Source organism: Natator depressus, chromosome 20 (assembly GCF_965152275.1).
Source record: "Natator depressus isolate rNatDep1 chromosome 20, rNatDep2.hap1, whole genome shotgun sequence".
Classification (NCBI taxonomy): Eukaryota; Metazoa; Chordata; order Testudines; family Cheloniidae; genus Natator; species Natator depressus.
In genome coordinates this window covers 2,933,451-2,988,418 of record NC_134253.1, presented here as the reverse complement: position 1 = coordinate 2,988,418, position 54,968 = coordinate 2,933,451, and the positions used below count along the sequence as shown (strand labels likewise).

Genomic DNA, 54,968 nt, shown 5'->3' with positions numbered 1-54,968 from the left:
CCCCTCTCCCACACCCCCTGCCCATCCCCCCAGCCTCCGCCTGCCCCCTTGCTTCATTGTGCCCACGCAGCTCATTCAGCCGCGCTCTGGCAGCTATTTATAGCCCCGCTCAGGTCCCCGGCGCAGGCTGGTGGCTCCGCGATGGCAGGGCCGGGACTGCCTGGCAGGCGCCCAAATCCACCCACTCCTCGTCATGCCTCAGGAGCAGCATCTCCTGGTCCCAGCTCCCCAGGGCCCAGCCGAGCACAGGCTGGTCTGGAGCTGGGGGCAGGGGACCTGGAGGGTTTGCGTGCAACGTGTGTGCACAGGGACATGTATGGACTAAGGGTGGGACTCTCTGCGGAGCAGCGTCATTTACACATGCTGTACCCCACAGACCCCCGCTAGCCCAGGCCTGGGCTCCCCACCCCCAGCTCTGCCAGTGCCCCTCACTCCCAACCCACAGCCTCCTGCTACCCAGCCCTGGGCTCCCCCCAATCCCAGCTCTGCCGGGACCTTCAATCCCGACCTGCAGCCCCCTGCTAGCCCAGCCCTGGGCTCCCTGCAGCCCTGCTGGTGCCCCTCAGTTCTGAGCAGCAGTTGTTCTGTGGGGCAGACCCCACCCTACACTTGGGCGGGGCGGAAGTCACAGCTCTCACGTGAGGACCGTGCAGTTGGGCAGAGGCCAGGCCTGACTCAAGAAGTCAGACGAGATGATGCCCCATGTGGCTTCGCCCCCTCATCATTAATAACGGTCTATGGCAGTTTGCAAAGGTTTGTGAATCCTCACAACCCCCTCCCCCAAGTTGCATTATCATTACTGTCCTTGTGTTACGGAGAGGGAAACTGAGGCAGGGGACTCCCCTCCCCCTCATGGGCACAGGACCAGACAATGGCAGCCCTGAGGATAAAACCCAGCAGTCTCTCCTGCCCTAACCCACTAGATCCCATGCCCCTCTCACAGCGGGAGATGGAACCCAGGGGTCCTGGGTGGTGGGCTCTGAGCTGCTCTAGGCCCTTCTGAGGATGTGGGGATTGGGGTGGCCCCCAGAGGGCTGAAGAGATCGAGGTGGGGATCTAGTCCACCGTGTGAATCCAGCCCATCTCTACTCCCCTCCCCTGGGCTGTGGGGATCAGGGCAGCTGCGTAGGGCTGAGGGGTGCTAGTCCTCCCTGGGAATGGAGGTTTGCAAGATCCACAGGGATGTGGGTTCAGGCCCCAGAGGGATCTGGGGTTCTATCCCCCCTCAGGGACGGAGGATCTAGCCCCCCAGTGGGATGGGAGATTGGGGGCCCCAGAGAGATCTGGGGTTCTATCCCCCCATAGGGATGGGGGATCAGGGGCCCCAGAGGGATGAGGGTTCTAGCCCCCACTGTGGGATTGGGTCCCCAGAGGGATATGGGGTTCTATCCCCCCATAGAGATGGGGGCTCTGGCCCCCCCATGGGATTGGGGTCCCCAGAGGGATCTGGGGTTCTATCCCCTCTCAGGGATGGGGGCTCTAGGCCTGCAGCGGGATGTGGGGATCAGGGTCCCTGGAGGCCTGGCCCTGCCCCCCGCCTCGGGAGCCAGTCGGGGCCGGCTGGGCTGGAATTCACTGGCCCGTTCCCACGTGCAGCTCGCCCCCTCGCTGACGCACATCCCCCGCCCACGCGGCCGGAGCTGGCTCTTCGAGCCCGGCACCAGCCGCCCACGGGCCGGGCCCAGCTGGGCGGGGGGAGGGTGACCTGCAGCCCGCGAGCAGCAGCGCCCCCCCTCCCCCCGCTCCGGGCAGGCCCCCCCCTCCGCTCCAACCACTGAGCCACAGGCCCCTCCTGCAGCCCAGGATGGAACCCAGGAGTCCTGGCTCTGGGAGGGGAGTGGGGGCTACTGGTTAGAGCAGGAAACAGGTGTCTGGACTCCTAGGTTCAGTTCCCAGCTCTGGGAGGGGGAGCCAGGACTCCTGGGTTCTATTCCTGGCAGGCAAGTTTCCTGGGCCATGAGCCCCACAGTGGGATAATGGGGGCAGCCTGGCCGGGGACCAGCGAGACCCCTAGACTCTACGCCCCCGCATGACCCAGGCCAGCGGGGTTCACAGTGAGCACAGAGCTGGCGTGGAAGGGGGGCGGGTGAGCAGGGAGCCCCCCCATCTCCCAGCCTGCTACCCGGGGTGGCGAACTCACGGACAGCTCAGGGAGCAGGCGAAGGCCCACCCTGGCGCCCAGTGAGAGCCGGGCACCGTGGGCAGCGCGTGGGCACGGCCCTGCCAGCTCCCTGAGCGAGAATATATTTGGCATGAAAGTGCCAGGCGGGGGCTGGGAACAGCAGGATCGCCAAGAATCTGCTTGCGCCCCCTCCCCCCTGGCGGAGCCACAGGGGGGCTCCCCTCCCCTGTACCCCCTCCTCTCAGCCCCCCTCCCCCTCTGTTCCCCCACTTCCCTTGTATGCCCCCCGCACTCCAAATGGAACATGAGAAAAAGGGGGACAAGGGGGGAGTCTGTGAACCCCACCCTGCCCATGCTTCTGGTTAAACTCCCCCTCCCTGGGGGCCCACTTTCCCCTGCCATTCCGCTGCTGTCCCCAGCCCGTTCTCCGCTGCCGTATGTTCACCGTCAGCCAGCTGCTGCATGCCACCTTAGAGGCAGCTGCATTTCAGCCCTGGGCGAGGGGTCCCCTGACAAATAGCTGCCACGCTGCGAGCCAGAGGGGGCTGCATCTCAGTGCTGGGTGAGGGATCCCCGTGTAAGTAGGTACCATGCCACACTCCAGAAGTGGCTGCATCTCAGTGCCGGGGGAGCGATCCCTGGGCCCACTGCTGCTGTCCCACTTTCCAGAGGCGGCACATTGCACCGGCAGAGACAGCGATTCTGGGACAAAAGGTGGGAGTTTACTTGGAGGGCTGTGTGGGCATTGGGGGGGAGGAACTAGGAGAATTTAATGACTGTATTAATAATTTCACCCTGGTTCAGAATAAAATAAAGGCCAATAAACATAATATGTCTGATCTAAGGGACAGGCCGCACGGTCTAACTGAAAGGCTGCTGGCCTCAGACTCCTAAGACCTGGCTTCTGTTCCTTGCTCCACCACAGACCTGCTGGGTGACCTTCCCCGCACCACCGTGACTCAGTTTCCCCTCCAATCCTTTCTCAGTGGTAAGCGCTTTGGGGCAGCGACTCTCTCTCCCTGATCTTGAATGGGTGTGGCCAGAGATAACACCAATCTGCCCCACGCTCAGCAACGCCGTTCTCCTGGGGATGCCCCTGCGAGGGCTTGGCAGGGGCCCCTCTCGCTAATTTCAAACCCCCACGGCAAAGGCCTGTGTGCGTTTGGCACCCGCTCAGCCCTCCTCCCCTGGCAGGGGACGCTGAGTAACAGAGCAGGGAGCCCAAAGTGTAGCGACAAACGGAGCAGAGAGTGGGAGGGAGAGAAAGATGTGCAATCCTCACCACCCACCTTTACCTAGGGGAATTACCCTCCGCGAAAAGCCCCTGGGTTTAAATTGCAGGCAGGGAAAAGGTTTGTGAATTGCGCCTTGTGCTCAGTTTGCATTGAAAGAGGTGCTGGGGCTCAAGCCATTTTTTACATCCATAACTGATGCAGCAAGCGGCTTTGAGCAGAGGTGCTGGGGCTCTGAACAGCCAAGCCTAGAGGTGCCGGGGCTCAGGCCTGGCAAAAATTAAGCACTGCCCGGCCCTTATTATGGCGGGTCACAAACCCCAGGGCCCTGCGCCAGGCGGCAGGACTGCAGCCCCAGATTGACGTTGCCTGCAGCATCATGGGCTGGGGGAGGCTGCGGGGAGAGTATGATTCATGGCCGCGCCGGCTGCTGTTTGCTGGCGTGCCCTGTGTTTTTCCAAGCCCTGGCGCATCACGAGCCCAATGGGCAGGGAGGAGGGCACAGCAGGAGGGCACAGCCCCTGGCACGGGCTGACCCGAACCCCAGCGCGTCAGCCGGTCGGTTTGACTCTGTCACCTCCGGGGGATGGTGCGGGGTCACCCCATTATGACCAGAACAGGGGCCTGTGAAACCAGTTGGGACTTTAATTCATTCACTACAGTTGGGATGAGATTTGGGGGGAAGGCAGGGATGGGGCAAATTCAGGATTTGTCAGATCATCGGTCCATCCCAGCAGCCTGCCTGTCGCCATCTAACCACTAGGCATGATAGCCCCCCAGACTAAAATCCTCCCCCACCCCCACACCTGGACACTGGTGCATTTCTCCACCTGAGCTCCTGCCTGCATTAGTTGCCATCCTGTAGCCCCGGGTTCCATTGCTCCACCTTATTGTAGTTTGTGGCACACTGTTGCACCTTGTTCTACCCAGCAGCTATGTCTAATCAGAGCCTAGCTTGAGATACAGTGCAGAATAAAAGCTCCCAGAGCCAGAAAACTGGAAAAGTCACAGGAAGAGCATTGCGCACACACTCCCACAAAATCCAGCGGCTCGGGTTCTATATTTTAGCCCAAACCATCTGTATTTCCCCCTTTAAAGCGAGTAATTGAGTCACTGCCATGCTAGAAATGATCCTTCTGAACCCAGATTAACTTTCTTTTTTTAAAGCCCCTTTTGCAAAAAGCAGGAGCCTCCTGAACGCAGGGGACGTCACAGGTCATGCCGGAAAAATAGCCGACTGCTCCACTTTGGGGGTATAGAGACGCCAGCTTCCTCGCCGCTTTTCAGGAGCCACCTTTGCTGCACTGAAGGGGCCTAAGACCACCCCACCCCCTCAGTCTAAGTCCGATGACCTCAGTGGCGTTTGCGGCTGGGGGCGAACGCAGCCCGAGGCTCTCTGTTCAGCGTCACATCCGCCCACCCACACGCAGAGTTGTGAGCTGGGGAGATGGTCAGAGAAGCTCCTGGCCTCTGGGACTCCATTCAAGGCTGGGAGAGACCCATGAGCCAGAGCAAAAGGGAGAGGGACTGGGGACACGTTGGCCCCCGCTTTGATCTACTGGGGTGATCTCTTTATTATTTGGCAGCGGTCTGCAGTGTCCAGAGGCCTCCGTCAGGGACAGAGCCCTAGTAGGTTAGGCACTGTCTGAGCACGGAGGAAGACACACTTTAAGAGACCAGAAAAAAGGGGAAACTGAGGCACAGAGGTGGGGAAAGGACCTGCCCAAGGTCACAGGAATAGAACTCAAGTGTCCTATCCACGGTGCCTGCGCTGATTAGCTTAGGCCCTGATCCTACAGACACGTGACTACTCCCGTGCAGGGAGCTAGGCACGCGTGAGCTTGCCGGGCCGGGGGCTGCAGGAGCAAGTGGGCTGTGCCGGGCACATGGGAGGAAGGGGGGCATTCAATCGGATGCGATGGCTGTATTAATAGCTACAATTGTCACGCTATATATATCGACTCACAAAGAGATGGAGGAAGAACCCACTTGCGCCAGCATTGGCTGGCTGATTTCTTGCAGGCGTCAGAGCCCGTGCGGGGGGGAGGGACCCTCACAGCGGTGCAGAGGGACGGTTTCAAGGCGGGCGCTCCATGCCTGTGGGGCAGCGTGGGAGATGGCATGGGGAGGGTTGTGTGAGCAGTGGACAAGGCTGGGCCCGCCGGCAGAGCAGGGTGGACAGGGAGGGGCAGGGCTCTGAGGAGAGGGCCGGGGGGGGGGGGGGAAGTCGCTTGCCCCCAGTGCAGTGAAGCACAGGCAGGAGGTGGAAGGACTTGGAATAGGGGGCGTTGTGGTCAGATGGCTGATGCAAGAGCCCCTGCAATAACAACCCAGCCCCCCCACGAGGGACCCCACAATAACAACCCAGCCCCTCCCTGCACGAGGGACCCCACAATAACAACCCAGCCCCTCCCTGCACGAGGGACCCTACAATAACAACCCAGCCCCTCCCTCCACGAGGGACCCCACAATAACAACCCAGCCCCTCCCCGCACGAGGGACCCCACAATAACAACCCAGCCCCTCCCCCCACGAGGGACCCCACAATAACAACCCAGCCCCTCCCCCCACGAGGGACCCCACAATAACAACCCAGCCCCTCCCCCCACGAGGGACCCCACAATAACAACCCAGCCCCTCCCCCCACGAGGGACCCCACAATCGGTTGGTACAGCCATGAGTCAAACGTTGCCAAGGGGCAAAGTCGTCTCGTGATAGGTGGAGAGGCCTGTCAATCAGCCTGGTTGTTAGTGTTCGGGCTGTATTGTGTTCTGATCGACTGGAGAAGCTGTCAGTCATCGTAGTTGCTAGGGGGAGGGTGTAAGAGTTAAGATGGGACTGATTGGTTACTGAGGGCCGGTCTAAGGGTTACTATGGGCCTGAGGTGTCCTGTGATAGGTTGTCTAACGTGTCAGTCAGCGTGACAAGCGGTAGGCGGAAGCTGGGCGTGGCCGTGACCTGAACCGCTCTCTGATAGGCTGAGGGGGGCTGTCGGCCAGCGCGGTTGGTAGGAGGTGGGAATTTACGTCACTCCAGAGTTGGGCGCCCATAGGCCCGCGGCCCGCCCGTCCTCCTGGTTGCTAGGGCGGGCTGATGACGGTGCGGGCGGAAGTGCGTGGCGCGGCCATGGCGGGAGGGATGAAACCAGCCCCGGGGCGGCGGCGGCTCCTGGGGACCCTGGTGCTGCTGGCGCTGGCGGGGGGCGCAGGCGCAGCAGGTACCGGGGGGGCCCCAAGGGACCGGGGCGGGGGGCGCAGGCACTGGGGTGGGACAGAGATGGGGACCAGGGGAGTGGGGGAATTGGGGGGGCAGGGACTGGGGGGCTGAGACCCGGGTGGGGGCAGGGACTGGGTAGAGATGGGAGCAGGGACCTGGGGCGTGGGGTGCAGGCACTGGGGGCAGGGACTGGGATGGGATGGGGAATTGTGGGGGCAGGGACTGGGGGCCGGGGGAGACAGGCTGAGGGACCTGGGATGTGGGGCGCAGGCACTGGGGGGCTGGGACCCGGGAGGGGGCAGGGACTGGGGTGGGACAGAGATGGGGAGTGGGGGAATTGGGGGGGCAGGGACCCGGGTGGGGGCAGGGACCTGGGGTGTGGGGTGCAGGCACTGGGGGGCTGAGACCCGGGTGGGGGCAGGGACTGGGTAGAGATGGGAGCAGGGACCTGGGGTGTGGGGTGCAGGCACTGGGGGGCAGGGACTGGCGTGGGACAGGGATGGGGAATTGTGGGGGCAGGGACTGGGGGCCGGGGGAGACAGGCTGAGGGACCTGGGGTGTGGGGCGCAGGCACTGGGGGGCTCGGACCTGGGAGGGGGCAGGGACTGGGGTGGGACAGAGATGGGGAGTGGGGGAATTGGGGGGGGGCTGGAGCTGGGGGAGACAGGCTGGGGGACCTGGGGTGTGGGGTGCAGGCAATGGGGGGCTGGGACTTGGGGCACGAGGAAGGGAGGGGAGGCAGGTACGGGGGGGGGATGGATGGGAACCCAGGGAGGCCCAGAGTCTGGGTGTGGGAGTGGCACATATTGGAGAGCTGGGAGTGGGGCAGGTGGGGGGGCCCTTTCCTGAGGGCACCCGGCATGGGGTGTTGGTGAGCCGGGGGGGATGCTGACTATAGGCCCATGGGGAACGGTGATTTTTTCCGAATCTCTCTCTCTCCTCCCCCCGCCCTGACTCCACTGGCTGCCCCTGTGCAGGGAGGCAGCGGGTAAATCCCCATCACCCTGCTCTGTCCCCTTCTGTCACCCCATCCTGGGAGCTCCTTGTAATCTCATCAGCGCTGCCTGCTGCTGTGTTAAATTGCCACCTCTTCTCCCCCCCCCCCCCAAAAAAAATCCTAGCACTCGCTGCCCTCCCCCACCCCACCTTGCCAGCAGATCAGGCTGTTCTTTGGGGCTCACGTGCAGTGACTTGTGCATGGGGAGAGACTTATGGGCGGTGGACCCAAATCAGTGAGACTGTGATCCCCTGGGGAGTTGGGGCGGGAGATTGGTGGGGCAGGCGGGCACTGGCAGGCGGTATAGGGTGGGGGTTGAGACAGGGTAGGAGGGTGCTGGTAGGCGGCATGGGGCTGGGTGGGGCGCTGGCAGGGCGGGGCAGGATCACCGCACAGTCTGGGGAATCACCTGAAGTGCCTTATGATGCACCGTTTTAAATGCCTCCATTCCAAGTCAATCTTGTGAGCCCCTCAGTAGAGGGACTCGAGGGATGGGAATGACGCAGGATAAAAGAGGATGTTGGCAGAGGAGGGGGGACATGTTGGCACTGGTGGGGAGGCAGGGGGCACCTTGTGCACAGCACCTTGTGCTATCAAACCATAATCCCGACCAGGTCCCCTTGAGGTGCCACCATAATGCAAGTACCCGATAATCCTTTCTAGTTGGCTCTGTTCCCTCTCCATACAAACTGATTGATTCGTCTCTGCGCAGGGTGGGCAGAGATCGGAGGAAGCGTGGGCTGGTGGGTGAGGCACTGAACTGGCACTTGGGTGCAGCTCCTGGCTCTGCCCCAGATTTCCTTTTAAGTCACTCGATCTTTCTACGCCCCAGTTCTGCAGCGGTAAAATGATGATTCTTTGTCTCCCACTCCTTCTCTAGTTGAGACCGTGAACTCTTTGGGCCAGACACTGCTTGTGCAGTGCCCAGGACAATGGGACCTCAGTCTTAGTTACGACCTCTAGGCCCTCGCCTCATGGAAGTGTCAGAGGGGGCAAAACTACTTTCATTGGTTGGGAGGAGGATGCCTTTCTGTGTGCGCTTCCTACACATGCCGAAGCAGGAGGGAAAACAAGCCAAGGCTTTTGATCTGTTTAGAAGACTCCAGAAAATTCCCACTTCAAAGCTAGAGAAAAGGAAAAGTTAAATCTATTGTGTTTTGTGTTAACTGAGAAGTTTGGGATGGTGGTGTGCCCAAAAGCATGTTAATTTGTGCATTGAAATCTCTGCTTCTGAGCCGCACTCTTTGAACTGTGAGTTATAAACAAAGTGCCAATTCCTTCTTGTGATAATCTCACTTCGTGGCTATGTTTGTGCCTCTCTAAGTGCCTGAGGATGCCCCGAAGGTGCTGTTAGCTTCTGTGGGAGTGTGTTTCTCTATTTGTGTGACTGTTAGTTTCTCTGGGGAGCAGAGAATGGATTGAATGGCAATGACCTCTGTCATGGGGTTAGCAGGCTCGCCAGTCTGTTTGCCTTGGTGGAGAAGGGAGTAGGGTATCTGATTGGAAACCCCAAAAATGTCGCTCAGGAGGCAGTGTGACCTAGTGGGTAGGGCACTGACTGGGCCTTGGAGACCTGGTTCTGCCACTGGCCTGCTGGGTGACCTCAGGCAAGTCACGTCCCTGCTCTGTGCCTCATTTTCCCCATCTATAAAAGTAAAGTGCTTTGAGATCTATGGATGAAAAGTGTTATAGGCGAGCGTGGTATTATTATTAACCACTAAGGATCATAGAATCGTAGAATATCAGGCTTGGAAGGGACTCAGGGCGTCATCTAGTCCAACCCCCTGCTCAAAGCAGGACCAATCCCCAACTAAATCATGTATTATCATGACTGCCCTCCATCTAGGCACGTACTGCTCCTCTGCTAAAAATTGGGCTATGTGTAAAAGGTGCCTTGTTCGGTGTGAACAGAGCTGTGCCTAGCACAAAGGATTAACAAACATCCATTAATCCGTGTGAGCAGCACGTGCTGTCTGGGCACACAACGTAGTGACTGTAGCATGGCGACTTTTAATGTAAGTCACGTTCTTTCCCTACTAAAGTTGTAGGTAGAGTAAAAAAAAAAAACAACATTAAGCTATCTAATGTCTCCCCTCTTGGGGAATATCACTTTTCTATGAACTTGAGCACGTTGGTAAATAGTTTAAAGTCACACAGCATTACTCAAACACCCACTCTCTGCAGTGAATCTATACGCCTGAGCCATCTCCGTGGGAGATATGTGCGCCTGTTGAGAAAAGACTCTCGGGAGCCTCTTCACAACACACGCATGCATCGATGAAAGCCTGGGGTTTGGCTTTTTCCTAAGGAGGCTAGAGAAGAGGACTAACTCCTTGCAAAGGCACTTACAGATGCCAAGCCGGTTATAAAACAGGAGGAGTTCAATGGAATATCTTTTAAATGAACAAAGTTACTTATAGTGACCAAAAATAACGGCCACCCTCCTAGCTGATCAGAACTCCAGTATGCTTCCCCTTTCTACTGCCATCCTCTACCTACAACGGTGCTGTATTGTGACAGAGAAGGTAAACTGAGGCATGGTCTAAGGCTGTAGTTGACTGTAAAGCTACATCTGGCCTTGTTCCAGGAGTGAAGCTGAAGTTGATGAGTGTTTCCTTCTCCCTGCTGAGTGAAAATGGTCCTTAGTTCACCTCACAAGTTATAGGACTCCGTACTGGCAGAAATGGGGGATTCCCCCGCGCCCCCCCCCATTCTCCTTCAGTCACAGACATTGGACCTGAAGCAGGAACTAATATAGGGAGGTTAGGACCTGTTATTCAGGAGATGCCACACTGGTCCCTTCTGGCCTTAAACTCGGTGAATTTCTCTCACCGATGTGGTTGCTGAATAAATTCCCCCAGGGCTGTCTCTCGCAGAGTGGGTGTGCTTGCAACACACGTGGAGGGCCAAAGAACGTCAGGCTCAGAACTTCTTGGGGAGGAGATCACTGAGGAAAAATGTCGGGTGACTCCCAAATCCCAACCCTGTTCAGATGGCCACTGTCAGGCAGGATACTGGGCTAAGTGGACCACTGATCTCGCCCAGTATGGCCGTTCTTATGTAAACTCTAAAGAGGTCTATGTGGGATGCACATTGGGCCCTGATCCTCCTGTCCTGTTGGTGTAAATCAGGAGAAATTGCACAGAAGTCAGTGGAACTGCACGAGTGAGCTTAGAATCAAATTCATGTTTTAGGAAGGCTCCATGCAATTAGTCTCTGGCTGGTGTTTCCCTTGACCTCGGCCTTCCCAGGACAGCTTGTTTGGTGCTGGTGGTATCGCCGAGTGCCCGATCCCTAGTTTCGGGGGAAGTGTTTGCTCTTGCTTTAAACAGAATTGCTCCCAGAGATCTCACTGCCAGAGTCCCATGAGTCCTGGGGCTGTGGAACTAGCCATGAAATCCACCTGTTGCTTGTGGGAATGTTCTCTAGGTTCTAAGTCTCCCCTTAAAAACAAGTTTCAGAGTAACAGCCGTGTTAGTCTGTATTCGCAAAAAGAAAAGGAGTACTTGTGGCACCTTAGAGACTAACCAGTTTATTTGAGCATAAGCTTTCGTGAGCTACAGCTCACTTCATCGGATGCATACTGTGGAAAGCGTAGAAGATCTTTTATACACACAAAGCATGAAAAAATACCTCCCCCCCACCCCACTCTCCTGCTGGTAATAGCTTATCTGCTATTACCAGCAGGAGAGTGGGGTGGGGGGGGAGGTATTTTTTCATGCTTTGTGTGTATAAAAGATCATCTACGCTTTCCACAGTATGCATCCGATGAAGTGAGCTGTAGCTCACGAAAGCCTATGCTCAAATAAATTGGTTAGTCTCTAAGGTGCCACAAGTACTCGTTTCCCTTAAAAACAAGCCACCCACGATAGTTTCTGTCCCTGGTGAGTGTGAAGAAAACCTGTAGCAACACGAGCCGAGGGTGAAGTGCTGTTGGGATGCCTTCCTGAGTCTGCAGAAAGCCTGAAACTGTAGCTCAGGACCTTTGAGCCCAAACACCCAGTTCAAGTGCCCATCTCCTGATCTCGGACCCTTTCCCCAGGGGCCACCTGTTATAAATGTCAAAACTTCCAGCTTCCCTTGTCAGGGTGCGCCGAAGGTTGGGGAAGGGGCCCTGTGAAATCAATTGAATTGATATCAAAACAAACACAGTTCTTTTAAATGAAATTAAAGGGAACTTCCCCCCCTGTGTCTTGTGCCGGACACAGGACAGGCTCGCTCCCAGACACGGATGGGAATAGCTGCATCGGGTCTAGTTTGTTACTAAATCTTTCTTATCCCTCTCCCCTGTCTAATGAAGGAGCTGAGAAGTCGGTGATCCAACTTGAAGAATGGCATGTGAGCCATCAGACGTTCCCGCGGCAGTTCTGCTACACCAACGCGGTGACGCCAAAATGGCACGACATCTGGACCCGGATGCAGGTAGGAACCAGCGCCCACTTTGCCTGCTGCTGCAAAACCAGGTCTGCGTCTCTCTGCTGCCCCACCCCCATTATTTGCATTCAAGCCAAGAGTCTGAATGAAAGAGGCTTTGTCGGGTTTGTGTGAACCAGCGAAAGAACCTCTCAGACCAAACCCCCTTATCTCTTTATCCCCTCTCCTTGGGGCGGGTGCGGTAGCAACAAGGTAAGGGCTGGTCCCTGGAGAGAAACTTCTTGCTTGGACCCCTACCTGTGTCTGAGTGCTGCTGGCCAGTCCCAGATGTGTTCCCAGCCTTTGTTCCTTGCCCTTCTCGTCCTGTGGTTTATATGAGGTTAGCAGCCAGAATGTGCTAGGGGCTGTACAGGCAGGAGAGAGCACAGTAAGGCCAAAAGACAACCACAGGTGTCCTAAGAACGCATTGTAGTGGTTAGAACAAGCAGGCTTGGTTTCAGGACTCCTGGGTTCTATTCCCAGTGTTGGGCGAAAGTGTCGTGGTGTGGTTAGAACAATGGACTGAGCGTCGGGAGTTCAGAGTTCTTTCCCCCCCACCCTGCCACTCACTCTTTTGGCCTTGAGCAAGTCACTTAAGCTCTCTGGGTGTCAGCTGGAAACCAGGGATAAGGCCTGCTGCAGATGAGCGTTTTCTGGTGGGGAAGCCCTCCATGTCGCTGGCTGAAGGAGACACTGTTGTCAGCCGTAAGGCTCCTGTTTCCAGCAGTGTCAGACATAGGCTCAAAGTAGTGTCGCCCTGCTGCTCGTCAGGCAAAGGAGCCCCGGGGGCTACTCAGGGTAGGAAAAACGAGAGGAACTGCTGTTTGGCAGCTGGCATGCGGGGGCTATCAAAGGGCCAGTGTTCATAGTGATACTCGAGGCTTCATCAGACATCAGTGCAGGGCTGTTCCTCCCCCTGACGCCTCTTGTCACCCTGATCTCCCCCCTGCCACAGCGGGCAGACGCTGTCCTAGTTTCTCATGGTGGCTGCCCTGAGGCTGCATCTAATGTTGGCAGAAGTGGCAAGTGTCTGTCAGGACGCTTCGTGTCACGGTTTCTCGGTCTGTCGAGATCTGCGGCCCTGTTCTTCACATCAGCCTCTTCTGGGCGGTGGTGAGGGGAAGGAGTCGCATCAGAGAACCAGGGGTTTTGTAATTTATTCCATAAAGCTATCAGAGGCGAAACTGCCTGATGAGCATGTCAGGGAATGACTAAAACAAGCCCATTGAGAGAAGTTTGTACAATCGACGCTTAAGCTCCTTCCGCCTGAGAGACTCAGCAATTTTAACAAGGACGCTTCAATTCAGACCCCGGATGGGAGCATTATCCCCCAGTTACAGATGGGGAAACTGAGGCAATGGGAGGGGAAGTGACTTGCAAGCGCATGCAGGAAGCAAGCGGCAAAGGTAGGAACACTCTAGACTTTCTCGCTGCTGGTCCTGTGCCTTGAAATCCTCCCTCATCCTTCAGCTGGTCCCCTGAAAATGTCTAACTGAGACCAGGTCTTCTTGCAACTCACATTTTTTAGATGCTCATGGCCAGGGTTCTTGCTGATGAGAAAAGGAGGCATTGAGAGAGAGTCTGCAGCTGAGATGTGAAAGCGACTGTAGGCATGCAGGTGCAGGATGTGGATACACTTCCTGAGAAGTCAGTTACTGGCAACTGGGGGTTCGCAGACCTCTTCCAAAGGGTATGGCACCTGGTCTAGAGATTTGCCTGTCTTTACAACAGGCTCCTAAAAAGCACAAGCAAAGTCAGTACAAACTAAAATTTCATCCAGGCAATGACTTCATTATACTGCTCTGTATACTGTACACTGAAATGTTAGTGCAATATTTATATTCCAATTGGTTTATTTTGTAATTATGGTGAAAATGAGAAAGGAAGCAGTTTTTCAGTAACAGTGTGGCTGTGATACTTTTGTATTTTATGACTGATTTTTGTAAGCAAAGTGAGGTGAAACTTGGGGGTACACAAGACAAATCTCACTCCTGAAAGGGGTACGGTAGTCTGGAAAGGTTGAGAGCCACTGGTCTAACTGCTTTGGTAAACTAGCTGTAGGTACATTTCCAAACTCACCAAAGTGAACTTCTGACTGTCACTTTGGTGAGTTTGGAAATGTTACCCTGTATCTCTAATAGCATTTCCAAGGCTGCCTCTTCTGGCAGTCTCACCAGATTAGCAGTGATTTCGTTGTCCTGAGACCACTGATCAGGGAAGAGAACAAACCTGCCCCATGTACCGCGAGCTGATACATGAGAAGCCCCTCACAAAGTGCTAAGCAATATTTAGCCGTTATCTGCACAGCTCCGATCCCCATCTAGCTTTGTCTCCCTCGCGCGCTGACTTCGTCGAAGACCCCGTTATGTCCACCCCTGCAGTGCAGCGTGGGTGTGCGAGTACCTCTCCTCTCCCGTCTGCAGATCCGAGTTGTCAGCAACAAGATGATCCGTGTCACCCAGGTGGAAAATGAGGAGAAGCTGAAAGAGCTGGAGGAGTTCAACATGTGGAACTTCTTCTCCTCCTTCTTGAAAGAGAAGCTGAACGACACCTACATCCCAGTGGATCTCTACAGCGAGAAAACCTGCCTGAAAGTAGAGTTGCTAGAGGCAAACACCAACTACAGCGTCGTCCTCTTCCGGTGTAAGCCATGCTGGGGGTCGGGCTGCCCCTCTCGGGGCTTTGTAGGCCTGCTCGGGGAAGGCGGTGTAATTCCTGCCACTTCGCTGAGGATGTGCTCCACCTGCTCCATCCAGCAGCGCAGAGTTAGGGTTACCTGGCTACTGCTGGATGCCACGTTGTTGGGAAGAACCCAGCTAGTCTTACACGGGAGTGTCAGGGTGAGCACCCTGAAACCGCCCTTTGGGCCGATGGGGGAAATGGAGGAGATCTGAGGAGAAGGTTAAAAACAGGCAGGTGGTGGCACCCAACTCTGCAGGGAGCTTGGTCCAGCTGCCTTGGGCCTAGAACGGGCTCCTGGCGGTACCAGGTATCTGTTATAGGGCGTTATAGCACGTGTTAGCCCTAGGTCTAATGACTGAACCAGTTCCTTCTTTGCTTGGGAGGGGTGTGGGTGAGGGGCTGGGGGTGGGAGAGAAGCACTCGCCCAACATGGGCTGTGTACGCCTCTGGAAGAGAAGCAGGGTGCATCCATCCGTTTCCTCCAGCCCCAGGTCAGTTTGGTGCCACCCACAGCAAAGCCGTGTTTGAATCCTTGGTCTGAGATTCACCAGGTTTATCCAGAGTCTGGGCCTTGGGGCCGTTTATACTGAGACGGGATCATAGAATATAAGGGTTGGAAGGGACCTCAGGAGGTCATCTCGTCCAACCCCCTGCTCAAAGCAAGACCAATCCCCAATTTTTGCCCCAGATCCCTAAATGGCCCCCTCAAGGATTGAACTCACAACCCTGGGTTTAGCAGGCCAATGCTTAAACTACTGAGCTATCCAGGCATATCCAGCTCAGGGGTCTGCCTCTGTATGTTGTGCTGGGTATGTCCCAGCTGCTCCCCGTGGACTACTGGGACCGTGTCATGTTGTCACGTGGGCTCCAGCACAAAGTTACCAGGCTGGGGGCTTCTCTGATACTGTCTTGTCTCTTTTAGGGTTTGACACCAAGCTCTGCCTGGTTTCCTTCCTGGGCCTGGTCCTGTTTTTCTGCGGGGATTTGCTGAGCAGGTGGGTCGCCCCTTGCTGGAAGACCAGACCACTGCGTGTGCCATACCTGCTGTCCTGTGTGCTCAACCCCCCCAGTCTCTGTGTTAATGGTCTGGGCCACATGGAGGAAACGTGACCTCAGGGATGCCGCTGCGGCCAGGCACCTCAGAGCGGTGCCTGCCCCAGCCTAGCCTCTGTCCCTCAATAGCTATGTAAACCAAGGGCTGCTAACATCCACAGCTGGGAGGCCGCCTACCAGCTCTCAGGCTGTGGCCTGGTGTCCCGGCAGTTAAATCGGGGGATCATCTCCCAACACTGCAAATCCCCTTGGCTCAGGCCTGTAGCTCCATGGAGCTTGGCTTTACGCAGGCCGCTCTTACCAAGACACAGCGAACGCCACCCTAGCTCCCTTTTAATGATCCCGAGGCGAAAGGCGCGTTGGCTTCCTGCTCTCCTGGGTGTGTCTGCTTGAAGCTCTGTTCGGCGTGTTTGTGTGCGGGTGGACATCTCTCAAACTCACCCACTGTGCGTGATCTCCGCAGGAGTCAGCTCTTCCACTACTCAGCTGGGATAAGCATCGGCATGCTGGCCTCGCTGCTGATCCTCATCTACGTGATGGCCAAGGTGATGCCCAAGGTGAGGCTGCAGTCCGGGTCTGGGAATCGGGTGCTGCTGAGTGCGATGGAGCTGGAACTGACCACTCGGCGACTGGCTGGTTCGAGGACCGCGCCAAACTGCTGTAACTTGGGGATCTGGTTACAAACTCCCCCCCTCTGAGGCTCTCGGGTCCGGTCTATGCTGGGGGGAAACTCGAAAGAGCCTTCCAGGGCCCAGGCCCCAGAGGCAGGAATGCTGGGGTATGGTGGTTCCGGTGTCTAACCCCTGCTCTGAGCAAGGTAGTCGGTGGTTAAGCCATCACACTCGGCTGTAGCTCACACAGGTGGTAGCAGCTGTGCAGCGGCACGCGCTAGTGCTAAAAACCCGCCGCCCCAGTGTGGAGGTGCTCTGGGTGTCAGGAGAGAGGAGGGAAGGACACCCACCCGGTCTGGCTCGTGTACGGTAGCACACCGCTGAGTTCAGGGCCCACTTGAGGCTGCACAGTGAGTGATGGGCAGAGTCTGCAGTCGAAGGAGGCAAGGGGTGGGAGGGGAAAGCGGCCAAGGACCAGAGCCCCACAGACCTGGGAACAGAACCCAGGTTTGGTACTTGGCCCGCTAGGCGACGCTGCCCTTTGACATAGGGCCTGTCTAGCAAACAGTCTTTCCCTGGGGTGAACATCAAACAGCGGCAGTCTGGCTCTGGTAGGCACGTGGAAGCACCTGTCTTGTTCTCACGTCTTTCCATCTGCCCTAGAAAAGTCCCATCTACTTCATCCTAGTGGGAGGCTGGTCCTTCTCCCTCTACCTCATCCAGCTGGTCTTCAGAAACTTACGAGAGATCTGCAAGTCCTACTGGCAATATCTCCTCGGTGAGTGCGTCTCGGCGCCTACCGCTGCCTTAGGCAAAGGCTGTTTGCATGACGGTGGCATGGGAGATGCTGGGACTTCCACGCCCGTCTGCCTTCTACGCAGCTACAAACGGGGCTGTTGGTCAGCTGCCGGCGGCCACTGCCAGGAAAGCGTGGTGGGAGGAGGGGGAGGCGGCCTGTCTGAGCAGCACCTTGAAGTTTACTGCTGCAGATCTGCCCAGCTTAGCCACCTGAGCCGAGCTCAGCAGCCCCTGTCCAAATAGGATTTAGTCATTTGACCAGGAAGGGACCCGGGACTGTAGGAGCAGTGACGCCAGCAGCACGGGGACGGGGAAGGAGCGGTTATGTGGTGCCTGCTGCATTGAGCACGGCCAGCGTGGCTGTGCTCAGCGCTTCCCGGAGCGGGCTGCACCAACGGTCAGGATGCTTCCTGCCCTGCCTGCTCCGTGCAGTCCTCGTTCTGTGGGGCAGGCGTGGAATTCCTGGCTGATTTCACGGGGGGTCTGGCCATGAACTTGCTGATGAGTCTGTGAGGGACCCTGGACCTGAAAGGAAGCAGAGGTGCTGGGTGTCCGTCCTGTTCATAGCGGCCTCCGTTGACTTCCCTCGCCCAGGCTACGTGCTGCTGGTGGGCTTTGCCAGCTTCGCCGTCTGCTACCGGTACGGCCCGCTGGAGAACGAGCGCAACATCAACCTGCTGACCTGGAGCTTGCAGCTCCTGGGCCTGCTGCTCATGTACTCGGGCATCCAAATCCGGCCCATTGCCCTGGCGCTGATCGCCATTGCCGTCTGCACCAAGAACCTGGAGTACCCCGTCCAGTGGCTCTACGCCACCTACAGGTGATTCCACAGCTCCGGGTGTGCCGGGTGCTCCAGCCACGGGGTCTAGGCCAGCCACTGCTGGCGGGGAGGCAGCGAACGGCCAAGCAGGAGTCGTCTGGTCCAGGCTAAGGAGCCGACTGGCTCTGTTAACAGGACGGCTGCGCCGTAGTGTGGCTGAATGAGAGTAGGGGATGCGGGGCCCTGGGTGCATTTGGCTAAAAAGGGAGTTCCCAAGCCAGAGACGTGGCCTGGTTTTGGCCGACACAGGATGGGGAGGGCAGGATCGGCTGCATGAAACCTGAGCCTGGGAGCTAGTTGCTCATGCTTGGACGTTCATCGTTTACCAGAGGGGTCTCTGGCCAAGGGTCAGGAGCCCGGTTAGACTTTATGGCCTCGACTAAACTGTCCAACCCAACCTGGCCACTGTGTGGCGCCAACCCCTGCTTGGTGGTGGATGCTGGTCTTTAAGAACTGAATTTTCTCCTGTGTCCTCGCTGCTGTCTGGGGGTGTCTCTATATTCTGGGGCATGATGGGGTCACCCCTCTTAGGGGAGCGGTGACCAGCTCTCCGCCTCTGGTGCCGGTGGGGAAGCTGGCTTCCAAGCGGGGTTCGCAGAGTTAAACAGGTGGGCAGAAAGCTTCATAGATCCATTCAGAGCCTCTAGCCCAGGCCAGCAGATTCCAGCCAGTAACTTCTGCTTCAGGCTCCTAGCTCCTCAGGTGCCCCCCCAGCCCTGAGCGCTGACCCGGTAGAGGCTCCAGCAGCTCTCCGTAGGGACTGAACGCAGCCTCGAGGCAGCGAACTGCTGCTAACGCCACCGCTCTGCTGGCAGGAAGGTGCAGAAAGCCACAGCGAAGCCGAGCCCCCCTCGCCTGCTGACCGAGGAGGAGTACCGGCTCCAGGGGGAGCTGGAGACGCGCAGGGCCCTGGAGGAGCTGCGCGGATACTGCAGCAGCCCAGAGTTCTCCGCCTGGACTGTGGTTTCCCGCATCCAGTCTCCGAAGAGGTAAAACGCCCTGGGGGTGCCGGCAACCCCCTTACAGTGCCCCCTGCCAGGGGGCCACGGCTCTGCGCACGTCCAGGCGAGGGCTGGCTGCGCTCTCACTGGGGCAATCTGTACTCTTCCAGCAGGGCAGCCTGCAGCTAAACTCTGTACCTGCCAGGGCTGTAAAAACTCCCGGGGGTGCCAGGTGCAGTCTATGTCCTGACTGTGCTATCAGCAGCTAGCATCGTTCGGGCATGTGTTAGCAGGGCCCGGAGCAGCTGAGCCTTTCATTGGCTGGGTGGCTGGCTCCTCATACTGGCCTGGCCTCATGCCTAAGCGACCCTAGTGGGCTGGGCTGGTGGCTGGGACAGCAAGGCAGGACTTGCAAGTTCTAGTCCCAGGTCTGTGTGACCTCGGGCCAATTGCTCCCGCACCCCCGTGCCTCAGTTTCCCCATGGGGTTACTAATTCTTCTGTGGGGGTTGAGGCTTAATGGTGTCTAGGACCTTCAAGGGACATAATGGCCATACTGGGTCAGGCCAGTGGTCCATCTAGCCCTGTATCCTGTCTTCCCACAGTGGAAGTTAATTGCTCCCCATCCTCGTTCACTTCCAGGTTTGCAGACTTTGTGGGCGGTGCCTCCCACCTGACCCCGAATGAGGTCTCCGTCCACGAGCAGGAGTACGGGCTGGGGGGCTTGTTCGTGGAGGACCAGCTCTTTGAGGAAGACGAAGACGACTCCTTCGAAGGGGAGGGTCATGCAGGGTTCTCTGTGTCCCGGAACCACCTGGGCTCTGAGTGAGGGAGCCATGCGGATGGATTTGGTGGTGGAGCTGCAGGATACAATCCCCGCTCTCTGAGCGCCCCATGAGTGCGCGTGCGTGTGTGTATAAAGCCTAGTCTGTCCGTGCGAGTGCACCAGAGCCAGCCAGGCTGGCAGCGCCTCCTGCTGGAGCCAGTGACATTGGCAGTCAGGGGATTGAACTCCACCCATCTAACCTGGCACACTTTGCCCTCTGGCTGGCACCAGACCTAGTCCCTCTCCTGCTGCACGGCACTTGTCCTTTTCCCGGCTTTCCCCAGCGGGGGAGATACCGAAGGAGGGGCGGGGAAGGGGTGTTCTGGGGGCACTTCCCTTCTGGGGAATCCACACGTTGCTTTTCAACTTGCCAGCAGAGTTTCCCCCAGCCCTGTCTGGGGCAGAGAGGAATAGGGGCTGCTTGTCTGAGTCGCCCCCAGCCTGACTTCAGTTGGACTGGGAAAGCCCCCCCTCCAGCCTTCCCAAACCCAAGCAGGGTCTCTGTGGGGCAGGAGGGTTCTGCACAGGCCTGTGTTGTCTGTAGGGCACAGCATCCAAATGGGACTCGTACCGCCCATAACGTGGGGTGAATCCCCCCCCCCCCCGTCTCCTGCTTGCAGCACTCTGGGCCTTGTTCAGCCACAGAGACAATTTCATTCTCCCGCTCCCCTGGGTCTCAGCTGTGCGGGAGGCGGGATGATGGCAGGGCGGTGGTGAAGAGCAGCTGGCAAGCCTACAGGCTGCAAGAGCGCTCTGCCCGTAGCAGGGTGGCTTTCCTGGGGTGCAGGGGTCCCCCGCCTGAGGTGCTGAGCTGAGCCCAACTGAAGAACTCAGCCCCTTTTCTCTGTGCGTCCTGCCCCCTGCAGGAAAAATAACCCCACTTTCCACTGGCCCCTGCCCCCACCTCACTGTCCTGTGGCTACAGCTCCTGGACTGCTGCCCACTGCTGGCTGTCAGCGGGCTGGGGCGTTAGCTGGTTTGCAGGCCGGCGTGGGGGTGGTGGGAAGAGGCTGGCTGCCTGTGGGGAGAGCAATTTGATCTCTTCCTCCTCCCACTGGGAGCCGGCTTTGTTTGCACAAGAGGAGAACTTTAGACTTGCTGTAGTGACAGGTGCGTGCAGGGCAGCTGACTTCCTGTTCTCCTGCGAGGAAAGGCTGCCAGCTCCCCGCCCAGTAACGGGTATGGGGGCAGGAACGGCATCCGTTCGTAGGATCAACAAAGAGGACCGGAGGCCTCCGGGTGGTCAGCACCTCTGCTCAGCCCCTTTGGGGAGCCAGGGGGGCTTCGAGGGCTGACCGCATGGCTACAGGCGAGGCTGCTGGGCCTGCGCTGCCAACCCCTCCCCACTGTCTCCTGGTGCAGATCTTTATTTGATCTGGGCTGTGCCCCTGCAGCCAGTGGCTGGAGCGCCAGGCTGGCTTCCCAGTCGGTGTGGCCCAGGATTGGGACCGCTAACGGCCCCACTTAGGCCCAGCACCCTTGAGCGTCTCCCTGTGGACATGGGGAAAACCCTGGCTTCAGGATTTGTGTCTGAATGCGTCCTTCTCACCTGCTTTGTTTGTGTTTCATTTACTTACGTCCACAGTGCTCCACAGCCAGAGACGCTTTCCCTGCTTAGTGCCCGAGCGGGTGCCCCCGTCTCTACCCTGTCAGCATTAGTCACGGGGCTCCCTGAGCCCCTATTCTAGGCCCGACTGTTTCAGCCTTCTCTGCCTAGGGAGTCCCGTGCTAATGCGGTGCACGGTGAGGTGTCCCTGTCCGCCGCAGCCTCCGGTTCGGCTCCACATCCCCTCTAACCTGTCTGCATGCGGCTGGGTGGCCTGGGACGCTCCTGCCTGACCTGCTTCCATCTTTGCTGCTCCCTGGAGGAGTCCAGTCCCCTGAGCCGGGGAGCTAGTGCTGCTAGCCTGGGTTCCCTGCATGCAGGGGGGAGCCTGAGCTCCTTGTGGGGCAGGAAGCCCGCGGGGGCTTGGCTGCACTGGGAAAGGGCAAGTCCCTGAACTCAGACCTGAAGAGCAGGGAGCAGAGGGAGACTCTGGCACAACTCTCTCCAGATCTGGCTGCGGGGGGTGAATGTGGCGGCAGGTGAGGGGCTGCCGCCGAGCCCTTGGCCTGGCGTGGTCTCGTTCACACCGCAGGTTCTTTGCCGGAGCAAAGGGGTGTTTGGAGCAGCTAAAGTTCTGAACTGCGGGGCCAGGGACTTGGCCGTGCCTGAGGCTTTCCATGCTGCGTAGCCCATTCAGATGCATTGTAGTTAATGGGAGCTGTGGGGCGAAGGGTGGGATTCTGAAGTTACCAGAGTGATTTAGGAGCACAAATCCCATTGATTCCAGCAGGGCTCGTGCTCCGAAGTCAATTGGCTGCTACTGAAAGTCTCCCCAGGATCGCTGCTTTGAAACCTGCCCCATTGCAGAGTTCTCTTTATTTCCAAGAAGCTTCTCTCGGTAAATGTAGCGAAACGAGCTCCTGGCCCTCGAGTCTGTCGTCTCTTGCAGTGATGCGCTCGAGGGTGCGCTTGGGGCTGGGGGAGAGACCCGCTAAACTAGGGGTGAGCTAAATGGTCAAAACCACTAGTGATGGGCAGGGGGAGTCCAACCTGCCACCCTCAAAGGAGTCCGACTCCCAGACTCTCTTTTTGCAAATCAGGCCCCTTTAAGTTGCCTCCAGCTGGCCCCCAATGTCCCCACTGAACCCCGAAAGCCTGGAGGTTGCTTGTGCCTTAGCGCTGAGCCATTGCAGAAAGCAGCTGAGGTGTAGAGCTGCCGGGCAGGACTGTCCTGTCTCATCTGATGTGCGTTCATTTCATGACAGTGGCCCCGTGTGGGGCTTGTGTGACTATGCACAGTGTCTGGTTGTGAGCCAGAGTGAAAATGGAAGGGGACCAGGCCTGTGTGGAACTTGGCACGTAGAGGAGAGCCGGGCGTTTCCTGCTCGAGGGCTGCAATGTGCCCCAGGGCTCAGTTAACCCTTTGGCGCTGGCGTCAGTGGGCAAGGCTGGCTGCTCGCCTGCCCTAGGTAGGGTAGGCTGCAGCTGGCCTGGATTGCCCGTCCCCTCTACCACTTCTAGCTCTGAACTCAGAGCAAACTGCGTCCCAGCCTCTGCCTCCGTCATGGGAGGCGTGTGGGCCTGGCTGGCGTGGCCTGGGTGACAGGCCTTCCCTTAAGCACAAATGGGGGGGCGGGGGGAGGGTGCTCCTCAATCTCTATGCAACTATCTGAGCAATAACTGCCCTTGAGTGGCGCCTCTGGGGAAAGTGCTCCCCGCAGGGCCCGGATCCTGCTCGCTCCCCATGAAGTAATGTCAGAGCAGCGAGCTTTTGTTCATTGTTGTGCCAGGCACCGCTGCAAAATAATCAGATTGGGGGGGCACGCGCGGTCTGCAGGAGCAGCCCGTGCAATGCAATCCGGCTTGGCACTGCCTATAAGCCGCGTAACTGCTGGAGGTTATGGCCACGCTGGGTAATTCCCAGTTTAATTTTAAATATTTTTTTGTTGTTGTTGCTGCGCCCCTTTTATTTCCCGCTCCCTGCTGTTGCGGAAAGCCAGCTCTCAGTGTTAGCCGCCGCAAGCGGCCACGGAGCCCAGAGATTAGTTTTCTTGCTGTTGTTAATGCCAGTTCAGAATTTTAATAAAGTTTGTTTTTGTAGCTGTGTGTGTGTTAAACAAGGGTGTGAAAGCGGCGGTTCGGCTCAAAGCAGCTGAGAGGCTGGACAAAGCCCTCGTCGGTCGGTCTATCGCACAACCAAGGCTCGTCATCGGATTCCTTCCATCCCCTAACAGCCCCTGGCTCTCCTATCCTGCCCGAAGCATTAGGGGCCCCGTGGGTTAATGCTCTGGCTACTAGGGTTCTGCACCTAGTGTAGGTCACAGCGGGGAAGGGTGGGGGGCAGGCCTGGGCTGGAAGAAGGGGGGCTCCAGATGGGTTAAGAGGTGCTGGAAGGAGAAATCCCAGATGCGGCTCAACACGAGTGAAGTGATTTTTTTCTCCTGGCCTGACTCTTCTGTTCCCATCTGCCGTGAAATCATTACCGGCCTCGCACACGGTGGGGGAGGTCCGAGCTTTTATTGGACCGACTTCTGGGGGTGAGCAAGACGAGCTTTCGAGCCCCCACCGAGCTGTTCTTCAGGGCTGGGACGCTGGCTCCCCGTCCCTGCTCCACACAAGATCCGGACCCCCGGTTTAGCGCACGGGGTTAACACGTGTTTCAGGGCCCCCTGCGAGGGGAAGGAGCGGGGGTAAGAAAGAGCTGCCCCGGCGCCGGCAGCTGCAGGGCTGGGGGGAGCCTGCCTGTGGCCAGCCTTAGGCGTTCCTGGGGGGATCAGTAACGCCGTGTACCTCGTACTAGCCCGGGTCCCAGTCTGCACCCTGCTCGTGGGCGCTCCGGAGCAAAGCTCAGTTACTGTAATGGAACGTTATGGGCAACGCTCCCTGCTCTAAATCCCCGGGGTTTTCGGGGTGCAAGCTAGTGTCCCGGTGCTCGGAGTCTGGGCGGTTAGCACCAGGGAGGAAAAGGCTTTGTCCCCTGGGCTTCCCTCCCAGCAGAGCTTGCAGTGGGCTCCTTGCAGCCAGCTCGTCTTGCCAGCTCAAACAAACCCCTCTTGTACTGGCATCAAATTAGCCACTCAGCAGAGCAATAGCCCGGGGTCTGCTGGCTTTTCCTGGGGCTGATTCCCCTGGCGACCTTGGCCGGGTCATGCAATGGGTTTTTGGCCCCGTTTCCCCAGCTGTAAAGCAAGGCTCGTAAAACCTCATCTCACCGGGCCGCTAAGGAGGAACTGACCTTCTGTGGCAGCTCTCGGGGTTTATGGCTGGGGCGGTGGCTGGGCCCTAAATGCCCTGGTGCATCTCATGCTCTCTACCTGTGGCCAGGCCTGTGGGGCGGTGGATCTCTGCCTGGCGCCGTGGGCGGTGCAAGGCGCCCCGGTCTGATCGCGCGGCGTGCGCCTCCAGCTGCATGCGTCGTACACCCTGGTGGCTCGTGCTGGAGGGTGGCAGAAGAATTAAAAGGCTGGCTTGGTGGTGAAATGGGTCCAGCCCCCCTTCTGGGGCTAGCCCAGTGCCTCCTGCCCCATGCAGCTGTTCTGCTGGCCTGGGTACACTGAATCCTGCCTCAGCGCGGGGGGGACGGACTCGGTGGCTTCTCGTGGGTCCCCCTCGTAGGTCCCTCCCAGCCCTACATCTCTGTGACGCACGGGGCGTCTTTCCGCGGGGCCCACCCCCAGTGGCTGTTCTCTGGAGCGTGTCCACGCGTGCCCGGGCTGGGGGAACGAGCCACATGCACACCTGCTGCATTACAGGGTGCGGGGCAGTGCTGGAGACACAGTGGGGGGGTAGTGTGGGGGGTTGGGCACAGGGCTGGGAGTGGGGGGAGACCTGGCTTCGATTCCTAGCTCTGCCACTGCCTCCCTGGGTGACCTTGACCAAGTCACTGACTCTCTCGGCCTTGGTTTCCCCAGCTGTAAAACTTGCCTTGGTTTCCCCAGCTATGAGATGGGAAGACTTGCCCTGCCTTGGTCTAGTCAGGCTGCGAGCATTTTGGGGCAGGCGCTGTGTCTCACTGTGCATTTGTACAGCTCCTTGCGCACTGGGGCAGCGAGCTTGGCGGAGGTGCTTCCGTAAGGCTCCTAATAAAGAACAGGAGAGTCCAGCTGTGCCGGAGGCTGCCCCGCCTCGCAGCCTGGGGGAGGAAGTGGGTGGGGTGAGGACGGCGAGGAGGGTGGAGGCAGGGTGGCCCTGCCTCAGAGCTCCACATACCATGGACAGCTCCCTCTGAGCCAGGGCTGGGCTGGGTGGCACAGCTGGCTCTGTTCTGCCAAGCAACCCGCAGAACCGGCCTGACTTGCCGAGGTGCCAGCCACGCGGTGTCAGCAGGGAGGTGAGTACAGCTCCGGCTGGTTTTGTCCAGCGCCTCCGTCCCTTCCCCACCCTCTGCCAGCCTGCCTGGCGGCCCGCTGGACCCTGACGGGTGGCAAAGCCCCAGCCACAGGGCGGCTTCTGGGAGGGCATCCTCTCTGCATCCCTCCCCCCGGCTGCAGGAAATCCCCCTGCCCTTGCTGGCCACAACTTCCAAGGGTGACGACAAACCTTCTTTTCCTCCCCAGGCTTCCTGGGGAAACGGAGGGGGGGCCCTGCCGCTGGGCCGGCGGGGTAGGCGCAGTTCTGCTCTGGGAGCCAGGGGCCCAAGTGGGGCAGAGCAGGGGCTGGTGGGGGTCAGAGGCATGAGGCTGATGGTGTTGTGGTGCGGAGGCATTGTGCCCCATTCTGTCCTAACGGGGGGACCCCACTGTGATGGCAGAGGGGTCCTGCTCGGGGAAGAACCGGAGGCTGTCCTTGGTTATTTGCATTGAGACTGAACTTCCTCCTAAAACCCTTGGCTGAGCGTGAAAACAGACAAAGGGAAGATGGGTCTGGCTTCTGAGCCCCCTCCCTTCCCCTGTACCCCCCCCCCAAACACACACAGGCCTCGGAAACGGCCTCCCCCCACCCTCAGCTTTGAACCCGCTTTCTTCACTCGCTGGGGGCCGAGATGAACTTTCTCCAGCAGGCCTGATAAGAGCCCCTGCGGTTTATGGCTCCGGGGCAGAGTCCGGGGCAGGCTGTAAATCGAAGGTGAAGGTTGGCTTGTATTTAAAAAACAAGCCCCTCTATAAAAGGCAGGAAGGGTTTAAAATAGGAGCAGGTGAGGCAGGAGCTGTGACAGCTGCTGCTGCAGGCCCGGGGCCGTCAGGTGGAGCCCAGGGTCGCGGGCACGGAGCTGCGCCAGGATCCTGCTGCTAATAATATTTGCCGTCGCTCCTGACCTCCGCCCCAGCCCCCAGGGCTGCGTTTGCCCCCTGGTCAAAGCAGGGATCCCTCTGCGGCCCCGCTGGGGTGGAGCCTGGCTCGCGTGACTGGCCGTGGGCCCCCATCCTCAAAACCATTTACGCTTCTAACTTCCACGGGACAAGCGGGAGGCTCTGGGGGTTGCTGGGGGTTGTGGTTGCCTCTCCCCTCTTTGCCACTGCACCGCAGGGGGCCCGGCTGGGCCAGCGGGGTTCAGGGCCGACCCCGTGTGGCTGGCAGCGGGAGCTGCCGAGAGCTGGGGTGCCCGGCTGGGAGCAGAGCGCCCTGTAACCTCCCCCTCCAAGCGGTGGGGCTGGGACAGCCTGCAGCCCAGGCCCCGAGCGGGCACAGCGCTGGGCCCAGAGAAGGGCTAGCAGAGCCGGGGAGTGCAGCTCGGCCGGTGGGGGGCGAAGCCTTAGATCGTCCCCCATGAGCTGGGACCAGCCAGCGCTGGCCGAGGGGGCTGGGGCTTCCCTTCTAAAGGAGGAGTCTCCCCTCGCTCAATGGCTATGCCATGGCCGTACCCGGGGGGGGTGGAAGAATCAGGACCCCTGGGTTCTGTTCACACGGGACTGACTTTGTCCCCCTGGCCCTAAGGCGGGGGTGCTGGCAGCTGTGGGGCACCCCCAACCTGCCCCTCCCCTGTGGCTGGGCCGACAGATCCCCGGGGCATGCGGCTCCTGGCAGGGCGGCTCTGGGGGCTGCTTTGGAGGGACAGGGTGGGGGCAGGGAGCAGAGCCGGGGACAGAGCGTTCAGGGGGGCACTGGAGGGGAGGGGAGAACAGGGCCTGTGCAAGCCAGAAGATGGCCCAGCCAGTTCCTCCTCTCCCCAGCTGGCATCCTGCTCCAGCTGGCTTCCTGTCTTGACTCACTCCTTTCCTGGCTCCGGCATTAACCCCTCCGGCACGGGCCCACCTGCCGCGGCGGGATCTCGCCCTTCCATGGGGACCTCGCTTGTTTCTGAGCCCTTGGGGTTTGTCCCCGCACCCACCGGCCTCCTCCTGCTCCTGCTGCGGCTTTTCCTGGGTCCCCAGCCCTGTAGGCCCCTGAGATCCCAGCTTGTCTTCTCACGCCCAAAGAACAAACCAGTTCCACATCTGGCCGCTGCACAATCAACAGCTGGGGAATGTGGGGTACCAAGGGGCAGGGGGGATGACACAGAGAACCCAGGTGTCCTGCATCCTAATCCCCTGCTTGACCCACTCACCTCCCCATGCCAAGCAGGGAACCCAGGTGTCCTGACTCCCAGGCCCTTGCTCGAAATACCCAGTTCTAGGCACACCCCTGGGTCCTGCCACCCAGCACCCCTGTTCTAACCACTGGGCCCTCCCCCCTCCCCTTTCCGTCTGGCTGTGCTAGATTGGGGGGTCTAGTGATGCCCAGACCCTCACACTGCTGCTCCCCTGGGAGCCCCTGGAGGCAGCTCAGCAAGAGGCCCAGAATTCAGGACCTGCTGCCGACGGGAGGGGCAGCCCTGCTGCTGGCGAAGGGGCACCTGGCTGCCCGGCCAAGCCCAGCCGGCATAAACGAGCCAGCTACCCAAACACAAGACTCCCTTCTGCTCTCAGCTGCAGAGTGGGAATAGGATCTAGGCTGTCTGGCTCCCAGGCCTCCGTACCCTATTCTAACCCACCAGGCCCCCATCCCTTCCCAGAGCCAGGGATAGAACCCAGGAGTCCTGCCTCCCTGCCCCACCCTGTGCTCTAACCCACTAAGCCCGACTCCCTTCCCAGAGCCAGGGGAAGAACCCAGGAGTCCTGGCTCCCAGGCCCCCCTGCCAGAGGCAACGTGTGTGTGTGGGGGGGGGTCACATGCCCCACCCCAGATTTCTGCCGGGGTTTGCCGGCTGGGCCCCCTCCCTGGGCAGCAGCAAACAGCTGGGAGCTGCAAGGAGGGGCTGCTGAGGGTGAGGGGGGATGTGCCTGGGGGGAGTGTGACTCAAGCTGTTTGCGGGGGAAGGGAACAAACTTTTAAATTGTGCCCCCCCCTGCAACTATCAGCAGGTACCAGTCCTCTCTGCCCCCTGTGCTCTAACCACTAGACCCCCACTCCCTTTCCCGAGCCAGGGATAGAACCCAGGAGTCCTGGCTCTCAGCCCCCCCTACTCTAACCACTAGACCCCACTCCTGTCCCAGAGCCCGGGATAGAACCCAGGAGTCCTGGCTCTCAGCCCCCCTATTCTAACCACTAGACCCCACTCCTGTCCCAGAGCCCGGGATAGAACCCAGGAGTCCTGCCTCCCCGCCCTAACCACTAGACCCACTCCCTTCCCTGAGCCTGGGATAGAACCCAGGAGTCCAGGCTCCCCGCCCCCCTGCTCTAACCACTAGACCCAGGGACCTGGGCTCTCCTAGGTGGATTCAGATGGGGGCAGAGGCTGCCACTCGCTAGCTATGATGTGAGCCGCGGCTGATCCTTAAGTCGGGGGTGGGGGGGCGAGTCCCCCTGCTCAATCCGTGGGGCGCACTGCACCCCCTTTGCAGGGCTAAGTCCCTGGGCAGCAGGGATCCCCTCCGCTCACTGCTCTCCCCTCCGCCCGTCTTCCCGTCCAGCGGCTGCCTCCCCACCGCCCGCTGGGGCCATGGAAGCCAATCTGCCCCTGCTGGACACCACCGGGGTGGGGGACCTGGTGCTGCTGGACCCCCTGTCGGAGGAGTCGCTGCTGCAGAACCTCAAGGAGCGGTTCGGGCACCAGGAGATTTACGTAGGTGTCGGGGGCTGCGCGGGGGGGGGGGAGCAATGGGGCCGATCGGGGGCTCCTCCCCGCCCCAGGAGCCTGGAGACGGAGCTCTTGGGATACCGCCCCACGGGGAAGGATCGGTGCCCGCCTGGCCCGGGTCCGGTCCCGTACGGCAGGGATGGGTGAGGGGGACTCGATACAGGCGGGGGCGCGGCCTGTGGCAGACTGCCGGGCCCCCGGCTCGCTCCCCGGCATGCTCCCGCACGCTGGATCGTCCCTTCTTTTCCTCCCTGGTGTGCTCAGCCCACGCCCCGCACGCTTCGCGCTCTGCCCCGCACGCTCACGGCCTCTGCGTTCCCTCCCCAGACGTACATCGGGAACGTGGTGATCTCCGTGAACCCGTACCAGCCCCTGCCCGTCTACTCCCCGCAGACGGTGGAGGAGTACCGCAACTGCAACTTCTTCGCCGTCAAGCCGCACATGTGAGTGGGCCGGGCGGAGGCTGGCGGGGGCCATCGCTAAGCGAGCCCCCCCAGGTGGAGGCGAACTGGGGAGTCAGGGAATGGGGCTCGGGGTCATTCCCCTCTACGGGGCGCCAGCTCTGATCCAGCCCCAGTGCAGGGACTGGCTGGCTCAGGGGGCGGGGAAGGGGGCATGGGGCCTTTCCCCTCTAGGGGGTGTCACGGGGTCCCCGGGCGATGCTCTGGGACGGCTCCCCACGAAGCCAGGCAGGACTCTGGGGAGTCTCCTCTCGGGGAGCAGCCTGTCTGCAGGACACACAGCTCCCCCGGCTCCACCTTCCTGGGGCTGACCTCGGAGCATTCAGCATCCTCTGCCCCTCCCTGCGCTTCCCCCAGCGAGTCCGCCCAGGCGGGGTCCTGGGGGGGCCAGAGGGTCCTGCCCCCCAACTCCGCAGTCAGACGGGACTCTCAGCCAGCCAGGAAACCAGAAGGTTTATTAGACGACAGGAACATGGTCTAACACAGAGCTTGTAGGTACAGAGACCAGGACCCCTCAGTCAGGTCTGTCTGCACTTCATTCCTCGTCCCCAGCCAGCCCCAACTGACTCCCCCTCCAGCCCCCCCTCCCCTGGGCTTTGTTCCTTTCCCGGGCCAGGAGGTCACTGGATTCCTTTGTTCTCCAACCCTTCAGCTCTCACCTTGCAGGGGGGAAGGGCCCAGGCCATCAGTGGCCAGGAGACAGAGTGTCGCCGTTTATGTACCCTGGCCCTTTGCTCTGCAACAATCACACCCCCTTATCCCACCACCTAGAGACTTAAGAAATGCCGAGGGGAAACTGAGGCACTCCTACAGTATTCAGAGGAAACATTAAGAACAGTCCCACTTCGTCACAGGGGGCACCAGCTCTGATCTAGCCCCTGTGCGGGGACTGGCTGGCTCAGGAAGAGGGGGAATGGGGCATGGGGTCGGTCCCCTCTAGGGGGCACCGGCTCAGATCTGGCCCCAGGTTGGCAGTGACTCAAAGCCCTACAAGCCGTGGTGGCTGGTGTGGCGCGAATCAGAGTCTTAAGCCGGTTCCCGGAGCTGCCGGCAAGGGGGGGTTCCCGGCCCGTCCTGTCCCAGGGGGGACGACGAGTCCATAAAGGGCTTATGTATAATTGAGTCAAACCTGGGGGTGCACAGGGTCCCTGACTCCGCTTCAGCGCAGCTCGCAGGAGTGTTTGCTTGGGGGGCAGGGGTTAGGAACAAGCATTGTGTGATATGGTGCCCCTCATTCCTGACCCACAGCCCCCTGCTAGCCCAGCCGAGACCCCCGAGGCCGGGCCTCCAGCCAGGCTTCTGGGCTGGGGAGTGGGGAGCCCTGGCTGGTGGGGGGGTCTGTCCCCTTCTAACCCCTCTCCCTTTACCCCCACCCACCCCCTCCTTATAGCTACGCGATCGCTGACGATGCCTATCACTCCCTGCGGGACCGCGACAAGGACCAGTGCATCCTGATCACGGGCGAGAGCGGTGCGGGCAAGACAGGTGAGGCGGGGATGCCCGCCCCCGGCCGAGCCTGGGCTTGTGGGGGCTAGGCATGGCGGGCGAACCCCGCGGGGTCGTCAGCCGAGTCATTCCCATGGGGGAGGTCATGTGGGGGTCCGTGACAGAGTCACCCCCCGTTCTGTGCAGCCAGGAGCCTGACAGGCCCCAATGGCCGGGCCGTTGCTTGTCCCCGCAGAGGCCAGCAAGCAGGTGATGTCCTACGTGGCCGCCGTGTGTGGCAAGGGTGAGGAGGTGAACCAGGTGAAGGAGCAGCTGCTGCAGTCCAACCCGGTGCTGGAAGGTGGGTGCCCCCTGGCCCTGAGAAGAGCCCCTAGTTCCCCCGCCGGGGCCTGGCCGGTTCGTGCCCCAGCCCCCGGCCCGGGGGTGTCAGAGGCCACAGGGCTCCCAGGTGATCCCCCTGCTGGGGCCTGGCTGGTTCGTGCCCCGGCCCCTGGCCCGGGGGGTTTTAGAGGCCACGGGGCTCCCAGGTGTTCCCCCTGCCGGGGCCTAGCCGGTTCGTGCCCCAGCCCCCGGCCCGGGGGGTGTCAGAGGCCACGGGGCTCCCAGGTGTTCCCCCTGCCGGGGCCTGGCCGGTTCGTGCCCCAGCTCCCAGCCCGGGGGGTTTCAGAGGCCACGGGGCTCCCAGGTGTTTCCCCTGGTGGGGCCTGGCCGGTTCGTGCCCTGGCCCCTGGCCCGGGGGGTGTCAGAGGCCACGGGGCTCCCAGGTGTTCCCCCTGCCGGGGCCTGGCCGGTTTGTGCCCCGGCCCCCAGCCCGGGGGGTGTCAGAGGCCACGGGGCTCCCAGGTGTTCTCCCCGCCGGGAGCCTGACCCGAGCTGGCTCTGCCCCAAGTTCGTCTGACCCTCCCTCCATACCAGCCTCGAACCCTGGCCGCGCCCCACAACGGGGAGCCCCCCGCGCTCTGCCCGTGGCACATCCCCCACACCTGCTCCACCCTAGAGGGGCTGCCCTACCGCAGGTGAGGGGTGGGGGGAATCCCACGAAAGGTACAAATAATGATCCCTCCCCACCCCCCCGTTCTCGTTGCAGCCTTCGGTAACGCCAAGACCATCCGCAATGACAACTCCTCCAGATTCGTGAGTGGTTCTGCCTCCAGCCCCCCACTCCCCCTCGACTCCTGTACCCCCAGAGTCTCCCTCCCCCACCCTCACGACTCCTGTCCCCATCCCCCACGACTAATGTCCCCCCCCGCTTCCCCCTCCCCACGACTCCTGTCCCCCCAGCTTCCCCCTCCCCTACCTTCGTGACTCATGTCCCCCCCAGTGCCACCCTGCCCTGCGACTCCCGTCCCCCCCAGTGCCACCCTGCCCTGCGACTCCCATCCCCCCAACGTTCCCCTCCCCCACCCTTGCAACCCCCCGTCCTGTCCTGCCCCCTGACTCGTCCATCTCTGCCTCTCCCAGGGCAAGTACATGGACGTGGAGTTTGACTTCAAGGGCGAGCCCCTGGGCGGTGTCATCAGCAACTGTAAGTGCCCCGAGCCCCGTCGGGCCCGTGGGCAGGGGCCGGGCCGGGACCGGGGCCAGCAGCTCCGTGCAGGCCTGGCTGGAGAGGAGTGTGCGGGCACCGTGCCCTCCAACCTGTGCCAGGGCAGCGCAGTGCGCCAGGACCCAGCAGGGACTGGGTTAAGGCCGGAGCGGGACCGTGGGGCCTCGGGGGGGGGGGGGCACCTGGCCGAAGCTCCCAGCTGCTTCCACCCCTTAGCTGGAGCTTCGGCTTCCTCCGGGGAGCAGGGCCACAGATCCGTTCCCAGCGCGGCAAAATGGAACAATAGGGGCTGGACCCCCGCCCAGTACCCCTGCCCGAGCACCCGGCTCCCCGCCCCCTCCAGCACCAACTGGGGCCCGGATGTTCCCGCGCCCAGCGGCCCCCGCTGGGCACAGAGTCTGCCCCCCCAGTGACCCCCGGGGCACCGATTCTCCCCTCCCACCCCAGCAGCCTCCTGGGGACTGATCCCCTCGGCGGTGTTGTGGGTGACCCCAACACTGAGCCAGGGCTCCCCCGTGTCTCCCCTCCGCTCTCCCTGCTGCAGACCTGCTGGAGAAATCCCGCGTCGTGAGACACGTCAAAGGGGAGAGGAATTTCCACATCTTCTACCAGCTCCTGGCCGGGGGATCTGACCAGCTCCTGAGTACGGCTGGGGCCCCCTGGGCTGGGGGACGGGGATGGGGTTTTGGGGCTGTGTCGGGGGATGGGGTTTGGGCAGTGCCCCCACTGGGCTGGGGGCCGGAGGCAGGGTTTGGGGCCCATCGCTGCAGCCCGGGCAGGGCCGGGGGGACCCAGGCGAGTGCCAGGTGTGGGGGACCCGGGCGGGAGGCTGCTCCTGGCTGAGCCGCAGCCTGTCCCCTCTCGCAGGGGAGCTGAAGCTGGAGCGGGACTGCAGACGCTACGGATACCTGGGCCAGGAGGACCGCAGCCTGCCGGGCGTGGACGACGCGGCCAACTTCCGAGCCATTCAGGTCCAGCCTCGGGGTGGGGGGGGCGGGTGAATCAGTCTGTCCGGGTAAAATGGGACCCCCTGAACTTGCCCCCCAAATCCCTACACTGCACCCCTGTCACGGGGCCCCAGGCCCGGTGCTCGGCACCTGCTCCGGATGAAGCTGCCCAGGACTCTGGGGCGGGGTCTCCCCCGGGGCAAGGAACCAGCTCGGTCACCTCGTGTGCTCCCTGCAGCAAGTCCCCCCCCCCCAGGGGAGCCTGACACCCCCCCAAAGGGCCCTGCCCCCCACCCGCAGCCGGCAGAGACTCCCAGCCAGTGGGCGACCGACGGGTTGCTAGTCGCCGGGGATCCAGCATAGGACGGAGCTGGTTAGCACCCACCAGGGACTCTCCCCCGAGTCCCAACCCTGGAGAAGGACCCCTTCCAGCTGCCCAGCCACAGTGTCCCCCCCTTCCCCCCGCCCCCCCAATCTGGGCTTTGTCTCTTTCCCGGGCCAGCAGGTCACCTGGTCTCCAGCTGATCCTCGCAGAGGAGGGGCCTGGCTGCCACTTGCCACCCTTGCCAGGCTACAGAGTGTCAGCCATTCTCTGCAGCGCGTTGGCCGTCACACCTGCCCCCTAGGGGTCACTGCGAGGACACGCCCTTATCCTACACCACCTAGATTCTTGAGTAACACAGAGGGGAAACTGAGGCACACACAGAGTATTCAGACAAAACATTAAGAACATTCCCACTTCGTCACAGCCCCCAAACTCAGGTCCCCAAACCTGCACCCCAAACTCTGCACCCCCAGACCTGCACCCCACACTCAGACCCCCAAACTCTGCACTCCTCTGTCTCCCTGGCAGGAAGCCATGAAGGTCATCGGCTTCTCGCCAGCCGAGGTGCGGGCGCTGCTGGAGGTGACGGCTGTGGTGCTCAAGCTGGGGAACGTGCAGCTGGACAGCCAGTTCCAGGCCAGCGGGATAGAGTCCTGCAGCATCCAGGACACACGAGGTCAGGCGGGGGCCCGCGGTGGGACGGGACCCCTGCCCTCGGCCCAGGCACCCTGTTGGCACCGTCAGCCCAGGATTGGCTCCCCAGTCGCCCCTCCCGAGGCCCCCTCCCCTGGGTTTCACCCACCCCTTCCCTGATCCCGTGACGGTCTCGCCTCCTGCCCCCCCCAGCAGCCCAGCCGCCCCCCCCGGCGGCATTCCCCGTGGAGCTAACCAGGCCCCTCCCCATGCAGCTGTGCGGGAGATCTGCGAGCTGATCCGCCTGCCGGAGCACGTCCTGGAGCAGGCCCTGTGCTCCCGCACCGTGGAGGCCAAGCAGGAGAAGGTGGTGACGGCTCTGAGCGTGGCCCAGGTGAGCGGGGGGACGGGGCTGGAGGCCCAGAGCCAGACCCCTTCCCTTTGCCATGTCCGGTGTGTGCAGACATCTCCGTCAGCCCCCTGAACCCTGCACCCCTGTATCTCCTCCCAGCGCCCCCCAGGTCCCAACAGGCGTCGCACCCCGTTAGCGGTGGGGCTGAGCCACGTTCGCGCCCCCCCCCTTCTCCCCCCCCCAGCGACCAGCCTCCTCTTGCCAGGGCTGTCCCAGGCTCAGGGCTTTTCTGGCTCAGTCCCACGGCCGCGGGAGCTCCCTGGTGCCCAGCAAGGCCTGGATGGGGCCGGTGCCGAGACGTGAAGTTTCTTGTCTGAGCCTCCCTTGCTCAGCTCCCTGGCTTGGGGCTGAAATCACCAGCTCAGGAGCAGGTTCTTCCCCCCCGAGCGGGGCTGGCCCACGTGGGCCCAGCCCCAGGGTCCCTCTGAGCCGCCCTGCGTAGCTGCCAGCCTCCAGCCCCTGTGCCTCTGCTCCTAGGGCTGCTATGGGCGGGATGCCCTGGCGAAGAACATCTACAACCGGCTCTTCAACTGGCTGGTGACCCGCATCAATGAGAGCATCAAGGTGGGTGCGCTGGAGACGCCAGCCCCAGGTGGGGCTCGAACCCCTCTGTCACGGAGTCCCCGGGCGATGCTCCCTACGAAGCCAGGCAGGACTCTGGGGGAGCCTCCTCTCCCCAGGGGAAGCCTCCTGTCTCCAGGGCAAGAAGCTTACACGGCTTTCCCCTTCCTGGGTCTGACCTCGGAGCATTCAGCCTCCTCTGCCCCTCCCTGCGATTCCCACAGCGAGTCCGCCCAGGCGGGGTCCTGGGGCAGCCAGAGGGTCCTGCCCCCCAACTCCGCAGTCAGACGGGACCTTTAGCCAGCCAGTAAAACAGAAGGTTTATTAGACGACAGGAACATGGTCTAACACAGAGCTTGCAGGTGCAGAGAATGGGACCCCCTCAGCTGGGTCCATTTTGGGGGGCAGTGAGCCAGACAACCACGTCTGCACTTCACTCCATGTCCCAGCCAGCCCCAAACTGAAACTCCCTCCATCGCCCCCTCCTCTGGGCTTTGTTCCTTTCCCGGCCAGGAGGTCACCGGATTCCTTTGTTCTCCAACCCTTTAGCTCTCACGTTGCAGGGGGGAAGGGCCCAGGCCATCAGTGTCCAGGAAACAGGGTGTTGGCCATTCTCTGTGTCCAGACCCCTGCACACACCTGCCCTCTAGGGCTCTGCAATGATCATACACCCTTACCCCACCACCTAGATACTTAAGAACTGCATAGGGGAAACTGAGGCACCCCCACACTATTCAGAGGAAACATTAAGAACAGTCCCACTTCGTCACATCCCCCCCACCTAGATACTTAAGAAATGCATAGGGGAAACTGAGGCACCCACACAGTATTCAGAGAAAACGTTAAGAACATTCTCACATGGTCACACCCTCGGAGCGGGAGCCCCCCTGGCCAAGGCGCGGGAGCTGCTGTATGTAGCCTGGCCAGCGGGGGGCTGGGGGGCTCCCTGCACCGCTGGACAGAGGCTATTGAATCCCCTGCTCTCATCCCCGCTGTCTCCCAGTGCCCCCCCCTTCCACCTCCCTGTCCTCCCATCTGCCGGCTTCTCCCCCCCACCTTGCCCTCACCCTGAGTCTTGCCCCCCTCCCTGGGCTTTGCTGGAGCTCTTGTGCTGAACCATCCAACGGTGGCCCCTCCCCCCCCCCACGATCCCTGCCCCCTCCCTGGAGCCCAGGCTGGGCCCTCCGGATGTGGCGAGTCCATGGGTAACGAGTCCCCCTGTTTGCCCAGGTGGACTCGAGCGAGCGGAGGAAGGTGATGGGAGTTCTGGACATTTACGGCTTCGAGATTTTCCAGGTTAGTGCTGGGTATGGCAGGCCGCTCGGCTTCCCCTGTGCGGGGCAGCGGGCAACTGGGGAGCCTAGGGTGGGGATAGCAGGGGCTGCAGGTCGGGAGTGAGGGGCACCGCAGAGCTGGGGGGAAAGCCCAGGGCTGGGCTAGCGGGGGGCTGAGGGGGGCTGCGGATCGGGAGCGAGGGGCACCGCAGAGCTGGGGGGAAAGCCCAGGGCTGGGCTAGTGGGGGGCTGAGGGGGGCTGTGGGTTGGGAGCGAGGGGCACCGCAGAGCTGGGAGGAAAGCACAGGGCTGGGCTAGCAGTGGGCTGAGGGGGGCTGTGGGTCAGGAGTGAGGGGCACTGCAGAGCTGGGGGGAAAGCCCAGGCTGGGCTAGTGGGGGGCTGAGGGGGGCTGTGGGTCGGGAGCGAGGGGCACCGCAGAGCTGCGGGGAAAGCCCAGGGCTGGGCTAGCGGGGGGCTACAGATTGGGATTGAGGGGCCCTGCAGAGCTGGGGGCGGGGTGGTAAACTTGCCATACTCCCGGCTTCCTGGGTGCGGCACCCTCCTGCCGAGAGCAGCAGCCCTGGGGGGAGCAGGGAACGTGGCCCCGAACCCTCGTCCCACGGGCCCTTCGGCCTTCTCCTTCTCGCCCAGAACAACAGCTTCGAACAGTTCGTCATCAACTACTGCAACGAGAAGCTGCAGCAGGCCTTCATCCTTCTGACGCTGAAGGAGGAGCAGGAGGAATACGTGCGGGAGGTATCGGGGGCCCTGGGAAGCCGCCGGGGGGGGCCCATTGCCTCTTGTTCCCCTGCCAATACGGCCCCCCCCGCCCAGCGCAGCACCCCGATGGCCCCCCAGCGAACGGCACGCGGCCGACGGGCGACTGTTGGCACTGAAGTTACAGGCCTTTAGCCAGGGCAGTAAACAGCCTCAGCTGTCAGGAGGGGGGGGTTGGAAATGACTTATTTCCTCCCCCCCCCCCCCCCCGCGCCCCGGGAGTCCACACGCTGCTCCAGCCACCCCACCCAGCAGCTGCCGGCCGCCCGGCCCCCCGGCCCCCGCGGCCGGATTTGGCTGCACCCTAACAGGAAGGTTGGGAATAAACACGCACAAAGCCCCGGGGCTCCGGACGTCCTGGTCCCCAGATCCCGCCGGAGCCCGAAGCCGGGGGCGGGGCGGGAAGCCCCGAGTGAGAACTGCGGCCGGTGGGGCGATGGGCAGAGGCAGGCGGCGCGTGGTGACCGCGGGGGCCCAGCGCGGTCACGGGGCCAGAGCAATGGGTCAGACAGACGTAGTCGCGGCTGCTTTGTTGGGTTCAGTTCCTGGCCCAGGGCCACCCCGTGGCATCCCTGCGAACCAGCCCTGTCCTGCTTCCTGCTCCTGGCGTCAACTCCGCCTGCTGGGGGTTTAAAAATCCCGCACGGGCCTCTCTTGGCTCGGCCCCTTGACTTTCTCCAGACTGGGCCAGGGGCTCGGACTCCAGCTCCCCCACCCCCCGGCCTCTGGTGTGAGGCTCCCAGGCCCCGGCCCGTGCACCCCAGCCCCCACGCCCAAATCCAGCTGGGCTTTGCAGCCTGGACTGGAAGTGGGTCCGACGGCCGCTCTCCTCCCCAGGGCATCCAGTGGACACCGGTGGACTTTTTTGACAACAGCATCATCTGCAGCTTGATTGAGGACGTGAGTTGCTGGTTGAGCCACGGCCGGTGGGGATGGGACCCGCTCTTGGCGGGTGGGGGCCTGCGGGCGGGGGCTCCCCACCCCTGGCCAGAGGAGCCAGGAGAAAACATGGGCACCACTTACCGGCCCTAAGCAGGGGCCAGGCCCAGTCCCTGCCAAGGGGGCATTTCGCCCCCTCAGCCCTTTCCCTGTATCGCTGGCACCTGCCCCTGCACACATGGGCGACCTGGACCAGGGGCTGGTTTGGCACAATTGACCTTTTCTGTACTGGAAAGTAATAGCAGCGGGCCGCGGGCCGGGAGTGAGGGGCACCGGCAGAGCTGCGGGGGGTGGGGGAGCCCAGGGCTGGGAGCGCAGGGGGCTGCGGGTCGGGAATGCGGGGCACCACGGAGCTGGGTGGGGGAGGCCAGGGCTGGGCTAGCAGGGGGCTGTGGGTTGGGAGCCAGGGGCACCGGCAGAGCTGGGGGGGGTGGGGGAGCCCAGGGCTGGGAGCGCAGGGGGCTGCGGGTCGGGAGTGTGGGGCACCGCGGAGCTGGGTGGGGAGCCCAGGGCTGGGAGCGCAGGGGGCTGCGGGTCGGGAGTGCGGGGCACCGCAGAGCTGGGTGGGGAGCCCAGGGCTGGGCTAGCAGGGGGCTGCGGGTCAGGAGTGCGGGGCGCTGCGGACCCGGCTGGCCCCAGGTCCGTGACCCGCCGGCTCTGCGCAGAGCAAGGTCGGGATCCTGGCCATGCTGGACGAGGAATGCCTGCGTCCCGGCCTGGTGACCGAGGAGACCTTCCTGGCCAAGCTGAGCCAGGTGTTTGCCAGCCACAAGCACTACGAGAGCAGAGCCACGCAGAACGCCCGGCACGTCACGGACGCCAGCCTGGCTGGGCCCTGCTTCCGCGTGCACCACTATGCCGGCAAGGTGAGGGGGGGCACCCTCCAAACTCCCAGCATGCACTGCCCGGCGTGGGGGGGCCTTTGTGGGCTCCAGTGGTTAGACAAGGGAGCTCTGGGAGGGGAGTGGGGTCCAGGGGTTAGAGTGGGGGGACTGGGAGCCAGGACTCCTGGGTTCTGTCCCTGGCTCAGGGAGGGGAGTGTGGTCTAGTGGTTAGAGCAGGGGTGGTGGGGGCAGGCTGGGAGCCAGGACTCCTGGGTTCTGTCCCTGGCTCAGGGAGGGGAGTGGGGTCTAGTGGTTAGAGCAGGGGTGGCAGGGGCGGGCTGGGAGCCAGGACTCCTGGGTTCTGTCCCTGGCTCTGGGAGAGGAGTGCGGTCCAGGGGTTAGAGCAGGTAAGCCGTGAGCGGGCTGGGAGCCAGGACTCTCTACCTCGGGGTCCCTTCCACCTCCCAGCCCTGGGGAGTCAGGGGCGCCCCTTTCAGTGATGCTGTGGGTCCATCTCCCCGCAGGTGACCTACAACGTGTCAGGGTTCGTGGAGAAGAACAACGACCTGCTGTTCCGCGACCTCTCGCAGGCCATGTGGAAAGCTCAGCACGAGCTGTTGCACTCCCTCTTCCCTGAGGGGGACCCCCAGAAAGCCTCCCTCCGGCGCCCCCCCACCGCGGGCTCCCAGTTCAAGGCCTCGGTCGCCACGCTCATGAAGAACCTCTACTCCAAGAACCCCAACTACATCAGGTGGCCAGGGACGGGGCTCCCACAGGAAAGGGTGGGAGCAGGGCTACAGCTCAGCGCCTGCCGCTTTCAAACCCAGGCACTATGGGAGAATCTCCCTGGCTGTGAGCAGTGTAGGGGCTCTGACACACAGTGGAGTGAGGAAAAAACTCCCCAGCTATGAGCAGTGTAGGGGCTTTGACACACAGCGGAGCAAGGGGAGAAACTCCCCAGCTATGAGCAGCGTAGGGGCTCTGACACACAGCGGAGCAAGGGGAGAAACTCCCCAGCTATGAGCAGCGTAGGGGCTCTGACACACAGCGGAGCAAGGGGAGAAACTCCCCAGCTAGGAGCAGCGTAGGGGCTCTGACATAAAGTGGAGTGAGGGGAGAAACTCCCCAGCTATGAGCAGTATAGGGGCTTTGGCACACAGCAGACAGAGGGGAGAAATTCCCTGGCTCTCAGCAGTGATGGGGCTTTGACATACACTGGCATGTGAGGAGATTCTCCCTGGGCTGTGAGCAGTGCAGGGGCTATGAAATACAGCAGCTCAAGTGGAAACTCTCTCCTGGCTGTGTAGGGGATTTGACACACAGTGGAGTGAGGGCAGAATCTCCCTGGGCTGTGAGCAATGCAGGGGCTTTGACACACAGTGGAGCCCTCTCTAACCTCATCCCCTCTCTGGCCCAGGTGCATCAAACCCAACGACAACAAAGAGCCCGGCGTGTTCACGGACGGGCTGGTGCAGATGCAGGTCCGGTACCTGGGGCTACTGGAGAACGTGCGGGTGCGGCGGGCCGGCTACGCCTACCGGCAGGGCTATGAGCCATGCCTGGAGCGCTACAAGATGCTCTGCAAGCAGACCTGGCCCAAGTGGAAGGGTGGTGCCAGGTAGGGGGGGTGAGGAGCACGGGGGGGGGAGATTGTGGGGGCTGGGAGCACCCTGCTGGGTGGGGAGCAGCCTGGGAGGGGAGCTGGATGTGCCCCCTGGGGGGGATGCTGAGAAGGGGAGCGCTGTGGGGGGGGGGGGGATGTCAGCCCCACGCAGGGAGGGTCGGGGGGGGCTGGAGGTATCAGAGGTGCTGGCAGTGCCCGGGGGGGAGGCTGTAGCACCAACTGGCTGAGCCCCATGGCGCTGCCCCCCTCTTGCTGGTCACCACCCTGGCCCTGGCCCCCGCTGCCTGCCCCACCCCTACTCCTGCAGTGAGGTGGCTTCCTGGGGGCCACCTCTTCCCCCTGGGAGTTTTCTGTAGGGGGTGGGGGGCCCGGAGCTCCAGCAGCCCCCAGCGCGGAGCAGGAGCCTGAGCCCGGTCTTTGGCGCAGGGACGGCGTCCAGGCCCTGCTGACCGACCTGCGCGTCCCCCCGGCAGAGCTGGCCTACGGGCACACCAAGATCTTCATCCGTACCCCACGCACCGTGAGTCCCTGCCGGGCTGGGGTGGGGGTAGGAGAACGGGCTAATACGAGGCGGAGGGGGGAGGTTTGCTTGGGAACACCCCCGGTGGGTGGGGGGGCAGTGGGGGGGCGGGTCCAGCTGCCAATGCCGAGTCCTGCCCCCTTGCCCGGGAAGCTGTGGGGCATCCCTGGCCCTTTCAGCTGGCGTCCCGAGAGAGGGGGCGCCGGTCCTGGGCTGCCGGGGGCGACTGGCCTGGGGGCTGAGCTGTGGGGCGTCTAGGGCTGGAGCCGGGGCGGGGGGGGGACCCTGAGTTCCAGCCCCGCTGAGATCAGACGCCAGGGAATGGTCCCTGCCAACCCCTTTCGTCGCTGGGGTGTCCGTGCGCGGCCTCCTGCCGCAGGCAGCTCCTGAAGGGTTAATGTGCTTTGGGGGGGGCGTCCTGGCTCCCCAGCCTGGCTTTGACCCTCCTGCTGTGCCCCCCCCAGCTGTTCGACCTGGAGGACAGGCGCCGGCTGCGCGTGGCTCAACTGGCCTCGCTGATCCAGGCCACCTACCGCGGCTGGAAGTGCCGTACTCGCTACCAGCAGATGCGCAAGAGCCAGATCGTCATCTCGGCCTGGTTCCGGGGACAAGCGGTAACCCCCCCCCGTCCCCTCCCGCTTCTCCTCAGCCCCGGGGGGGCCCTTAGTTTGGCTGCTCTCCCACCCGCTCTGGATCAGGGCCCCTCCTGACCCGGGCGGGACTTTGCTCAGGCTAACGCGACTTCCCGAGTGAAACCGCGGGGCATTTCTTAGGTGAGTTACCTGGCCGGGATCGGGGCCCCATTGCTGTACGGAGGGAGGGTCGCGAGCCAGGCCCTGCCCCACAGCGCTCGGCCTACACAGACAAGGGACGGAGGATCGTCCCCTTGCCCAAAGTCTGCGCTGAGCCAAGAAGAGGACCCAGGTGTCCGGGATCCCCACCTGAGCCGCAAGACCGTCCTGCCCCTTAAACCCTCCGTTCGGACGCAGGGCTGCTCTGGGCTGGCACCGGGGTGTGTGCAAACCCACCAGGACGGGACCCGGGGGAAAGGTCTTCAGGGCCCCCAGTGCCCGGCTGCGAGAAGCCATGCCCGGCCCTTGCTGACATCTCAGCCTAGTGCCCCGCCCCGCCCGCCGTCGCCCGTTGCACACCCGGACTTTCCCCTTTGCAGCAAAAGAAGCGGTACGGGCAGATGAAGAGTTCGGCACTGCTGATCCAGGCCTACGTCCGGGGATGGAAGGTGAGGGGGCAGTGCCTCTTGGAGAGCCCCCCCACCCCGCACCCTAGCCAGCATCTCTCCGGGCTGGCAGCCCGCACGGGGCCTGCAGACGCACATGGGGGATGAGCCGTCGGGATGAGCCCAGCAGGCAGCGGGCATCTGGCCGGCGCGAGGGAGGCACCGATATTTGGCCCAGCGTGGTGGAAACCTTCGCCGGGGATCTTTGCAGGACGGCTAGGCGGGCCGAGTGGGATGGGGTGCTCGGCGCTGCTGGGGAGCCTGGTGGGGGGTGCGGGCCCGAGGGAGGGGGGCGGCAGATTGGTCCCAGAGTCCCGGTAAGAGGCCGGCTGGACCCCAGGGGAGCTGTGATTCCGGGGGGCACCGCCTCGCTGGAGCACATCGCCCCCTCCAGGACCCTGGCTTGTGCCCCGCCCGAGTCGCTCCTCCCGGGGCCGGGCTCTGGTGCATTGGAGTCTCTTGGTCTGTCTCTCCGTGTCCGTCTGTCCTTCCTCCTCCTCCTCCTCCTCCTCAGGGCTCCGGCGGGGCTCTGATCTCTCGCCCTTTCCTCTCTGCAGTCTCGCAGGCTCCTGCGGGAGCTGAAGCACCAGAAACGCTGCAGCCAGGCCTCGGCCACCATTTCCGCCTACTGGAAAGGGTACAAGGTAACCGCAGCCCAGGTGCCGGCCCGGCGCCCCCGTGGGGCCTCTGTGCCATGGCTTCCGGTCAGCCTTTGCCCACGTCCACCCCGCTGCCGTGCCCCAGCTCCCCGCTCGGGGGCGCTGCCGGCGGCCGGGGAGCCGTTGGGCACCCAGTGCCCGGTCTAATGCGTGCTTGGCCCGTGACTTGATCCCGGGCCAAAGGCCTGCCACTTTCCCTGCCGGCTGGTCCTCCTGCACCTGCCTCTCTCGTACTGTCCCGGGACTGTCCTGTCTTTCCGCCCTGGCCCTCTGTCGGGTTGGGGGCAGCTTGTCTTCTCTGCTCCTGCCCCGCTCCAGAGCCCGGTCACAGCTGGGAACGGGGCTCTCCGGCGATGGCCGGCCCAGCCCGGGGTCTGGGGCAGCCAGGGAGGGAGCGCGGTGAGATGGTTGCCCAGCGGGCTAGTCCAGGAGAAAAGCAAGTGGGGTTAGCCAGGAGAGAGGCGGGTTCCCTCCGTCGCCCGGCCCGTCTCACGCCCCGGCCCACCACGGGGCTGCTCACGGGGGCGTCTCCCTTTGCAGACGCGGAAGGAATACAAGAAATATTTCCGCTCTGGGGCATCCACCACCCTGGCCAATTTCATCTACAGGAGATTGGTGAGTCGGGGCCTGCCCAGGGCTGAGGGAATGGACAACGGGCTGCAAATCTTCAAAGGGGGCGCTGAACCGCTTAAGGGATTGGGACTGGGACATGGGTCCTTTCCCCTCTAGGGGGCGCCGGCTCCAATCTGGCCCCAGGGCAGGGGACTGGATGGCTCCCGGGGGCGGGGAATGGGGCACGGGGTCTGTCCTCTCTAGGGGGCGCCGGCTCCAATCCGGCCCCAGAGCAGGGGACTGGATGGCTCCAGGGGGCGGGGAATGGGGCACGGGGTCTGTCCCCTCTAGGGGGTGCCAGCTCCAATCCGGCCCGAGGGCAGGGGACTGGATGGTTCCAGGGGGCGGGAAATGGGGCATGGGGTCTGTCCCCTCTAGGGGGCGTCAGCTCCGATCTGGCCCTAGGACGGGGACTGGATGGCTGCAGGGGGTGGGGGCGGGAATGGGACCCGGGGACTTTCCCAGTTGGGTTTTTAAAATGTCGAATTGTCTAAAATCGAAGCCTCCAGAACCATTTTCAAACCTCTAGAGCAGACCCTCTGGGGCGATCCAGCTCCCAGGTTTGAATTTAACCCATTTGAAAGCAGCCCCGCTCTAGGACCTCGTCGGTTTCCGTCTAGACGGTTCTGCATTTTCACCCCCTGTGTTTTCTGCTCCCCGTCGCCCAAAGGTGCAAAAGTTTTTCCTGGGGCTGCGGACCAACCTTCCCCCCATGGTCGTGACGGATCGCAGCTGGCCCGCCGCCCCCTACAAGTTCCTGGCAAACACCAACGAGGAACTGAAGAAAATATTCTACCTCTGGAAGGTCTGAGGCTACGCACGGCTCCTGTCAGAGGAGAGGCCAAACCCCGGTCCCGGCTGCTTATCCCATGGCTGTCACTGCGGGGAGAGGGTCTGACCCCCTGATTCCCCAGCAGAGCTACGTCCTGCCTCCCTCAATTCCCTCCTTGCACTTCAGCGGGAGGCACTTTTCTGACCGTCCCCTCCTAACCATTAGGCAGCTGTTCATCAGCTGCCATGTCCACCCCAGAGGCGGCTGCATCTCAGTGCTGGGGAAGTGAATCCTGTGCAGTAGCTGGTACCAGCAGCTAGCGTGTCCCATCCTAGAGATGGCTGCATTGCAGTGCTGGGTGACCAGTCCCCGTTCAGCAAAGTTCCCCCTCCCGCTCCAGAGCTGGCTGCATGCCTGTCCCTCAGCTGCCATGTCCCAATTCCAGAGGTGGCTGCATTTTAGTGGCAGGGGAAGCGACCTCTGTAGTTCCACTCTCCGCCCTGCCTCCCTCTGGGTTTTCTTGGTGCACCTGCCCAATGCGTCATAAATAACAACGGCCCATCAGCCCCTCGCTGCTCCTGGCCGGGGAGCTGCCCGCTGTGATTCCCCGCAGCTGTCTCCCTGCCTGCGTCGTGCTCGTTATTCACCTCCCCTAGGGTCCTGGTGGGCGCCCCCCCCCCTTTGCCCTCTCTGCAGGCGGGATCCGGGTTCCGGTCCTGACCCGGCTTCCTCCTCCCCTGGGCAGGGTAAGAAGTACCGGGACCAGCTGACTCCGCAGAGGAAAGCTCTCCTGCAGGACAAGCTGTGTGCCAGCGAGCTCTTCAAAGACAAGAAGACCCTGTATGCCAAGAGGTTAGCATGGGGCGGGGGGGGTCAGACCTCTGGGGGGGGGTTCGGTCCTCCAGCGCGGGGCTCCCAATCCCAGAGTCGGGGTGGGGCAGCAGGACCCCAGCTCGTGATTTAAAGCGAGGGGTTGGGGGTGGGGGGGGGGCAGGCGGGCGGCTCATGGGTCCCGCTTGGTCTCTTCCAGCCTCCAGCAGTCATTCCAGGGCGAGTACCTGGGTCTCCGGAAGAACCCCAAGTACCGGGCGCTGCACACCGCGGCCGAGGGCAAATTGGTTCTGGCCGACACCGTGCGAAAAGTCAACCGGGCCAATGGCAAGGTATGGCGGCCCCTCCCCGGCCCGGGCCGAAGGGCCCATGCACAGAGCCTCCCTGGGGGAACCAGCCTCCCCCTGGTCTCTGCTAGGAGCTTGCCCCAAGCCCCTGACTTCCCGCTGTCTCCTCTGCCGGCCAGCTGCAGCGAGGTCTCCCTGGCACGGCTCTCTGCTGCCCCCCAACCTGTTCTGTGGGTCGTCCCGGTGTCCCCAGGCCCGGCTGGTCCCCATCCCCTTCTCTGGGCAGGGGATAATAAATCGTCGCTCTTAGCTAGCGCTTTTCATCCAGAGATCTCCAAGCGTGCCCCAAAGGAGGTCAGTATAGTCGTCCCTCTTTTATAGGGGGGAAACTGAGGCACTGAGCGGGGCAGTGACTTGCCCGAGGTTACCCCGGCCAGAGCTGGGAACAGAGCCCAGGTCACCTGTGTGCCCATCCTGGGCGCTCCTCTCTAGGCCACGCTGCTTGGGATCGGGCCCCGACGGGCCGTGCAGTGCACCCGAGCCGAGCGCCAGGAGCTCGCCCTGTGTTGAGGCCTCCTGGGACTTGGCGTCCTGGCCCCTTTGGGGTTTACCGAGGTGCAGATTGGGGGGTGACGGCCCTCCCCCCCGAGTGTCTGGCAGCCCCTACTTGCCCTCACCCTCCTGCCGGCTCCTTTGCAGACAGTTCCCCGGCTCTTCCTGCTCACCAAGAATCACATCATCCTGGCCGACGCCAAGGCCGCTCAGCCCAAAACCGTGGTCAGCCTGAGCGACATCCGGAGCGTCTCGGTCACCCGCTTCTCCGATGGCTTCTTCGTCTTGCACCTCAATGAGGTACGGCCCCGGGGCCGGGGGGAGACGGGGCACAAGGGGCCCTGTGGGTGAAGGGCCAGCGCTCGTGGCTGCCCGGGACCCTTTCAAATCCACACATGCTCCCAGCTGGGGCATGCTGGGAAAGTGTAACCAGCTTCCCCCACGGGACCTTGGGAAAGGATTTTCCGGGGGGGGGGGCTGTGCGTGACCCCCCCTTTCCCACCAGTCCCCCTGGGTGCCCCCAGGGTTGTGTGGAGCAGTGCTGGAAAACTCTGTGATGCATTCCCAGAAGGCATTGCGGCTTGGGTGGGAGGTGGCCGGAGACCCCCGCCTCCCCGTACCAGCGAGCTAAAATGTGGGGGGGGCGTCCCTGTGTTTGCTCCCCCCCCTTAGACCTCCACAGTGGGAACCAAGGGGGACTTCCTCCTCGTCAGCGACCACCTGATCGAGCTCGTCACCAAGCTCCACCAGACGCTGCTGGAGACCACCGCCAAGACGCTCAACCTCCAAGTGGCTGATGAGTAAGGGCAGGGATTGGCCAGAACAGTGGGGGGGGGAGTGGAGCCTGAGCGGGGGGGCCAGGGGAAAAGGAGGCTTCTGATTGGGCCGATGGGCATGACTGTCACCTACCCTAGGCGCGTGATGGTCTCTGTCGCCCTCTGGTGGCTTGCCTGGAAGGGGATAAGAGTCTATTACCGCTGCTGGCTGAGGGACCCAATCCTCTAGCTCCAGTGGTTTGGAGGCTCTTGCTTCTAGCGCGATCTGGGCATGGATTCAAATCCTGCTGTCAGCCCAAGAGGGTCACGGCCAGGGTCTCAGCCCAGATCTGCGATGGCCTGGGCAGGCCGGGCTCTGAGCCGCAGCTGTGGCAGCCTGGCACTGCTTGCTGCTCCGGCTTTTTCCCCAGCAGGGGGCGGTGTGTTGGGCATCCCTGGGGGGAAGGGAGGGGTGGGACCGCGCCAGGGACCGGGGCAGGATCCCGCCACTGATCTCAGAGCGCCCGGGGGTCCGTGCAGGTTCTCCACGCAGTTCAGCAAGGGCAGCATCGTCATCCGGATCGTGGAGACGGCCGAGAAGAACGGGGCGGCGCCCGTCTGCAAAAAGAAAGGCAGCCACAAGATGGAGGTCCTGGTCCACTGAAGCGCCAGGACGCCTACGGGGCAGGGACATCTGGGAAGCCGCGATGCCAGCAGATGAGAACCTGATGCTCGAGGACCCATGATAGGGCGAGATCCCGCCCAGCTGGGGGCACGGACCCTTCTCCTTCCGCTCTGATCTCTGCCAGTCTCTCGGCAAACCCAGGCAGCCCGAGGCCAGGGTTATACCTGGCTGATGAGAGCCCTTCCCTGTCCAGGCCACGGAGTGGGGGTGCGGGGGAATCATCTTCACTCGAGGCCGGCTCCCTGCTCTCTGGTGGGGATCGGCGCAAATAACATTAAATATCGGAGCAAGTCGGACGGGTTCTGCCCCGTTATGTGTGTTATGGTCGCGCCAGGGGCGCCGCTGTGCCAGGCGCTGCTCAGACCCCCAGGGAGAGCCAGCCTGGCCCTGAGGGGCTCCTGGAAATATCCCCATTTTGCAGCCCACGGGACTTGCCCTAGGCTAGGTCACTTGGGAAGCTCATGGCAAAGCGGGGGATTGAACCCTGGCATCCTGAGTCAGGTGCCATTAATCAGATGCCAGGGTGACGGGGCACAGATGCCACCGGCCTTGGCTGAGGAGCAGAGGGGCCAGCAGTGGGGCCGGACCAGCTCCGAGAATAGTGGCATTTTTGCTGCTGCTTCGGGTACCCTGGGCAAGCAGAGGGGCCGCGGCACCATCCCAGCTGCTGGCTCTTCTCTGCCACCCTGGCTTTCTTTTTCCAAGCCAGCAGGTGGAGCAGTTGGCACAGCCCATCTCCAGCTGTGCCGTGGGGCGTAGACACCCCACTTAGGAGCTGGGGGCTCGTCAGGCTGGGAGTTCGGGTTTCATTCCTGGCTCTGGGTGCAGGGGTCTAGTGGGTTAGCGCAGGGATGGGGCTGGGTGCCAGAACTCCTGGGTTCTATTCCCAGCTCTAGGAGAGGAGTGAGGGGAGGGGGGGTTAATGGTTCTGAGGGGGGAGACTTGGGAACGGAGACTCTTTGATCAAATCTCATCCACTCCCTGCCTCAGTTTCCCCCTCTGCATACCAGGGATGATAATCCTACCACGTGGGGGAGGGAATGAAACTTTGCACGGTGCTGTGAGATTTTGACGTGTGGGGTCTGGGGGGCACAGGCACCCCTGGGCGTTGCAACCAGCAGAGAAGACCCCAAAGGGTGAGTGATCATCCCGTGATGGCCAGTGTGTCCCTATCACAACTACTGAGGGGCTTGGTTTACCCAGCTGTAGCTGGCCCCATCCAGCCAGGGAGGTTGAGCGCGGGGCGTCTCCGCGGGCAAGGCTGCATTCGAGGCGTTTTCTAGCTCTGATTATTACAGTAGTGTTCAGGAGACCTGGGTCATGCTGCGCCAGGTGCTGTACAGGGCCTTAGTCTCAAAGCACATAGGAGCTTCATAGGGAAGGGGTGGGAGGGGAAACTGAGGCATGGAGTGGGGCAGGAAGTGGCCACCGTCTCGCCACAGGGCAGTAGTGCAGCTGGGACTTGAAGCCAGATGTCTGGTGTCCCCCCATATCCTATACAAGCCTCCCCCTGCCCCATATCCCTGCCCGGCCTCAAGCCCGGAGTCCCAGAGAACCAGGCCCGTGGTTGGTCGCGTGGTTCGCGAGCCGGGGCTGGGGGGTGCCGGGGGCCGCTGGGCTGTCAGGCCGAGTTAGGTGACAACGCGTGGATGGGTTGTGAGGGCTGGGGCGGGGGGATGCTGCAGCCACCAGCGGAGATAATTCAAGGGCGGGTTTCTCAGGGTGGGCGCGGGGAGGGTCCTGGCTCCAGCGTGGCAGGGCTGAGTCCCCGGCGCGTTGACCGCCAGCCTATGGGCAAGTGCAGGGCCGAGTGCCGTGGGGCTAGGCGGGAGGGGGGGCAGCAGCTTTTGCGCCCGCTCAGCCTCTCCCTCAGTCCTTCCTCTTCCCTTGGTTCTCTGCCTCCCTCTCCTGGGTGGTGAACGGCCCTGTCACGGGGTCCCCGAGTGATGCTCTGGGACGGCTCCCTACGAAGCCAGGCAGGACTCTGGGGAGTCTCCTCTCTGGGAGCAGCCTGTCTGCAGGACACACAGCTCACCCGGCTCCACCTTCCTGGGTCTGACCTCGGAGCATCCAGCATCCTCTTCCCCTCCCTGCGTGTCCCACAGCGAGTCCGCTCAGGCGGGGTCCTGGGGCAGCCAGGGGGTCCTGCCCCCCAGCTCCGCAGTCAGACGTGACTCTCAGCCAGCCAGTAAAACAGAGGTTTATTAGATGACAGGGACATGGTCTAACACAGAGCTTGCAGGTGCAGAGAACAGGACCCCTCAGCTGGGTCCTTTTTGGGGAGCAGTGAGCCAGACAACCCCGTCTGCACTTCACTCCTTGTGCCCAGCCAGCCCCAAACTGAAACTCTCTCCAGCCCCCCCTCCTCTGGGCTTTGTCCCTTTCCCGGGCCAGGAGGTCACCGGATTCCTTTATTCTCCAACCCTTTAGCTCTCACGTTGCAGGAGGGAAGGGCCCAGGCCATCAGTGGCCAGGACACAGGGTGTCGGCCATTCTCTGTGTCCAGACCCCTGCACACACCTGCCCTCTAGGGCTCTGCAATGATCATACACCCTTACCCCACCCCCTAGATACTTAAGAACTGCATAGGGGAAACTGAGGCACCCCCACACTATTCAGAGGAAACATTAAGAACAGTCCCACTTCGTTACAGGCCCTGTCTCCGCCACCCCTGTGCCAGCATCAGTTCTGCCAGGAGAGACCCCCTGGCCCATGGGAATGCGGGGGCCGCAGCACCAGGCTCCCCTCTCACTGGGCGGTTCCCTCCCTCGGGGGTCCCTCTGTCACCGCAGCACCCGGCGCCGACAGCCAGACTTCAGCCCTCTCCAGGTGGCTGCCCCGCTGGGTGCAGGGGTGGGCTGGGTGCCAGCCTGGTAAGGGGCATTGCAGGTGGCATGTGCCAGACCTTCCAGCCCCGAGACCTTGGACTGAAAAGCCCTGGTCCAAACCACAGCCGCGGGTGGCTCTGGCTGCAACCTCCCCACGCCGCCTGGGTCCTGGGGCCAGGCTGGGGGGCTGCGTTGCCCGGCCCTGGGAAGGAGGAGGGGGCATTGGGCGGTGCTGTCTCCCACGGGTGGGAGATCTTGGGGGTAGAGGCTGTTCCCCTAGGTGGTCAGGGTCTCCGGCCCTGCGCTAACAAAGGCGCCTGGTCTCTCCCGTGCCATCCGGGCCCACCTGTCGTGTCCCAGCCGCGGTGCGAGGTTGTTGCCAGAGCGCCCTCACGCCCTCACTGACCAGCAGGGGCCGCTGCAGCCTGGGTGACGGGCCCCGGGGCGCTCGCAGGCGGCTCCGGCGCCCGGCTTCCAAGGCAGGACCTGGAGTTCTGCCCGCGGCTCTGGCACAGCTGCGCCCCCTCCCCGCCCCTCGCCCCCCGAGCCAAAGCCCCGTGCAGACGCAAATGCCAGTGTAATTAGGCTCTGTAATTACAGGCCAGCAGCTGGAGCCCTGGCGCTGGCACCTGCCCGCTGCGGCAAGGCCAACCAATGGGGGAGCCGGGCAGCGGGGCGCAGCTATCTGCTGGGGCCTGCCTCGCTTGCCAGCGAGGGTCCCAGCCCCCCCATGAACAGCACCAGGCTCCCCCCGAGTTGTGCCCTGCCTGGAGCCAGCTTCCGCCTGAAACGCAGGGCCGGGGAGCCGGCTTGGCCATGCCCCTGGCACCCAATCAGGCTGGAGCTGTATGTGGGGGGGGGGTGTCTCTCTGGACTGCAGAGCAGCTGAGGCTGGGGGGGAGCGGGATACGTGGGGGTGTCCCCTGCAGAACTGATGATGTGGTGGCCCCTTGTATGTTGCCTTCGTGTCCTCTGCCTGCCCAGCACGTTTGGGAGAGGAGCAGGGAGCCAATAGGGCAAATCTGTCCCTCCCCAACTCAAGAGGGAAAAGTGACAGCGCCTCCCCTCCCTTGTGGGGTGCCGGGGCGGGCCCGTGCAGGGAACGTCCCTTCTGCAACCCCCGCCCACGCGTCACGATGTGGTTTCGTTCCCCGTCGAAAGGAGACGTCGAAATTCCTCACGGGATGGAAACGCCGGGGGGGCACAATCCCCTCCGGCGCCGCTGGATTTTGCCACGCCGACGTCCTGGCGCGATTGTCACGGAGTGCCCGGGCGATGCTCTGGAACTGCTCCCTATGAAGCCAGTCAGGACTCTGGGGCAGTCGCCTTCCGGTGAGCAGCCTGTCCGCAGGGCAAACAGCTCACACGGCTTCCACCTTCCTGGGTCTGACCTCGGAGCATTCAGCATCCTCTGCCCCTCCGTGTGCTTCCCACAGCGAGACCGCTCAGGCGGGGCTCCTGGGGAAGCCAGAGGGTCCTGCACCCCAACTCCGCAGTCAGACGGGACTCTCAGCCAGCCAGTAAAACAGAGGTTTATTAGACGACAGGACCATGGTCTAAAACAGAGCTTGCAGGTGCAGAGAACAGGACCCCTCAGCTGGGTCCATTTTGGAGGGCAGTGAGCCAGACAACCACGTCTGCACTTCACTCCATGTCCTAGCCAGCCCCAAACTGAAACTCCCCCCAGCCCCTCCTCCTCTGGGCTTTGTCTCTTTCCCGGGCCAGGAGGTCACCTGGTTCCTTTGTTCTCCAACCCTTTAGCTCTCACCTTGCAGGGGGGAAGGGTCCAGGCCATCAGTTGCCAGGAAACAGGGTGTCGGCCATTCTCTGTGTCCAGACCCCTGCACACACCTGTCCTCTAGGGCTCTGCAGTGATCATACACCCTTACCCCACCCCCTAGATACTTAAGAACTGCATAGGGGAAATTGAGGCACCCCCACAATATTCGGAGGAACCATTAAGAACAGTCCCACTTCGTCACAGCGATCAACCACCCACGGGCAGGCTGGCGCCTTGGCAATCCCTGGGCCTGGCCCCCGAAGAAAATGACCTCGAGCGGCACCGGCTTCCCTCTGCGCAACGAGCCGGCGAGAGCCTGGGCGCTGCAACGAGGCTGGGCGGTGAGCCGGTGGCATTTTCCCCCCAGCCTGGCCCTTTGAGGGCCAATTTGCTACACCTGTGCAAGGTGCAGAATTTAAGGCGGGGGGGGGGGACAGCTGGGAAGCGGCTGCAGAGGGGAGCGGACAGACTGTTCCTGGGGGCTGGCCCTGAGCCAGGTGGCTGAAGCCCTGGCCTGGCCTGGCTGGTCGGTGGCCTGGCCTGCTGGGTCGGCTGGGAACCAGGGTCCAAGGAAGGGGGCTGAAGGCGGAGCCCAGCGGGGCCTCTGGCACGTTTGTTTGGACGTCGTGGGACTGGGGTGAAGGGCCTCGGCTGAAGGCTTTAACGTGGCGTGGGGGGAGGCCCCGCCCACTGCGATGACAGGCAAAGGCTGAAGAACGTGGTGGGGAAACTGAGGCAGGGCACCGTAACACCGGGTCATGCTGCCGGGGGGGGGGGGGTGCGGGCTCTGGGACGACGAGCTTTGTGACAGGCTGTTAGCGTCACGAACCCCCCCTCGGGGGCTGCAAGGAAAAGCCGTTTGGGGTGATTTGTCCGTTCTCCCGTCCCAGCTTGAAGCCCCGTTTATCCTCTCCCCACCTTTGGGCTCCCTTTCAGCTTCCTATGGCCCCTGGGCCGCCATGCTGGGAGCGGGGCTGGTGCACCGGGGGGGGGGGGGCAGTTCACTTCCACCCCAGAGCAGCCTTATCCAGCAGGGCCTGGGTGGGGACGGGGGGAGGGTGTCTCTTGTGGTTGGCGTGTGGGGGCGTGTGTCTGCTGATACACGACATACCAGTCGCATGATTGCTCAAAGGACAGCGTTCCCCAGATCTGCCTTTCCTGTCCTCCCGGGGCTGGGGGGCTGCAAAGACCCATGTTAGCCCCTCCTGCGCTGCCCGGGTCCCGCTTGGCTTTTCCCCGCTCTTCTAGGCCCACTGGCGGTCGCTACTGCAGGGCAGAAAGCTGTTACTGCTCGTGTCCCAGGCCCTGTTCCCTGCCAGCCTGGCACTGCCAGGGCTGTGGGTATCTGGATGAGCTGGTATGTGGGGGCTCTAAAAATCCCTGGGCACGGCGAGGGTGTCGGGAGACCTGGGTTCTAGCCCTAGCTCCACCACTGACCTTGGGCAAGTCCCCCTGTAGCGGGGCTCCTTCTCTGACTGTGCTGTCCCCCTTGAATTCAGCTGGTCACCTGGAGGAGGGGAAATCTCACCCCCAAATCCCCCTGCCTCAGTTTCCCCCTCCATACAATGGTGGTGTGTGGGGGGAGGGAGTTATGCCCAGAGGAGCTAGTGGCTTGCAACGAGAAGGTCACCGGTGGGTGAATTGCGAAGCGTCTGCACGAAATAGACGCACGGCTCTGCGGGGAAATGCTGCAGGAAGGGGTCCCTCGGCCCAGCGTGACGCGGTCAGTTTGTGTGCCGGGCTCCGGAGAGAGACTGAGGCCAGGCAGCGGCTTCTGGGGACAGGGTCTCTGATCCGAGGCCGGTCTTGGTGTGAAATCGGTGGCCGTCCCCATTCGAGGAAGCGGGGCGTTTGGACGGCTTGTCAGGAAATAAACCGCGCTGACACAATCCCTGGGGCCGGGCCACCCGTTCCTGCTCCCAAGGGGGACATTGATCTGCCAGGCCCTGAGAAATCCGGAGCCATGCTTTGTCCGCGAGCGGGCGTGGGTTCGAATCCCTCTTGATCCGGCTGGGGAGCGGATGAGCGAGACCCAGCCGCGGGGGCGAGTCCCTGCGCTCGCTGGACGGAGCTCGGCTGCGCCGGTCGACGAGCGCCGGCCCTGGGATGCCGTGAGGCTCCAATGGACACGCAGCGAGCGATGGCAGACCCCGGTGGAGGGGGCTGGTGAGTCATTCCCTTGCCGTGGCCTGGCGGGAGGGGAAAGCTCATCGCTCTGGAGAACAAATGACTGGGTGAGCAGCAGGGCGGGGAATCATCATCTGTCTCGGTGTTTTTCCGCGGGCGGCTCTTTGTGTGGGGAAATGTCACCCAGGCCGGGAAGGTGCGAACGTGCAAACTCCTCTGGCATGCTCAAGAGCCGTCACTCGCACTGGTGCGAAAAGATGGGGGGGGCGTCTTCCGCTCCCCAGCCGGTGCCGGGGGGGAG

The 54,968-nt window shown here is 62.2% G+C and overlaps 2 protein-coding genes across 3 annotated transcripts; both read left to right on the top strand.

Moving 5' to 3' along the window:
• The first annotated feature begins 6,435 nt into the window (after window positions 1-6,435).
• On the top strand, window positions 6,436-19,980 carry NEMP1 (nuclear envelope integral membrane protein 1). Of its 2 annotated transcripts, XM_074935085.1 has the most exons (9): window positions 6,436-6,571; window positions 11,868-11,989; window positions 14,404-14,623; window positions 15,585-15,657; window positions 16,179-16,272; window positions 16,990-17,104; window positions 17,719-17,944; window positions 18,760-18,933; window positions 19,527-19,980. In XM_074935085.1, the coding sequence occupies exons 1-9, from the start codon at window positions 6,448-6,450 to the stop codon at window positions 19,711-19,713; spliced, it is 1,335 nt and encodes a 444-aa protein (XP_074791186.1). In that variant the 5' UTR covers window positions 6,436-6,447; the 3' UTR covers window positions 19,714-19,980. The 2 variants fall into 2 exon arrangements, with proteins under 2 accessions (XP_074791186.1, XP_074791187.1); XM_074935086.1 differs by lacking the exon at window positions 18,760-18,933.
• Window positions 19,981-25,451: 5,471 nt separating this feature from the next.
• On the top strand, window positions 25,452-48,215 carry MYO1A (myosin IA). The gene is made up of 29 exons (XM_074934740.1): window positions 25,452-25,586; window positions 29,086-29,237; window positions 29,580-29,695; window positions 31,104-31,198; window positions 31,395-31,499; window positions 32,247-32,293; window positions 32,621-32,684; window positions 33,250-33,348; window positions 33,573-33,676; window positions 34,506-34,653; window positions 34,886-35,004; window positions 35,500-35,586; window positions 36,814-36,879; window positions 37,510-37,614; window positions 38,473-38,535; window positions 39,240-39,440; window positions 39,923-40,149; window positions 40,816-41,016; window positions 41,449-41,542; window positions 42,007-42,156; window positions 42,714-42,782; window positions 43,337-43,423; window positions 43,979-44,053; window positions 44,721-44,855; window positions 45,568-45,674; window positions 45,853-45,985; window positions 46,640-46,792; window positions 47,165-47,292; window positions 47,788-48,215. Exons 2-29 carry the CDS (start codon window positions 29,115-29,117, stop codon window positions 47,909-47,911), a joined length of 3,225 nt encoding a protein of 1,074 aa, XP_074790841.1. The 5' UTR covers window positions 25,452-25,586; window positions 29,086-29,114; the 3' UTR covers window positions 47,912-48,215.
• The last annotated feature ends 6,753 nt before the right edge of the window (window positions 48,216-54,968 follow it).

Bases quoted from the DNA above. Each gene is read 5' to 3' on its own strand.
- MYO1A (XM_074934740.1), top strand. From the start codon at position 29,115: ATGGAAGCCAATCTGCCCCTGCTGGACACCACCGGGGTGGGGGACCTG. The intron at 37,615-38,472 runs GTATCGGGGGCC...TCTCCTCCCCAG, and splicing joins AGGAGGAATACGTGCGGGAG to GGCATCCAGTGGACACCGGT. The intron at 38,536-39,239 runs GTGAGTTGCTGG...GGCTCTGCGCAG, and splicing joins TCTGCAGCTTGATTGAGGAC to AGCAAGGTCGGGATCCTGGC.
- NEMP1 (XM_074935085.1), top strand. From the start codon at position 6,448: ATGACGGTGCGGGCGGAAGTGCGTGGCGCGGCCATGGCGGGAGGGATG. The intron at 14,624-15,584 runs GTAAGCCATGCT...TGTCTCTTTTAG, and splicing joins CAGCGTCGTCCTCTTCCGGT to GGTTTGACACCAAGCTCTGC. The intron at 15,658-16,178 runs GTGGGTCGCCCC...TGATCTCCGCAG, and splicing joins TGCGGGGATTTGCTGAGCAG to GAGTCAGCTCTTCCACTACT.